The 53,766-nt window shown below is 54.3% G+C and overlaps 1 long non-coding RNA gene across 2 annotated transcripts; it reads left to right on the top strand.

Moving 5' to 3' along the window:
* The first annotated feature begins 46,398 nt into the window (after positions 1 to 46,398).
* Positions 46,399 to 52,986, top strand: LOC117974827 (uncharacterized). 2 transcript variants are annotated; one of them, XR_004664956.3, is made up of 3 exons: positions 46,399 to 46,535; positions 46,798 to 46,923; positions 47,200 to 52,986. It is a non-coding gene; the product is annotated as an uncharacterized LOC117974827 (long non-coding RNA). The 2 variants fall into 2 exon arrangements; XR_004664955.3 differs by having other exon boundaries at positions 46,798 to 47,001.
* Positions 52,987 to 53,766: the final 780 nt, after the last annotated feature.

Raw genomic sequence — 53,766 nt, 5'->3', positions numbered from 1 at the left:
AATTAGCCAGGCGTGGTGGAGGGCACCTGTAGTCCCAGCTACTCGGGAGGAGAATGGCATGAACCTGGGAGGTGGAGTTTACAGTGAGCTGAGATAGCGCCACTGCACTCCAGCCTGGGCGACAGAGGGAGGCCCCGTCTCAAAAAAAAAAAAAAAAAAAATTAGCCGGGCGCGGTGGCACGCACCTGCAGTCCCAGCTACGAGGGAGGCTGGGGCAGGAGAATCGCTTGAACCCGGGAGGTGGAGGTTGCAGTGAACCGAGGTCACACCACTGCACCCCAGCCTGGGAGACAGAACAAGAGGCCATCTCAAAAACAAAACAAAAAAAGTGGGTCATTGATCACGCAGGCCTTCCTGGAGGACCCCAAGGGAGAGGAGGATAGAGAGGGGGTCACCAGATGTCCCATCTCCATTGCCAGCCTAGAAGTTTCCGGCCGGCGGGGGTGGCCTTTGTTTCCAGGCACCGGCCCTCGGGAGAATGTGTGTCCAGAGGTTGTGAGGCTCCGGGCGTCAGCTGGTGTCTCACGTCCCCGGCCGCGGCCTCCGCTGCTGCGGAACTGGAACCACTGACGTCACCAGCCTTCCCTCCCTCCCCTCCCCGCCACCCCCGCTCCTGGCGCCCCGGCCCGGCGTGTGTCTCCCCGCGCTGAGGGCTCACGGCGCCATCCCTTCGCTCACTCACTCCACGTTGCCCTAATCCCCGCACCGGCACCAGGGATTAAAGACGCTGTCCCAGCCCCTGCCTGCCCCAGACTGAGCAGGCGCACGACCAATGACGAGGCGCCCCGCTAAGCAGCATCTCCGAGCTGCGGGACAAGCTCACGGCCACCAGGAGCTGGGCCGAGGGCCCGGGGGGGGAGGGCAGGTGGCACGGGTGGGCAGACGGCCTGTCGTCGCGCGCATTCCCGGGGCCTCCCAGCCAGCCTCACACCCCCTCCTGGACCCGCCCCCTTCACCGCCTGAGAGCTGGGCTTCCCGCGCCCGCCCCATCCCTGACCCGTCCCGTCTCCCTCACCAAGGTGGCTGTGTGGAGGAGGAAGAGCAGCCGCTTTCTTGGTTGCCAGGACCATCCACGGACATCAGGGACACCTCTGGCCCAGCCGTAGGAGCAGCCACCTCCTTCCCCACTGGCAGGGCCTCCCTGGCTGGCCCAGGCTGCCCATGACTCCATCCTACAAAAAGATCCCCCACTACCACGGGGGACCTTAGAGAAGCCACCCTGCCCACAGCCACACCTGCCTCCGTCCTCTCTGCTCACACCCCGCACCCACCTGTCCCTGGACAGGGGTCAGACAGCTGGGTCAGTGCGGCTCAGGTTAGGGTCTCTGTTGCTGCGGCCCCCGTCCCACTCCCGCCCTGCCTTCGTCATCACCTCTGGTCCTCCTGCTGCTCTCTCATCAGTCGCTTCCCGGAGGCTTGCCCCACGCCCCACCAGCCTGGCGCCCACCAGCTCCGTGCCTGACAGCTATCGGCCTCTTATCTCGACAATCGGTTGCTCTTGGTCAGCCCGTCCTGCTGCAGAAAGGAACGGGGTGCAGTTCTGGAGAGGGTGGCCACAGTCTAATTCCCCCTCTGTTGTACATAGGTGGCCAGAGTCCCCCATAGAGACAGGCAGGAGGTCAGTGTGTAGGTGGGAGCAGGTGCGGGGGTCTCCCACCCAGGCCCCTCTGGGTGTCCCCATCACCAGGTGCTCCCAGCCACACTGGTGGAAAGCAGCGCCTGTCACAGTGGGGACATTAGCTGTTGAACCTCCTGTCTCCATCTGAGCTCCTGTCCCTGCCCCAGCCTGGGGGCTTCCTGCTGCACCCAATGGAGGTGACCAGGAAGCCTGGAGGGGCACACTGAGGCCTCTGATGCTCAGAAGCCCAGCACAGATCCAGCATCTGCCGAGCATGTGTGCTCAGACCCCCATGATGGCCCCCGCTGAGGGACAAGGAGGGAAGCCTGGGAAGGGCAGTGCCCAGGTGGCCCTTGCTGGGGGTGGCAGGGGGGTCAGCTCCACACTGCACACATTGTCCTGGAAGCTCTGCAGGTCACCAGCACACAGAGGTAAGCGTTGCCCACCCAGGAGCCAGACACCCAAGGAGGGCTTGCAGAGCGAGAAGACAAGCCAGAGGGTGGGGAGGGCGACACGGAGGGATGGTGCAGTAAGGGAAGGCCCCGGGAGAGAAGGAGCAGAGCAGCGGGAGGAAAGCGGGGGATAGAGTGTCATGGAAGCAAGGTACAGCTCCCACAGTGGGGAAGAGGATTCTGAGGGTCAGAGTGGTGACCTGACTTACCCAAAGCCGGCCTTTGACGCAGAGGCCCCTGCTCCTCTTCCTGTTAAGAGAAGCCAGGAATGGGGAGGGAGAGGCAGCAGGATGAGCTGATAGCCAAGATTTAGACAGGAGGGTGGGACCAATGTGTCTGAAAAGACAGTTGAGAAAGTGATGCTATGTGGCTCTAAATTGACAAATACATGTATGGGTATTGAAGAAATTTTGAAAAATGTAGCCAAATGAAAAGACAATAAAAATCACCTCTGGTCCCACCACCCAGAGCAAACCACTAGTTCACCTCTAGCTCTGTGTCTGCCAGCTGTCTTCTGCTAAATGTGATGTTTGTAACATCCCCCTTTCCGTTAAAAATGTTTAACGGCTTTATTAAAATATAATTCACGTATCATACAATTCACCAATTCACACTGCACAATTCAGTGATGTGTATTTTTTAGTGTATTTACAGAACTGTGCAGCCATCACCACAATCAATTTTGTAACATGTTCATTATCCCCCCCAAAAACCCACATCCATTAAACACACTCCCCACTCCCTGCCCCTGCAATTTCAGGCAACGACAGATGTACTTCCTTCTACTTCCTTTTTTCTTTCTTTCTTTCTTTTTTTTTTTTTTGAGATGGAGTCTCCCTCTGTCACCCAGGCTGGAGTGCAGTGGTGCGATCTGGGCTCACTGCAACCTCTGCCTCCTGGGTTCATGCGACTATCCTGCCTCAGCCTCCTGAGTAGCTGGGATTGCAGGCGTACGCTAATTTTTGCCTTTTTAGTAGAGACAGCGTGTTGCAATGTTGGCCAGGCTGGTCTTGAACGCCTGATCTCAGGTGATCCACCCATCTCAGCCTCCCAAAGTGCTGGGATTACAGGCATGAGCCACCGCGCCCAGACCATTCACCAATTTAAATGGCTCAATTCAGTGATTTGTATTTTTTAGTGTATTCAAAGAACTGCGCAGCCATCACTGCAATCAATTTTGGAACATTTTCATCATCCCCCCCAGAAACCCCACATCCATTAAACACACTCCCCACTCCCTGCCCCTGCGATTGCAGGCAACCACAGATCTATTTCCTCACTCAGTGGATTTGCCTGTTCTGGACATTTTACACGGACAGGATCACACAATATGTAGCCTTTTGTGTCTGGCTTCTTTCCCTAGGCACAGCATCTCTGAGGCCCATCCATGTTGCAGAATGTGTCGGCATTTCCTTCCTTCTGTGGCTGAATAATGTTCCGTCACACGGACACTGTAGACCATGCCTTACTTATCCATGTAACTGTAGACCGTGCCCAGCCCATATGAATTTTAGACTCAGCTTGTCAATTTCTGTAAAAAAGGCAGCTGAGATTTTAACAGCAATCGCATTGAAGGTGTAGATTAATTTGGGGAGTATTGTCATCTTAACAATAGTAAGAATTCTAATCCATGAACATGGGATATCTTACATTTAGGTCTTCTTTAATTTCTTTCAATAGTGTTTTGTGGTTTTTAGAGAACAAGCTTTGGACATTTTTTATTAAACTTATTTTTAAGTATTTTATTCCTTTTGATGCTATTTTAAATGGAATTGTTTTCTTTTCTTTTTTCTTTTGAGATGGAGTATCGCTCTGTCGCCCAGGCTGGAGTGCAGTGGTACGATCTCGGCTCACTGCAAGCTCTGCCTCCCAGGTTCATGCCATTCTCCTGCCTCAGCCTCCCAAGTAGCTGGGACTACAGGTGCCCACCACCACGCCCAGCTAATTTTTTGTATTTTAAGTAGAGACGGGGTTTCACCGTGTTAGCCAGGATGGTCTCCATCTCCTGACCTTGTGATCCACCCGCCTCAGCCTCCCAAAGTGCTAGGATTACTGGCGTGAGCCACCATGCCCAGCCGGAATTGTTTTCTTAATTTCCTTTTCAGATTGTTCATGGCTGGCACACAGAAATAGAATTGATTTTTGCATATTGATCTGCACCCTGCAATGTTGCTGAACTTGTTTATTAGAACTTGTTCTAATAGCTTTTCAGTGGATTCATTAGGATTTTCTATATACCAGTTTATGTCACCTACAAATAGAGATAGTTTTACTTCTTCCTTTCCAATCTGGATGTGTTTCGTTTCTTTTCCTTGACTGATTACCCTGTCTAGAATCTCCAGTACAATGTCAAATAGAAGTGGTGAAAGCAAACATCCTTGTCTTTTCCTGATCTTAGGGGAGAAGCAGCAGTCCTTCATCATTAAGAATAATGTTAGCTGGCCGGGCGCGGTGGCTCACACCTGTAATCCCAGCACTTTGGGAGGCCGAGGCAGACAGATCACGAGGTCAGGAGTTCGAGATCATCCTGGCTAACATGGTGAAACCCCGTCTCTACTAAAAATACAAAAAATTAGCCAGGCGTGGTGGCGGGCGCCTGTAGTCCCAGCTACTCAGGAGGCTGAGGCAGGAGAATGGCGTGAACCTAGGAGGTGGAGCTTGCAGTGAGCCGAGATTGCACCACTGCACTCCAGCCTGAGCGGCAGAGTGAGACTCCATCTCAAAAAAACAAAAAAAAGAATGATGTTAGCTGTGGCTTTAAAAAAAAAAATGCTGTTTATCAGCTGGGTGTGGTGGCTCACGCCTATAATCTCAGCACTTTGGGAGGTTGAGGTGGGTGGATCACAAGGTCAGGAGTTCAAGACCAGCCTGGCCGAGATGATGAAACCCCATCTCTACTAAAAATACAAAAAATTAGCCAGGCGCAGTGGCACGTGCTGTAATCCCAGCTACTCGGGAGGCTGAGGCAGGAGAATCACTTGAACTCAGAGGGCAGAGGTTGCAGTGAGCTGGGATCGTGCCACTGCACTCCAGCCTGGGCGACAGAGTAAGACTCCATCTCAGGAAAAAAATCAAAAACCAAAAAACAAACAAACAAAAGGCTCTTTATCAGGTGGGAGACATTCACTTCTATTCCTACTTTGTTGATTTTTTTTTTATTACGAAAGCATGTTGGATGTTGTCAAATGTGTTTACTGCATCAGTTAAGATGATCGTGTGGCTTTGTTTTTTTATCCTATTGATATGGTGTATTTCATTAATTGATTTTTGAATTTAAACCAGCCTTGCACTCCTGGGATAGACTCCAGAAATTGGTCATGATATATAATCCTTTTCTGTGTCACTGTATTCAGTTTGCTAATATTTTGTAGAAGGATTTTTGTGTGTATATTCAGAAAGGATATTGATCTATAGCTGCATAGCTGCCTTTTCTTTTCTTTTTCTTTTTCTTTTTTTTTTTTTTTTTTTTTTTTTTTTGAGACAGTCTCACTCTTTGCCCAGGCTGGAGGGTTGGAGGGCAGTGGCGTGATCTCAGCTCACTGCAACCTCCGCCCCCTGGGTTCAAGCAGTTCTCCTGCCTCAGCCTCCCTAGTAGCTGGGATTACAGGCATGCGCTACCACGTCCAGCTAATTTTTGTATTTTTAGTAGAGATGGGGTTTCACCATGTTGGCCAGGCTGGTCTCGAACTCCGGACCTCAAGTGATCTGCCTGCCTTGGCCTCCTGAAGTGCTGGGATTACAGGCATAAGCCGCCACGCCCAGCCTATAACTGTCTTTTCTTGTGATGTCGTTGTCTGGTTTGGGTGTCAGGATGGTTCTGCCCCCATGGAATGAATTAGGACATGTCCCCTCCTCTTTGATTTCCTGGAAGAGTTTGTGAAGGATTGGTATTAATTCTTCCTTAGGTGTTTGGTAGAATTCACCAGTGAAGCTATCTGGTCCAGAGTTTGTTCCTTCAGGAAATTTTTAAATTATTCCTTTAATCTTGTTTATTCAGTGTTTCTGTTTCTTCTTAAGTCCATTTTGGTAGATTGTGTTTTTCTAGGAATTTGTCCATTTCAACTAACTTACCTAATTTATCCAGTTAAATGGTCTAATTTGTTCAACTAAATAATTTAATTTGTTGGTATAACGTGTATATTCATATTGATGAGTTCTCTGTGGTCTTCGACTTTTACCCCTGGCCCCTTATGAGGTAAACACAGGCTCCGAGGGACCCTCTAAGAACATAAGGCAGAGTCCATGCCCTATCTGCTTGCAACTCTTCTGTGAGCCCTTCTCACTCAGGGTCAAAGCCAAGGTGCCCCCCCATCTCTCTGACCTCATCTCCCACTCACTCACCTGCCGTGCACTGCTCCAGCTGGCCGGCTCCTCCTCACGCTGCTGTGTGGTGGGCACACGCTTGCCTCAGGCCACCGCCCTGGACTTGGCCCAGAGGGCCTTCCCTTCACATGCACTTGACTCACTCCCTCAAAGCCTGCCAGTTTTTCACCAAACGCCAGTGCATTCATCTGCTATGGCTGCCAAGACAAAGCACCCAGGACCGGGCGGCTTGGACAACAGACACTGATCGTCCCACAGGCCTCGAGGCTGGAGCCGGAGATCAAGGTGTCAGGGCTGGTTCCTCCCAAGGCCTCTCTCCTTGGCTTGCAGACACCGCCTTCTCCCTGCGTCCTCACGTGGTCATCCTTCTGTGTGTGTCTGTGTCCTCATCTACTCCTCTTATAACACACCAGTCCTATTGGATTAGGGCCCATCCCAGGGACCTCATTTAAAATCAATTACCTTTTTAAAGACCCTCTCCTCAGATACAGACACATTCTGAGGCCCTGGGGGCTAGGACTTTGACCTCTGAATTTTGGGGGGACGCAGTTGACCCCATAAGGGTCAGCATGGCGACTGTCGCCCAGGCTGGAGTGCAGTGGTGCAATCTCAGGTCACTGCAGCCTCCTGGGCGCAAGCCACCCTCCTACCCCAGCCTCCCAAGTAGCTGAGGCTATAGGCATGTACCACCACTCCTGGCTAATTTTTGTATTTCTTGTAGAGATGGGGTTTCACCATGTTGCCCAGGCTGGTCTTGAACTCCTGAGCTCAAGAAATCCTCCCTCCTTGGCTTCTCAAAGTGCTGGGATTACAGGCATGAGCCACCGCGCCGGGCCGAGTTGCACTGATTTTACGGCCATGGGCTCACGCCCGTTCCTTCCTCCATCAACTGTGGATGTGAACCAGCCACCCTAGTGTGCCCTCATGGGCCGAGCTCTGATGCTTGTTACCCTGCACGTTTTCATTCACTGCTGAGGCTCCGCATTTTTTCCATGTATTTAGTAGCCATTTGCCTTTTTCTTTTGTGAGTTGTTCATGTCCTTTCCGGTTTTTAATACTGATTTATAAAGCCCTTTGTAAACGGAAGATATTAGCATTCTCTGTGGCGTGCATGTAGCAATGATTCTTTCCCAGATCGTTTGGCTTTCGGATTCATTGTGGTATTTTGGGGGCTGGGGACATTTTCCCATCTGTGTTTATTTTATTTTATTTTTTATTTTTTTGAGATAGAGTCTCACTCTGTCACCCAGGCTGGAATACAGTGGCGAGATCTCAGCTCTCTGCAACTTCTGCCTCCTGGGTTCAAGTGATTCTCCCGCTTCAGCCTTCCAAGTAGCTGGGATTACAGGGATCTGCCACCATGCCTGGCTAATTTTTGTGTTTTCAGTAGAGATGGGGTTTCGTCATGTTGGCCAGGATGGTCTCGAACTCCTGACTTCACGTGACCCACCGACCTCAGGCGATCCGCCTGCTATGGCCTACCACAGTGCTGGGATTCCAGGCGTGAGCCACTGCGCTCGGCCTTCTGTCTGTGATGTCGGAGCTCATGGCCTCCCTCTCTGCAGCTCAAGTGCAGCAGGGGCCTCGGGCTGTCACTCCAGGTCAGGGCTCTCCTCGCTGCTGAGCTCTCATCTAGGGCTGGGCCCCGAGTGGTTCTGTTCGGGTCCCGGCTGTGGCTCCGTGGGCCGTCTGCCTACGTGCGGCCCTCCAGGTCCTCCTGATGATTTAACAGAGAAGCCCAGAGGTGCCCCAGGCTGCTGCTTGTATAACCTGAGGTCACATAAGCTGGGATGCTACGAAGGTGCCGCAGGGGCCCTGAGAGGCGAGGAGGGAGGGGTGTGGGAGAAGAGGCTTGAGGGGATGGGAGGTGCATGGTGGACGGAGGCCAAGAACCCAGCAGGACCCGGAGGCTCCTCGGGCCGGGCCCTGCCTCAGAGGCGCGGGTCTCGTATCCCCAAGGACACGATCCTGTCCGCCGGGCTTACCAGGTGGGTCACTGGCCACCCACCGTCGAGGGGACCAGAGCAGATCCCAGAGCTGTGTCCGGCAGCCTTACTCTCTGCTGTGAAAATGATAACCTTTGTGAGGGCCAAGTGCTGCCCACCTGCGTCACCCCCTCAACACCCCCAGCTCACCCTGGGGCACCCCAAGTGAAAGCTCCACTCTCTTCCCAGCTGGGCTGGCCGCTACCCCATCCCCTGGACTCAGGGTGCGGGAAGGAGAGCTGAGGGGGTGGGAGGCGCTGGGAGCACCCCGTGGCCAGTCCCCGCTGCCCACCCTTGCTGGGTCGTGCTGAGGCGGCTCCCAGAACCTCTGTCTGCTGGGGTTGGAGGGCCCAGCCTCTGTAGCCCAAGGGTGACGGTTCCTGCCCACTCTTTGGGCAGCTGAGGAGGGAAACAGGGGTGCAAGGGGGCTCGGAGTCTGTGTCTGCCTCTCATTAGCACGGGCTGTGCTGGAGAAAGATAGGGGGCCTTGTTCCTGGGTGACTCCGAGGCCAAAGGGCCCAAGTCCCAGGGGGCAGGACCCAGCCGCAGGCTGCAGAAAGACCTTCCAGGGACTCAGAGGTGGGCACACCGCCCTGGGGCCCCAGGAGGCTCAGCCCAGCCTGGGTGGGGCTTCCGTACATGGGTGGGAGGGAGTGGAGGGGTCAGATGGCTGGGAGCGTAGGAACCTTCAGACCCGGCCTCAGATGAAAGCCCACGGCTCTGCCTGCTGCCCGTGAGAGCCCCTGCAGGTCCCCTCCTCGCTAGGTATCCATCAGCCATGAGCAAGGAGGAGGTGGGGGTATAGAAAGCCCGAGAGCAGGCTGCGGGGGGCGGGGGGAGGGCTGCGCAGTACAGCATGTATTCGCCCATTCTCGCGCCACTATAAAGAATCACCTGAGACTGGGTACTTGATACAGAAAAGAGGCTGAATTGGCTCACGGTTCCTCAGGCTGCAGGGGAAGCCTGATGCTGGTGTCTGCTTGGCTTCTGGGGAGGCCTCAGGAGACTCTCAATCGTGGCGGAAGGCGAGGGGAAGCAGGCTGGTCTAACCTGACAGGAGCAGCAAAAGAGTGAGTGGGAGCTGCTGCATCCTTAAACACCCAGAGCTAGAGAGAACTCAGGCCGGGTGGGGAGGACAGCACCCAGGGACGGCGCTAAAATCGCCCCCCACCAGGCCTCACCCCCAACCCTGGGGATTACAATTCCACCTGAGATTTGGGCGGGGACACAGAGCCAAACCGTATCAGTGCAAACGTACTGAACGCTCCCAAACTGTATACACTTAGAATGTGTCAGGTGGTGCCTTTTATGTATATTTCAGAACAATTTTTTAAATGCTTAAACAAGCTGGGAAAAACACGGGGGTCACATTCTTAAAAGTGGGGTTTTTCCCACTTTTCCCTCCATGGACTTCTGGGGGCTGCACCAGGCTGTCTCTAGCTGGTGCTGGGTGCAGGGTGGGAGGGGCAGGAAGGAGGGCGTCATCTCCCAGGGGCTCCCATGTGCAGGCTGGATACTTTTGGAGCATGAATCCCATTCCTCAAGAGGAACAGGCCGAGTCCACACAACCAGCATCATGGTGGTTAACCGGAGCGGAGTGAGGAGGGACAATGGGCCCCACCCGCAAAGGAGGAAAGAGGGGAGGCCACGCCTGACATCAGGCTTACTAACAAAGCACGGCATGCCGAGGCCACAGGAGCCCAGGAGGCCACTCTCCTCCCTCCTGTCCCTTCCTGAGAAAGCCACGAAGAAGTGATGTAGAAAGAAACTGTGTCCAAAGCAATTGAGCCGAAAATGCACCATGAGGAGCCTCCACCTCTGACCGATAACAGGAATATCAAGACGGAATGGTGTTTATAGTCTGGTGAATTGTGGCTTAACATTCCATGAATTTTTAGCATGACTGTCTTTGTATTTATTTGTTTAATGAAATATGGCTCTCGAGACCATGGCGAGGTCCCCGCTGGGGAACAGCCACCACGGCCGCAGGGGTGCCCCAGCCCTACCTTCCCATCCACCTGCACCTCGCCTGTAGTGAGACCATTTATTTACGATTTCAATTTGTTTTTTATCATTACTATTATTTGTTTTTCAGATTTAGGAGAAGTACATCAGACATTCTCTCACCCCCAGAACAGGGCCACACAGCCCCACTGCACAGGAACAGAGCTTTCCTCGGATGCAAGGAGAAAGATAGATCATAATTACACTGAACGTTAATAATTAAAGTTAATACGGCTCGATGGGTTGAGCCCGTATTTCTTGAAACGTGACTGTCCATTGCTAGGCAACCCTGCGTGACAATTCCTCATGCCTAAAAGGCTGGTAGATTTCCAGTTTTGTAAAGTTATTGTTTTCTGTGAAATCTGCGTTTAATAAGAGATTTTCTCTTGGTTCTCCAGATCCCCCTCAATACCAGGACTGGTCACCTGATCTTCTTTTACTGAGACAGGGTCTCTCTGCCACCCAGGCTGCAGTGCCTGGTGCGATCTTAGCTCACTGCAGCCTCGACTTCCTGGGCTCAAGCCATCCTCCCACCTCAGCCTCCCAAGAACCTGGGACCACAGGTGCATGCCACCACGCCCTGCTGATTATTATTATTATTTTATATTTTTTTATTTTTATTTTTATTTTTGTAGAGATGAGGTCTCCCTATGTTGCCCAGGCTGGTCTCGACCTCCTGGGCTCAAGTGAGCCTCTCTCCTTGGCCTCTGAAAGTGCTGGGACTGCAGGCGTGAGTCACCGCGCCCGGCTCCATCACTTGACCTTGACCTGTCTCTGGTGTGAGGCCATCTGTGGCTGGGGGTGTGGCCATCTGGCATACGTTGCGCTGGTTCCCTGGAGAAACCTTTGTCCTATCCACCATCCCAAAGAGCCGTGGCTCTTGGGTCTCCAGCCCCTTCTGTGAATGAGCCCCACAAAAGGTTCCTGCCTCCCTGTAGGGGAATGGGGTCTGTGGGTCACCCCAACCCCGAAGGCAGCTCTGCAGCATCCCTGAAGCTGGGCACTTTTGGACAGAGACTCCCTGTAGCCAGACCCCCATGGGGTAGCCTGGGATTAGGGTGCGCTCAGGTATGGGGGAGCCTGGGATTAGGGTGAGCTCAGGGTAGGATTAGTCATCTTTTCTGGTCACCTGAAGGTGAAGCCTCCCAACGGTTGGGTGCAGTCGCTGGGACCCCGTGTAAAATCCTGGAGGCCCCTTTGCTGAGGGAGGCCATGGTTGGGCCTCAGTGCAGTGGCTGGGACAGGGCGGCGGCAGTCACTGAGGGGCTGATCCCAGAGGGCCCGGTTCCCACAGGGGAGGGAGGAAGGCCCACCCTGGTACAGCAGCTGCAGGTGCAGTGGCGCTAGGGAAGACTTCCTCCATGGGCCCGCTGGCCCTCAAAGGGTTGAGTCCTTCGTCCTTCCCTGACGCTCCCTGGCCTGGAGCCTGTCCTCCTTCTCTGTTCCTCAGCCGGCGCCATCCCGACGCGGAGCCACAGCAGGGCGGGTACAGAGCCTGATGGGCCAGCCCAACCCGAGGGGAGGCCAAGGGCACTGCAGGCCGCCAAGGTCGGCCGCTCCCTTGGTCTCTCCCGCACCTGCCGCACCTCTGCTCCCAGGACTCCCGTGGTCCCCAAGGCCCCCTTGGCCCCTGTGCACAGAGCTCCCTGCTCTGTGTCCCGTGGCCTCCCCTCAGGCTCAGGGCCCCCAGCTCCCCCCACCATCCCTTCCCCTTGCTCCCTCCCGGGCTCCTCCATGACTCCTCCCACCCGGCCCCCTCCTGTGGGTGTTCTGGGGTCTCTGGTCTGCAGCCCCTCTCCCCTCTCCCGCACGAGGTCCCCATCCATGCACTCTTGGTGAAGATCCCAGCCCCACCTGGCTCCTCCGTCCCGGCCCCTGCTGAGGGGAACAGCCCCCGTCCCTGGCTCCTTGGCATCAGCGTTGGCCTTTTATGTCTCCCTGCTCTTGACCCTCTAATACGGAAACCACAGCTGGGGTTAGAGGGGACAGGGGACAAATGCTCAGGCTGGGGAGCAGGGGCCCCCCGGGAGGACGGCCAGAGCCAGGCTGGCCCCAACTATGCAGGTGAAAGCACATGGAGGGCGGGTGTCACCGATGCCGTCCTGCATCGGCTACATCGTGTCCCCCAGATTCATGCGTCAAAGTCCTGACCCCCAGGACGTCCATGTGGTTGCATTTGGAGGTAGGGCCTTTCAAAGGGGAATTTTGTTAAAATGAGGTCTTTGGGGCAGGCCCTGTTCTAGTCTTCTCCCCGTAAGAAGAGGAGACTTGGACACTTCCCCCCCACCCGCCCCCCGGGGAGCCTGTGCACAGATGGACAGCCCCGTGAGGAGGCGGGGAGAGGTGGTGTCTGCAGGCCTACGACAGAGGCCCCGGGAGAGCCCTGTGGTACTGTGGTCTCCACTTTCCCAACTGTCCGAGCAGGCGAGAGTACCCTCAGCACCTTCCCGCCGCTGCCCAGCCCTGGGTGTGCTGCTGTCTAGTGATGGCAAGAACGCCCAGTGCCACCCTCAGAGGCTTACAAGCCTCCAGGGCAGGCTACATCCAGCTGTCAAGCAAGGCCAGGGCGCAGGGCTGCGGATGTGGGGTGAGTCGCTGTCCCCCGCTCCCTCCAGCCCCACCAGTCCCCGCCAGCCTCCCTCCAGTCCCTGGTGGTGCCTTCCACGGACACAGGTGCACACGTCAGAGGTGGCCACGGGCCTGGTGTAGGCCAGTGGGACGGGCAGAGCGGTGAGGCACTGGTTCCCAGCTGGACCCGCGAGGTGCTGTGTGCTCCACGGTCACCTGGGGACGGCAGGTCTCGGGGGCTTCCCCAGATGGGACTCGGAGCAGAACGATCCCCAGCCCTAGCCACGGCCGTCCTTGCGCCTGCTCCATTGCCCTGTGTGGCACCGGGTGACCGAGGCTCCAGCAGTGCTCTCTCCCCTCGGCACCACCCATGACAGCACACAGGGTCCAGCTGCCGAACGCCTTGGTCCAAGGTTTGTATGCCTTGGTCCCCAACACATGCAGGGACTGCTGGCCTCATTGCCACTGCCTGGCCGAACCCAAAATGCACAATGACCCCAGCCCACGTTGGCTTCGACCAGCCCCCCAGGGCCGGGCAGTGGGACCCATGCCTGGGACTCCTGTGCCTCGGGGGAGCCAAGAGGCCCCAAGGCCCCAGGCCGAGCTCCTGACTGCCTGCACGGCCCTGCTGCCCCATGGGCTGCCCTAGGACCCTGGGTGTGGGTCTGGGGACAGATTCAAGTCCATCTCTGCTGCGAGTGTCTGTGCTGCCCAAACGAATAGGAGGATGGACTGAGGGCACAGAGGGGACCCTGCCGGGTGTCTGTGGGCCTGAAGATGCTGCAGCGCCCGTCGTCCAGCGTGGAGGGCAGCGGGCGGGGGGAGGGTCGGCGAGAGGTCATGGGAGGTCAGGGCCCCCCACCAAGCCCCAGTGCCTGCCTGGCAGAGTCCCCCACACACTCAGGGCGGCCAAGGGGGACCCCCAGCCAGGATGAGCCTCACCGCCCCTCCTCCTCCTCCTCCTCCTTCCCTTCCTCCCCCTCGTTGCTTGTCCCTGGAGAACTTAGCTGGGCTGGGCCGCAGGTGACATGCAGCTCCTCCATGGGGCTCATGGGGGCAGGGGGGCCCCACCTCTTGCTGAGTGGCAGGGCTGGAAGGAGCGGGTGGGACCAGAAGTGTCGCTGAGGCCACTCTGGGAACCCATGACGGGCCACACCAGCACCATCCCCTGCTGGCCTGGGTTCCCCTCGCTCCTGCTTCCAGGGCTGTCTTGAGTCCCTTTCTTGCCACAGGCCTCCCACACCCGTCCAGAGCACGGCCAGCTTTCTCCCATCCCAATAGCTTTGGGGACCCCAGGCAGGAAGCTCCCGGAGCCTGGCCCCGCCTCTCCCACCCGGCCATCCCACGCTGGACTGCTGGGTCCTCAACCCCAACCCCATTCCACCATTGCCTCCCTTCCTGCAGCCATGGAGGGTACAGTGCCCAGACCCTGGTACGCAGCTGGGGCCTGAGCCGAGGAACCTCGTGCTACAGCGGCTCTGAGACGCCTCTTGCCTCTTTCTGGTCCTCCATGAAATGACCAGAGCAGCAGGTGTGGGAAGTTCCAGCCAGTTCACCCCTCCCTGATCTGTTGCTGAGTTCCCTGGGTGAAGGCTGGGACCTTCTGCTGTGGCTCCCCTGACCTCTCCACCCCGGCGTCCGCACTCCACTGGCCAGTAGGTCCCCATTCAGCCCTTCCCTGGATGCCACCTCCTCTCCCTTCCCTTCCCTGTCCTCCGCAGCACACACACACATGCCCTCACACACATCTCCGCCCTCCCTGGCACGCACACAGGTGCCCTCACACACCTCCGTCCCGTTCTCCCTGGCACACACAGGTGCCCACACACGCCTCTGAGGTCTGGCCAGGAGGCATGGGCTCCCCTCCTCTGGGAAGCCCCTGGGACTCCTGCAGGGCCACATGTCCACCCCAGACTCCTAGGGGCTGCACGTGCCCAGTGAGTGTCGGCTCCACTCAGGGCTGAGTCGATGAGCTTGGCCAGGAGCTCCTCAGTGACCCCCGCCTCCCACCGGGAGGGTGGCCCCTGGGTTCAGCTGGAGCCCACGTCAGCTCCCAGCAGGTGGGCTTGGAGGCCGTGGGTGCAAGAAGGTGACTGCTCACCCAGCTCCCGTCCCCGACGCACGTGCATGATTTATTTTGCAATTACATCATCTGTCGAGTTGATTTCATGTGGGTCCCTGCTGCTCCCCCGACTCGACTGTAAACCCTGTGACACCAGGGACCTGGCACCTCCTCTGCCATTCGCAAAGTTAATAATGATGATTTGTATCTGAACCAAACTCTGAGTTTCCTAAAACCATTCACAGTTAATTATGATGATTTGTGTCTGAACCAAGCTCTGAGTTTCCTAAAACCCGTTCACCTGAATTATTCCACTCACCAAATCAGCCTTGCACAAGGGGCTTAGTGTCCCCAAGGTCACAGGTGAGAGGCATGAGGCTCAGGGTCACTCAGCATCTAGGCCATGGCTGCAGGAGGAGAGATGGAGAGGCGGGCACTGCTTACCCAGAGGGCAGCCACAGAGGCCAGCCTGGCTGGGGAGGCAGACGCAGGGCAGGGTGACCCTGCAGTACGAGGTCACGTCCAGTCCCGCCAGGGCCCAAGGCCACTTTCCAACAGGGGGGAGGAGGCTCCAGGTGGCTTTGGGTCAACAGAACACAGGGGCGTTTGGGGCAGGGTGAAATGGGTGTTGCGGTTGGGCGAGCAGGGACCCAGTACAGCCCTGAGTGCCACATGGAGCTGAGGTAGGGGCAGGACTTGGTGACAGAGGCCAGGCTCTGACACCGGACCAGATTGAGGACTAGGTAAAACAGGGCAGGGCGAAAGCAGCTTTCCAATCAGACCTGCCCTCCACCATGCCAGGTCAATTTACCATTGACGTGGCAACACCCAGGCCTTGCCGCCCTTTCCACAGCAACGACCTGATGGCCCAGAAGTTACTACCGCTTCCCTAGAAATTTCTGCATGAGCCACTGTTTAAAGTGCATGCAATTACAAGTGGGTATAAATGTGATGCAAACGGCCCTGAGCAGCTGCTCTCTGCCTGCTCGCCCTTGGATTCTTTCCTGGGCAAAGCCAAGAATCCCCAAGGGCCAAGCTCCACGCTGGGGCTCACCTGCCCTGCATCAGAAGGGCTGGGACACGACCATCACACACAGCCTGGCTGGGAGCGGGGTCTCCATCTCCCAGTGTGGGGGGGCCTCCTGGTACCCCCACCCCTGGGTCCTGGCAGAGGTCCACCATGCCCAGAGAACACTGTCCAATGCCAACCTTTCAACCATGTGGACATCTGTGCTGTGGCCATGACACGACGTGTGCTCCCATGTTCCATTTACACTCGGAAAGAGGGGGCAGGGTTCCACAGGTGGTGTTTCCGGGAGCAAGTCTGTCTATCATGGGCTCCAGAACGCCTGTCAAGTTATTGATCTTTTTCCTTCTTGTTGTTGTCTACCAGAGGAAGTGAGTTAAGATTTCCAATGACAAGGCCGGGCACGGTGGCTCACGCCTGTAATCCCAGCACTTTAGGAGGCCGAGGCGGGTAGATGCCGAGGTCAGGAGATTGAGACCATCCTGGCTAACACAGTGAAACCCCATCTCTACTGAAAATACAAAAAAATTAGCCAGGCATGGTGGCAGGTGCCTGTAGTCCCAGCTACTCAGGAGGCTGAGGCAGGAGAATGGCATGAACCCAGGAGGCGGAGCTTGTAGTGAGCCAAGATGGCGCCACTGCATTCCAGCCTGGGCGACAGAGTGAGACTCTGCCTCAAAAAGAAAAAAAAAGATTTCCAATGACAAATGTGGCTTTATCAACTTCATTTAGCTCACAGCTTGTCTTAAAATCAAGAGGGAAAACATCACAGACAGTGAGATGCAAAGGTTTTCAGTGCATACAATTGCGTGGGTTGTGGCGGAGCCACACTCCCATGTGCCCAACATGTCCCTCGAGGGAACCAGGAATGTCATCACCACTAGCCCCAATGCCCCCTCACCCGCTCCAGCCTCCCCTCCGTGGGCAAACACAACCCCAACTTCTATTACCCCGGGCCCATTTTGCCGACTCTTGGATTCCACAAAAGTGAAATCAAACTGTGTGTTGTCTTTTGTGTCTGGCTTCTTTCACAGGTGGTAACGCCTTTAAAATGTGGATTAAATCTATTTTGCAGCTTTATGTTGTTGGGAGCAAGCCTCCCAAAATCTGGCCATAAACTGGCCCCAAAACTGGCCATAAACAAAATCTCTGCAGCACTATGACATGTTCATAATGGCCCTAACGCCCAGGCTGGAAGGTTGTGGGTTTATGGGAATGGGGGCAAGGAACACCTGGCCCATCCAGGGTGGAAAACCGCTTAAAGGCATTCTTAAGCCACAAACAATAGCATGAGCGATCTGTGCCTTAAGGGAGTGTTCCTGCTGCAGTTAACTAGCCCAACCTATTCTTTTAATTTGGCCCATCCCTTCGTTTCCCATAAGGGATACTTTTAGTTAATTTAGTATCTATAGAAACAATGCTAATGACTGGTTTGCTGTTAATAAATACATGGGTAAATCTCTGTTCGGGGCTCTCAGCTCTGAAGGCTGTGAGACCCCTGATTTCCCACTTCACACCTCTATATTTCTGTGTGTGTGTCTTTAATTCCTCTAGCGCCACTGGGTTAGGGTCTCCCAGACTGAGCTGGTCTCGGCATTATGCAGATACAATGGAAGTCCATGCTATTAACACAGAACCAATGGTTACCACACGAATTCATTTCAGGTGAAGTTAACTCTTTTTCACTACAGTGGAATGCGCATAACATAAAATTTACCATTGTAAATGCACTCAGTTTTAAAGTGCACAGTTTAGTGCCATTAGATACATTCACATTGCTGCGCACCTGTCACCACCATCATTATCTCCAGAACTTCAACTTCCCAAACTGAAGCTGTCCCTGATACATTCATGTTGGTGTGCACCTGTCACCACCATCATCATCTCCAGAACTTCTTCAGCTTCCCAAACCGAAGCTGTCCCTGATACATTCACGTTGGTGTGCACCTGTCACCACCGTCATCTCCAGAACTTCTTCAAGTTCCCAAACTGAAGCTGTCCCTGATACACTCACGTTGGTGTTCACTTGTCACCACCATCATCATCTCCAGAACTTCTTCAGCTTCCCAAACTGAAGCTGTCCCTGTCCCCATGGAAGACTGACTCCCATCCCCTGTGCCAGCCCCTGGTGCCCACCATCCACTTCCTGTCACTGGGGATTTCACTGCTCTGGGTTCCTCGTATATGGGGAAGCTTATAGGATTTGTCCTTTGCTGAATGGCTTCTTTGATTCAGCATAATGTCCTCAAGGTTCATCCATTTTGTAGCCTGTGTGAGAATTAATTTATTTCCTTTTATTTATTTTCTTTTTTAGAGACAGGAGAGATCATAGCTCACTGCAGCCTCAACTTCCTGAGCTCAAGCTATCCTCCTGCTTCAGTCTCCTGGGTAGCGGGGACTACAGCAAAATTTTAAATTGTTTTTTGTAGAGACGGGGGTCTCATTATGTTGCCCAGGCTGGTCTCAAACTCCTGGCCTCAAGCCATTCTCCTGCCTCAGCCTCCCAAAGAGCTGGGATGACAAGCATGAGCTGCAGGATTTCCTTCCTTTTTAAGGCTGAATAACATTCCCTGCTATGGGTAGATCACACTTTGTTTCATTCATCAACGTCCGTTTTGCAGAGGCCCCTGCAGTCATTGGCAGCAGTGTACCTTGGCTTCTGGAGTCAGTTTGAGAATCACCCTGAGGTGCTACAAGCAGCTGGGATCACTGGGGTGGTTTCTAGCCATGTCAGTGGTACAGTTATCAGGGGGCAATGGATGCTACCCTTCTATCCCTGCACTTCCAGATCTCCTGAAATAACCTTCAGTCCCCAAAGTTCTCAACATTTCTGTAAGCCTAGAGTTCCCTGCAATGAATCTCCTTCTACCCAAAATACCTAGAGTGACTTTAGTGTTCCCGACCAACCATTGCTGTACCAGCAGTGTTTCCAGGAAGGCAGAACCTTGAAGATGGGAATCTGGAGTTAGTAATTGGACAGACCAGGTTTTGTCTGATGTCAGTGAGGACCACGTAAGGAGTGGGAAGTAGGATGCAGATAATCTATGAACATTGTCACTGGTAAAATCATTACCTTGAGGTCTCTGCAACGCAGTGCCCATCACAAGCCTGGGTTTCACACACCAGGGGGCTCTTGCAATAGGACATTAGGATGTGGATGGAAACCATGCATACAAGGATGTGGCATGGGGTGGCTGCTGCTTATTGCACTGGGGAACTGACAAAGAAAATGACAAGCTGTGGCCTTAAGTGCTCAGCTGAAGGTATAGACAGAGAACCAGAGCCCTTCTATAGCTGTCCTAAAAAAACCATTTTAGTTCTTGTAGCTGTAGAGTCAACTTTTTTTTTAAATGCAGAGTACAAATTTGATCTTGCAGGCTAATGAATTACAACTAAAGAATAATTAAATGTCTTACTAAATCTCTTAAGTCAAAGTTAAGGCATTTATTTGGAAAGAATGAGACCTCGAGAACTGGAGAGGGTGGATTTCTCTGACTCTGAGTCCCCTGAACATTAGACCTTCCTGAGTCTTCCTGTAAGCAGAAGTGACCCTTCCTTAGAGTCTGAGGTGAGTAAAACTGTGCCCAAAGATCTGTGATGGCTTCACTTGAGGAAACAGCCTTGCAAGATGACAGATCTCCCTTGAGATCCACCTCCACTGACCCTCATTATTCCCAGAGCCATGACTAGAGTTGGGTGCAGAGGGATAAACACACAGTGAGACCCAAGAGGAGCCACATACACACTGAATGCAAGTTTTTGCCAATTTACATCAGCAGAAACCCAGGGGCGTCTGAGGCCGTGGACTCTCGGAGTGTTGGACCACAAAGGAGGTAACAGAATGTTAGATCAGGGTAGTTTTACCAATGAGACTCACACAGCAGAGACTCACTTAGCAGAGAAGTGTGCAGAAGCAGTGGCTGGGAGTGGTTCTCATAGTTTGTTCCGTTGTTTGACAGAAGCTTGCACACCATGTGAAATGAAGTGAGCTGTCAGAACTTCCTCCATACAACGGAGAGGAAAGAAGGCAAAAGCACAGACGTGGCAACGTTAGAGGATTTATCGCATGGCCCTGTTCATCCATCCTAGCAATGCATCCTGGGAGAGAAAGGCGTGGCAATATGCTGATGGAGGGCACCGCATCTTGGAAGGCTCTGTGGACCGAGATAGTGGTGCAAGTTGCTCTCATTGAACAGGCTGCCTGAGTGTTGGCAACCAGGTAGCAGCTCCAGCACAATGGGGTGTCCTGGTCTCAACGGGTGACAGGGCCAGGGCAGCAACTGTGTCCTTCACCCTGTAGGACTTTGGGGAATGTCTAACTGATCGAAGTGTCCCCAGGACTAAAACACGTAAGTAGCCTGCCAAAGTGTTCTCTGGTCTCTGTCTTAGTCTGTTTGGGCTACCATAACAAACATATCATTAAAGAACTGGGTGGCTTATAAACGACAGAAACACGTCTCACAGTTCTGGAGGCTGGAAGTGCAAGACCAAGGTGCCAGCTGTGTTTGGTGGAGGCCAGTTTCCTCTCAGACAGCAACTTCCGGCTGCACCCGTACATGGGGCAAACAAGGCTCCCATGGGCCCCTTTCATAAGGGCACCAATCCATTTATGAGGGCTCTGCCCCCATGACCTTGCCACCTCTTGAAGGTCCCACCTCCCAACACCATCACCTTGGTGATTAGGTTTCAATACCTACCTTTCGAGGGGGACACAAGCATTCAGACCATGGCAATCACCGTAAGTGACAAAACCCTGTAGGTTTGGTGAACAGAGAAATGGCGTCAGCCAGCATGGTGGAGAATCCTGGCTTTTCCCCATATCCCAGAACTGAGCAGCTCAGAACCCCTGAATGCCGGGGGACCAGACCTCCTTACAGAAGGGCTCTGAGCTACCACTGGCCCCACGATTGTGGGCCAGTCAGAGCGGGTGGGATGCTCGGCTCAGAGGTGCTGCCTAGCCATTCTCCAGGGCGAACTGTTTCCTTCCTTCCATCTGCAGCCACGCTGCCAAAGGGCTGCAGACTTCTTCAGAGAAATCTAGGAGAAAGATTTACAGTGCATACTGGCAACGGTGTCCTGGATTCCTCTTTTTTTGTTTGTTTGTTTGTTTGTTTGTTTGAGACAGAGTCTTGCTCTGTTGCCCAGGCTGGAGTGCAGTGGTGTGATCTTGGCTCATCGCAGGCTCTGTCCCCCAGGTTCAAACAATTCTCCTGTCTCAGCCTCCCGAGTAGCTGTGACTGCAGGCGTGCGCCACCATGCCCGGCTAATTTTGTATTTTTAGTAGAGACAGGGTTTCACCATGTTGGCCAGGCTGGTCTCAATCTCCCAACCTCAGGTGATCCACCCGCCTCAGCCTCCCAAAGTGCTGGGATTACAGGTGTGAGCCACTGTGCCCGGCCGATATCTCAGCTTCCTATCACATCGTTTTGCTTCACCTCTTTGGCCTGTGAAGGACAGAGGTGGATTTTGGAGAGTGACCGTGGATGGCTGCAAACACAATCGGGTGGGGACTCCAATTGCAGCTGCCCCTCCAGATGTACCTCGTGTGATGGAACACCCAGCCATGGCTTCCATGAGGAAACTCATCTGACCAACGTTTCCTTCCACACACAACAGCTGAGCCACAGGGGAAGGCTACTTTCGCCTGGCAGGGACAGCAATACACCCCGGCTCGTGCTTCTCAGAACTGTGCCCATCGTCCATCCCTTTGTCAAAATATAGACCTCAGGGCCCTTGCCCATCTCAGTCCTGGCCATCCCACGGGACAAAGTGCCAGTTCACTATGCCAATGGTGTAATGGAGATCAGACCTGGTGGCAGGAAGTAGTAAATACTCTAATTGTCTTAGTAAGGCCCTTTCGTGCCTCCATAGTAGGAGACACACCTCACAAAATGAAGGATTCTGTCATTTCAGTGAAATTTCTAGACATCCTGTGGTCTGGGGTATATGAAGATATGTGCCCCCAGCCAGGCATGGTGGCTCACACCTGTCATCCCAGCACTCTGGAAGGCCACGGCAGGAGGATCGCTTGAGCCCAGGAGTTCAAGGCTGCAGTGAGCTGTGATGGCACCACCACACTCCAGCCTGGGCAACAGAGTGAGACCTTGTCTCAACAATAATGATTAATAATAATAATAATAATAAGATACTTGACCCAACTTCCTGTTCTTTGCACTAAGAAGGTGGCACAATGCTGCTTGGTAGGCCTTTTTAGACCCCAGAGAGCTCATGCACCATATTGAAGCAGGCTGCTTCGACCATATGGAAGCCTCCGAGGCTGTCAGTTTTGAAGGGGCCTACAGCAGCAGAAGGCTCTGTAGCAGGTCCAGGCTGCCATCAGGCACCTCTGCACGCGTGTCTCAGCAAACCAGACGGTGACAACAGGTCCGTGTCAGACAGGGATGCCGTGTGGAGCTTCCGACAAACCCTTCAGAAGAATCCCAGCTCAGCCACCCAGCGTTTCGGAGAAAAATCATGCCCTCTTCTGAAAGTAACCATTTTCCTTTGGAGACCCAGCTCCTGGCTTTCCACTGGGCCTCGGAAGAGATGGAAGTGTCAGATGACCACGTGACCTACCGGTCATGAATGAGGCAATGCAAGATTCACCAAGCATTAAAGCTTACTGTTCCCAGCATCCCTCCACCATCACTTGGGGTGGAGACTATGGCACAGTCTCTGGGAGGGCCTGGGACTGCACTCCTCCCACTCGTTCAGGTGGCCGCCCATCTGTGCCATGCACCCACATCCACGGCACCCAGGCCCACGGCACCCAGGCCCACAGCACCCACGTGCACAGCACCCACGTCCACAGCACCCAGGCCCACAGCACCCACACCCAGACATTGCCATTTCTCCCTCCACAAGCACCAGTGCCTTCCAGGGCAGTTCCCAGCCACCAGGGGACTGAGGAATCAAACACTCACACTCAGTTTCCAGGTAGGTCCAGACAGTTCCAGACAACACTGGCACCAGCTGAGAGCACACGGGGCAATGCTGCAGCCTCATCTGGGGATGGCCCTGTAGGGAGGCAGGACAGGGGCGTCGTCCTAGCGAGCAGTGCTTGGGGCGGCCTCACTGGCTGTGTCCTGTGCCTGGACAAGAGGACAGGACCAGACCTCTTCAGGGGATGTGCCTAACGGTTTGCCGGATGGTCCAGGACTTGGAAGCCGTCCGTTTGAAAGGTTGATGACAAGGAGGTCGGGGAGAGACTTGTGGACGAATCTTTCCAGAGGGGCACAGGGCGTGGGGATATTTGCGTGTCCACGGAGGCTCATCACAGCCAGCTGAACACATGGCTTGTCTTGGGGATGTCACCAGCCACCCCAGGCGTGCTTGATGGCTCCTGGGCAGTGCCCACAGCAGTGAGCATGGAAGCTGCGCCCAGCCTCAGACATGGGCCCCCCACCACGGCCAAAAGCCCAACAACCAGCAGCAGAGAGCCAGAGCTGTGGGCCTGAAACTGCACTGTTCCCCACGGGACGAGCCGGTCACGGGGGGAGGTTGGTTTCACTGGACCCCTCCATCAGGGAGGGTGCAACAATGTGTCCCGGTTGGAATAGACACTTCCTCTGGACATGAGTTTCTGTCCCTGGCCATGGCACTTCTGCTGACACCATACGCAGAGTCTGAGCAGCTGTCATGGTCCTCCACAAAGCATTAGCTGCGACCCAGGGCCCCATTCCACAGAGGAAAGGGAGAGAAAGGGCTCAGGCCCATGGGTTCCCTTGCTGTACCTGGGCCACGTCACCCCCATCATGGGCTGTTGAAGGCTCACTTGTGTGACAATGTGTGACAATTGTCTACAGGACGAGGCCTCTGGAGGGTGCGGTCCCACAAGGTGGGCCAGGTCCATGTGTGATGTTCTCCCAGAGCCGGGACACGTAGGCCCAGGGTGGTTCCCTGCACCATGGCCCTAGTGACGCACCGGCTAAGCCCATGCTCCCCGCGTCAGCACGTCTGGGTTTTGCAGGTGCTGAGGTGGTGTGGAGTATTCACGTCACACACACGCTTCCCCTGAAGGGGACGCCTGGACAGCCACAGGCCCGGGAGTCCTCTTGCCACCAGAGCAGTAGACCTCCTGCTGGGGCAGCGGGCTCAGGCGGCCAAGGACAGTCAGGACGGCTCCTTCAAGGGAGCAGCGGGAGGAGGCTGAGCCTGGAGTCTCCCCAAGACCACCTGGACGCCAAAGTTCATGGACGACATTTTGTTGTTTTTATGTTTTGCTATTTTTTTTTTTTTTTTTTGAGACAGAGTCTCGCTCTGTCGCCCAGGCTGGAGTGCAGTGGTGTGATCTCAGCTCACTGCAACCTCTGCCTCCTGGATTCAGGTGATTCTCCTGCCTCAGCCTCCTGAGTAGCTGGGACTACAGGCACCCAGCACCATGCCTGGCTAATTTTTGTATTTTTAGTAGAAACGGGGTTTCACCATGTTGGCCAGGCTGGTCTCAAACTCCTGACCTCAGGTGATCCGTCCGCCTCGGCCTCCCAAAATGCTGGGATTACAGGCATAAGCCACCACGCCCGACCATGGATGGCATTTTGGAACAACCCCAAAGAACAGGACGAATGACGGCTCAGCCCCTTTGAGAACACAATGGCTATGGAGCCACGGACAGGACACCGTGCCGTGCAGAGGCGGCGGCGGGGCTGGGGCAGCCACGCACGTTTTCTCCTCCCACCACTTCCCCTCCTTGAGCCCTTCCCTGCTGTTTTACATGGGGTGTGGTCAGCATTTATTTATTTACTTATTTATTTATTTTATTTTTCCATAAGTTATTGGGGTACATGTGGTATTTGGTTCCAGGAGTGAGTTCTTGAGTGCTGATCTGCGAGATCCTCGTGCACTCATTACCTGAGCAGTATACACTGCACCCTATTTGTTGTCTTTTATCCCTCGCCCCCTCCCATTCTTCTCCCCAAGTCCCCAAAGTCCACTGTATCATTCTTATGCCTTCGCATCCTCACAGCTTAGCTCCCACATATCGGTGAGAACACACAATGTTTGGTTTTCTGTGGTCAGCTTTTAAACTTGGTATCTGATTTACAGGATGGCAAGAGAGGACCAGTGTTGACCTGGAAAAGCAGCTCGCCTGGCCTGGAGGGTGCCACACCGACTCACAGGCCTCTGTTTACCCTTGCGGGGGGATGGCAGGTGGGCCTCACTGGAGAGCCGTCGCTGGGGGGCAGCAGCCGGGTGGCGTGGGCCTCACTGCAGAGCCGTCCCCGGGTGGGAGCAGCCGGGTGGCCTTACAGGAAGTCTTCACTCTGCAGCAGGGCGGGCCTGGCCAGTGACCAGAAGCAGGCCATGCTGGCCTGTTTGCTGGCCTGTTTGTCACAGCCCTGCACACCCCCACCCTCATGTGCTTTCCTCCCACAGCGCAGGAGAAGCTTGGACTACACCACCTGGGATGTCTTTCCTGAATGGTTCTGGGTCAGCCTCTGCCCGTGGCATCATCCAGGAGCCCTGAGTGTGGCGGCAGCATCTTCCGAGCCTGTGCCTGGTGCTGCACAAAGCAGGGGCCAGGCAGCAACTCCCCTGCCTCTCCTGTCCAGAGCCCACCTTCCCAGGTCTCCCAAAAGCCTCTCAACCTCCGTGCTCCCTACAATCCAACAGTTGAGTTCCTCGGGGAAGTGGAGAAGGAATCGGAAGACTGAGGAGTGCAGAAGGTTGGGTGGAGCTCAGGCATGACCAGCTCACCCGCCCGAGTCTCCCAGGAGATAGTCACTCCATGGCCCAGCCTTGTGATTTGCCACACAAACAGTGCAAAAAGGAAAACCACATATCAATTTCAATAGAGGCAAGATAAATACTTGATAAAATTCAACAGTATTTTAAGATAAAACTCTTACCAAACTAGGAATAAAATAATTTTTTTAACTTTATAAAAGGAATACGCAAAAAAAAAAACAAAAAAACAAAAAAAAAACAAAGCACAGCAACCATCACAATTACACATTTTTAAATAAAATCAGGAATGAGACAACTCACCCTCACTGCCTCTAACCCACGAAGAACTTGAGGACCCACTCACCACCAGACAAGAAAAAGCAACAACGGGCCGGGCGTGGTGACTCACGCCTGTAATCCCAGCACTTTGGGAGGCCGAGGCGGGTGGATCATGAGATCAGGAGATCAAGACCATCCTGGCTAACACGGTGAAACCCCGTCTCTACTAAAAATACAAAAAAATTAGCCGGGCGTGGTGGTGGGCGCCTGTAGTCCCAGCTACTCGGGAGGCTGAGGCAGGAGAAGGGCGTGAGCCCGGGAGGCAGAGCTTGCAGTGAGCCGAGATCACACCACTGCACTCCAGCCTGGGTGACAGAGAGACTCCATCTCAAAATAAATTAATAAATAAATAAATAAAATAAATTTTAAAAAGAAACAATGGATATTAAAAATTGGAAACAAAGAAACTAAACTATGTATTGAGGAAATGATTACTTACAAAAAATACTGCAATCCACAAATTATGAGAATTAAAATAGTTTAACAAGATGCTCCAATCTAGAAATCAACATTCGAAAGTCATTTGCAGTTTTCTATATGGGCATCAAACACAAATGTGAAAATTCAAACCCCAAAATAAAAAATACTTAGGAATAAACCTAACAAAATACATATAAGATCTGTGAGCAGAAAATTATTAAAGTTTAATGAAAGACTTCAAAGAAGACCAGAGAGAGAGAGAGAGAGTGAGAGAGAGCAAGAGAGAGACAGCATGAGAGAGCGAGAGAGAGGGAGAGAAACAGAGAGAGAGCGAGAGAGAGCAAGAGAGAGACAGCATGAGAGAGCGAGAGAGAGGGAGAGACACAGAGAGAGAGCGAGAGAGACAGAGAGAGAGAGAGAGCAAGAGAAACAGAGAGAGCGAGAGAGACAGAGAGAGAGCCACAGAGAGCATGAGAGAGTGAGAGAGAGTGAGAGACACAGAGAGAGCGAGAGAGACAGAGAGAGAGCAAGAGAGACAGAGCGAGCGAGAGAGAGCGACAAAGAGCGTGAGAGAGCGAGAGAGAGTGAGAGACACAGAGAGAGCGAGAGAGAGCGACAGAGAGAGCAAGAGAGAGAGCGAGAGAGACAGAGAGAGCGACAGAGAGAGTGAGAGAGAGCGACAGAGAGAGAGCATGAGAGAGTGAGAAACACAGAGAGAGAACGAGAGAGACAGAGAGAGAGCAAGAGAAAACAGAGACAGCGAGAGAGACAGAGAGTGAGAGAGAGCGACAGAGAGAGAGCATGAGAGAGCGAGAGAGAGGGACACAGAGAGAGCGAGAGAGACAGAGAGAGAGCAAGAGAGACAGAGAGAGCGAGAGAGAGTGACAGAGAGCATGAGAGAGCGAGAGAGAGTGAGAGACACAGAGAGCGAGAGAGAGCGACAGACAGAGTGAGAGAGAGAGACAGAGAGAGCGAGAGAGACAGAGCGAGAGAGAGCGAGAGAGACAGACAGAGAGAGAGAGCAAGAGAGAGAGCGAGAGAGACAGAGTGAGAGAGCGAGAGAGACAGAGAGAGAGCGAGAGAGAGAGAGAGCAAGAGAGAGAGAGGTTTGTGTGTTGGAGTCAATGTTGTAACAATGTTATTCCTTCCCTCTGTAATATCTGTGTACAGTGCAACTCCTATCTAAATTTCACCGGCATTGTTTGCAGAGGCAGGGAAAGGGAGTTGATAAGAAGGCAGAAAAGGGCACAAAGATAAAGTAGTCAAAGCTCCAGCAGCTCCGAGTGCCATGGTGACGGCAGGGCAGCGTGGGTGGACGGCAGGGGAGCATGGGTGGACGGCAGGGCAGTATGGGTGGATGGCAGGGCAGCGTGGGTGGACAGCCAGTGCTGGGGCCGGGTAGAAAGTTGATATTCTGAAAAAATCACATCTGCCTTTTCTCCTGTCCTATTCTCAGTGGGTCCCTAACCCAGGCAAGGAAAAGAGGGGCTGTTTGTGGTGGTTCACACCTGTAATCCCAGCACTTTGTGAGGCCAAGGCGGGAGGATCGCTTGAGCCCAGGAGTTCGAGACCAGCCTGGGCAACATAGTGAGACCCCCATATCTAAAAAAAATAAAATAAAAAATGAGCTGGGCATGGTGGCACAAGCCTGTGGTCCCAGCTACTCAGGAGGCTGAGGTGGGAGGATGGTTTGAGCCTGGGAGGTTAAGGCTGCAGTGAGCCATGATCATGCCTCTGCACTCCAGCCTGGGTGATGGAGCAAGACCCTGTCTCAAAACAAACCAAAAAACCCCCACGTAAAACCACGCTGTAGGCTGGGCTCGGTGGCTAACACCTGTAATCCCAGCACTTTGGGAGGCCAAGGCGGGTGGATCACGAGGTCAGGAGATCGAGACCATCCTGGTTAACACAGTGAAACCCCGTTTCTACTAAAAACACAAAAAAATTAGCCAGGCGTGGTGGCGGGCGCCTGTAGTCCCAGCTACTTGGGAGGCTGAGGCAAGAGAATGGCGTGAACCCGGGAGGCAGAGCTGGCAGTGAGCCAAGATCGTGCCACTGCACTCCAGCCTGGGTGACAGAGCAAGACTCTGTCTCAAAAAAAAAAAAAGAAAGAAACCACCTGTATAGTGTTGAGGGTCACATGTGTGCTGTGAGGTCTACAAACGTGCCCCGGCATGACACTCCAGATGTGGAATCTGCCCCAGGAGGGAGAGCAATGGCACCACAGGGCACCAGGGGCTTTAGGTGGATTGGACGGGTTGAATCCACTTAAAATCATGGCACAGACACAGCCAAATGTCAGAGAGTCTTAGAGCTGGGAAGGGCCGAAGGTGCTTATCATATCATTCTCTATGGTTTTCCGTATGTTAGAGACATCCCATAACAAAACAGAACAGAGGAAGAGGAAGGCCAATCCGTGCTGCGCTGATTTAGCAACGAGCAACTCACGAGGGAAACAAAACCCTGGCTGGAGGCACTGGCCAATTTCCGTGGTGTAAACATTCCCACCATGGCCGACGCCCAAGCCACCCACCTGAGGGGGCTGACAGAGCAGACACATAGCACCGGCCTCCCAGCTGGCAGGGGCCGGCCCCCAGCACACATCGTGAAGGACACACAGCACCAGCCCCCAGTGCACACCATGAAGGACACACAGCACTGGCCCCCAGCACACATCGCAAAGGACACACAGCACTGGCCTCCCAGCTGGCAGGGGCTGGCCCCCAGTGCACATTGTGAAGGACACACAGCACCAGCCCCCAGCGCACATGGCAAAGGACACACAGCACTGGCCTCCCAGCTGGCAGGGGCTGGCCCCCAGTGCACATTGTGAAGGACACACAGCACCAGCCCCCAGTGCACACCATGAAGGACACACAGCACTGGCCTCCCAGCTGGCAGGGGCCGGCCCCCGGCGCACGTCGCGAAGGACACACAGCACACCTCCCTGAGCCGGAGCCAGCAGGCAAGGGTCACGTCTCTACAATCAGGGAGAAGAACAGAGAGGCTGCTGTGGGAACCCAGCAGGCATCTGGCTCACCGGCACACCCGGAAGCTCGTGTGGAGCAGGGCCAGGCACGTGCAGGCCGTGCCCACCCTCGCACTCACGTTCACGTCTGGAAGGCAGAGAACGGCCCAGCAGGGCAGCAGGCAGGTGGTGAAGGATGCACCTATGGTGATGGCTTAGACAGGAACTGGAGGGGCAGGCCCTGCCGCTTTTGTGGCCAGGATCTCCCCAGTCTCTGCCACTCGGGCCGCCACAGCAAAACACCCCCGTCGGCGGCTTCAAGCAACCGACATTTAGCTCACAGCTCTGGAGACTGTGAGTCTAATAGGCCCCGGCAGACTGTGGTTCACAGCCAGCGCCTCCTGGCCACATCCGAACGTGATGAAGGGGTGAGGGGCTCTCTGAGGTCCCTTTTGTCTGGGCACTAATCCATTCACGAGGCCGACCCTCACGGCCAGACCCGCCCAAAGGCCCCTCCTCCCAACAGCATCACCTTGGCAGTGAAGGTTTCAACAGAAGAATTTCTGGGGATAGACGTTCGGGCCATGGTGACCTCTCTGGGGGTGCCCCTCAGTGTGAGAAGGACGGAGAGAAGGCGCCGGCTCCACAGGTAGCTGCGGATTCACATTCCAGGCGGAGGTGCTGGGGCAGAGGCAGGGACAGGTGTCTGGGTGTGATCTAGATCCTGAAGGGAGGCCCGGGGGCCAAGCAAGGCAGCTGGAGCGACCCCAGCACCATGGAGGCCACTCACTCACAGGCTCTCAGAGGCATGGGGCTTGATGCCCCCCAGGCTGTCCTGTGGGTGGGGCACCGCAGTAGGGCTGGGAAGACCAGGCCTGGCCCTGGCCGGCCCGAAGCAGGAAAATGGGTCGGCAGGTGGAACGTTTGCCCTTTGAGGGAACTGGGGCTGAGGTAGGCAGGGAGGTGGCACTCTGCTCCGTGGGCTGGAAAGAGCCCTGGGAAAGGGGGAGAAGAGCCACGTGCAGCCACGGCCAGGCTGAGTCCAGGCCCAGGACCAGCAGGGGTGGCTGAGGAAATGAGATGCAGAGAGGTGGTGTTCATATAGTGACTAGAGGAGAGGGTGGTCTTGGATGGGGCGTCTTGGATGCAGGGTCTTGGATGGTGGGTGTAGACACATTTTTTGAGACAATTTGCTACGAATAGAAGAAAATTAGGGAGTTGCTAGAGGGGTTCCATGTTCCAGGAGGCACTGTGACAGGCAAGAGGGGGTGGGGGACCTGGTGTAGGCCTGGGAGGGGAGTCGGCGGGGATGAGGGGTAGGGGATGGGGGTCCAGGTGTGAGGCCTGGGAGGGGAGTTGGTGGGGATGAGGGGTGGGGGTCCAGGTGTGAGGCCTGGGAGGGGAGTCGGTGGGGATGAGGGGTGGGGGTGGGGGTCCAGGTGTGAGGCCTGGGATGGAAGTTGGTGGGGGTGGGGGGTGGGGGATCCAGGTGTGAGGCCTGGGAGGGGAGTCAGTGGGGATGAGGGGTGGGGGGTGGGGGGTCCAGGTGTGAGGCCTGGGAGGGGAGTTGGTGGGGGTGGGGTCCAGGTGTGAGGCCTGGGATGGAAGTTGGTGGGGGTGGGGGTCCAGGTGTGAGGCCTAGGATGGAAGTTGGTGGGGGTGGGGGGTGGGGGGTCCAGGTGTGAGGCCTGGGAGGGGAGTCGGTGGGGATGAGGGGTGGGGGTCCAGGTGTGAGGCCTGGGAGGGGAGTCAGTGGGGGTGGGGGTCCAGGTGTGAGGCCTGGGAGAGGAGTTGGTAGGGGTGGGGTCTAGGCGTCGGGCCTGGGAGGGGAGTCAGTGGGGGTGGGGGTCCAGGTGTAAGGCCTGGGAGGGGAGTTGGTGGGTATGGGGTTCCAGGTGTGAAGCCTGGAAGGGGAATTGGTGGGGGCAGGGGGTCTAGGTGGGAGGCCTAGGAGGGGAGTGGGTGGGGGTCCGGGTGTGAGGCCTGCGAGGGGAAGTTGGTGGGGGTGAGGGTGAGGGTCCAGGGGTGAGACCTGGGAGAAAAGCTATCAGAGGCAGAGAGTTTGATCCACCCACCTTGCAAGAGTATCAAGAACAACAGGTTGTTTCTCAGAGGCAGTGAGGCATGAGGTTGGAGATCAGACCTCACATCCCACTGAGGGTGATCCCGGTAATTACAAATTACATTTACAACAGATCAGTAGACAGAGAACATTTAAATAGAACATAATTAGTACGCTCAGAAAAATCGGTAAAACACATAATTAGTAAGCTCAGAAAAATGGTAAAACACAGAAATACTAATGAAAACAAGCACATCTGCATATTGCAGTGCGGCCGACCTTCTGTGAGAGACCCGTTGCCGTTCCCAAGTCCGAGGTGATTCAACCTTTTAAAGCCAAGGTCAGCGTGATTCTTCCAGGATAATGAGAACATCGACACCATTTGACTCAGGATTATAGTTTCTGGGCCAAATTTTAAGGAAACAATCCCTAAGGAGAAACAATTGTTTTCTTCTTTCCATGTTAGAGTGTTAGCTCTAAGAGTCAATATTACTAGCCTAAGAGTCAATATTACTAGCCTGGGTGCAGTGGCTCACACCTGTAATCCCAGCACTTTGGGAGGCCGAGGCAGGCGGATCGCCTGAGGTTGGGAGTTTGAGACCAGCCTGGACAACATGGTGAAACCCCGTATCCACTAAAAGTTAAAAAAAAAGTAGCTGTGTGCGTTGGTGTGTGCCTGTAGTCCCAGCTACTTGGGAGGTTGAGGCAGGAGAATCACTTGAACCCGGGAGGCAGAGGTTGCAGTGAGCTGAGATCGCACTACTGCACTCCAGCCTGGGCAACAGAGCAAGACTATCTCAAAAAAAAAAAAAAAAAGAAAAAGAAAACAAATGAGAGTAAACATGATTGGAAATCACTCAAGTGTCCACAGTAAAAGAATGGTTGGGCAGATTACGGTACATTCACTTAAAATCCTATGCCATTGGGGATATATTGTCATAATGCCGAAGGGAAAATGAAAAATTACAGTGGCCAGGTTTTACGATACTCACCATGGGTCAAGAATGCTCCGTGTTGAACTCATTTAATCTTCACAAAGGTCCAAGGAGTAGCTTTGATCGGTCCCCACCTTTATGAATCAGGAAATGAAATCTCGTGCCCACAATCACACAGCCCGTGAGCTGCAGATCCCAGGCCCCACCCTCCCTGGCCTCTTGTGGCCCCAGCCTTGGGGTCAACTCTCTCCCACGCAGCTGGAAGGCTCGAGAACGGAGAACTCTTCAGAAAACTGTTTCCTGGGCAAAGAAGGGCCGGCTGGAGGGAGAGGAGCCCAGGGGAGCTGACCAAGACCACACGTCTGGGGTGTCGCTGCCTGGTTTACACCTGGTCCTATGGGTGGGGCGGGTACCAGAGGGTTTGAGCCTGACCGGTCAGGTGGGCCTGGCTGGGTGGTGTCCACTACTGTGGGGGCCTCCACGTGGGAGGAGAAATTCCCAGAGCCAAAGAGGAGTGTGGTCCCAGAGCACGGCTCCCGGGCGCCAACCTTGGAGGAAGCGGAGGAGGCTCCCAGGCCAACCCCAGGGGAGGTGGAGGAGGCATGGGGAGAGGGTTGGGCAGCAGTGCAGGGAGGGTTGTCAGAGCCAGGGCGGGGCGGCCTCGCCCTCCCACATCAGCCTCGCTGCCTGCCGGGGGTCAGGGCGCCAGGGCCTCTCCTGGGGCTACGACTGCACCTGGAGCAGTCAGATTCTCCCAGGCAGAGGAGCCGGGTCCAGGACCCTCTCATTCTGCAGGGCTCTGCGGAGCATGGGGGCAGGTGGGGGAGGGCAGCAGGACCCTCAGAAGTGGACGGACTCGGGCTGGACCCGTAAGACATGGCTGCACCCAGGCTGAAGCCAGCTGTGCTCTGGGAACAGCTGGGGAAAGGAGCTGTGTCCCCCGGGGCCATCGTTCCCTCTGTCGGGGGCTTTGACTGCCGGAGAAGAGGGAAGGGAGAGTTATCCGGCAGGACCAGGGTGGGCGCAGGTGGTGTCTGAGACCCTGTCTGTGTGCGTTGCTCTCCATGCAGCGACGTGGCTGGAAAACCAGAGCCCTCGCCAGGAGCGAGTGAGGCTTGACAGACAGCGCCTCTCCCTCCGCAGGGCACCGGCCCTGAGATGGTACAGGAGCAAATCTACCCACTGGGCCCCAGGCTGGCCGCCGCATAGGAGGGGCTGGGTCGGCCGAGACATCTCAGAGGGAAGCTCGAGTCCCCGGAAGGTTCCGGTCCAGAGGCCCAGTGGAGGGACACACAGACCCACCCCCGAGAGCACTGAATTTGGGTCAGCGCCTGGGCCATCTGCAGCCCCGAAGCCCACACCCTGGGGTCTCCAAGCCCCCCCAGCACAGGCTAGCGGCTCCAGGCAGAGGCTTTTCTTCCTGAGGGGTGTCTACCCGGCCCCCTGGCCTGTAGGGCAGAGTCACAGCGCAGGTCTGGCAGGCCTGGCAGGGAGGACAAAGGGACAGAGGCCAAGTCAAGACGTTGTGTCTCCCGAGCAGACGGAGCAGGTGGGGCCTCAGGCCTCCAGGGCCGCAGGAGTCGTCCATCAAACTGAGTGCCCCTCATTGAAATTCTAACGGCAATGCGGCTACAGGCAGGGCTCCTCCGGGGCATGCCCTCCCTGCCTGCCTGGTGCTCCTGAGAGCCAGACCCAGGTCACAAGGTCATGAGGCCGCATGCAGAGGCCGTCCCCGGGGAGCTCCAGGCAGAGGCCGTCCCCGGGGAGCTCCGGGTGGGCGCCTGCGTGGCCTTCCTGAGGACCACACGCCCCTCCCCCAGACGCTGGACAGACACGCTTCTCATGGGGAGCTGGGTTTTCCTCGGGTTCTCCGTGCCCACATGGCTCTGCCGTATATGATAAAGCATGTCCTTTGCCACCAGCTAGTGCTTTGCGTGTGTGATTTAATCTCCCCTCCCGGGTGGAAGGATGCCGCCCTCCCCAAGCACCCCACACGGGGCTGCATCTGTGCACCCACGACCAGGGTCGGCCGCCCAGCCTGATCCACATGTAGGACCCAGCTTGGCCCCCTGTGCTCATGCAGAGTCTTGCTTTTCATTTAGTTCAGAAGGTGGGTAGGGAAGAGAGGGCTGGGGTTGATCCCTCCAGCCTCCCACAGTGTCTGAGGACCAGAGAGGGGCCCTGTGATACAGAGAGAGGGTGACATAGAAGGGGTTTGCAGAACAGGCTCCTGCCAGCTGTGGCAAGGACTTGGGGTTTTATTCCAAAGGAACTCCCAACTAATCATTAGCCAGAAACACAGAATCTGGGTCATGACCCCTGCTTGGTCCCCAGCATTGTTTGGAAGTGGAGGTGAGGATGGGGGAAAGTCACAAGCGTTCCTGGCACTCTTTCTGCTTAAGCAGTGGGTGGCTGGTGCTTCTATTTACAGAGATGGTGGGGTTGAGTCTGGGGCCCTGTGGGTAGATGGGGCTGAAGACCCGGCGTGGGAAGCGAACCACAGACATGAGTGACTGTGACGGCGCTACTGACAGCCGGCATCTGGAGTGTAACATGCCAGGCATCGTCCCCGCACTTACACGGATTGTTCATGAATCCTGCTCTGCAAGTGTCTCCCTCCTATTGGAGGGAATCTCCTCAAACGAGGCCATTCCTATAACTAAGGAGGGTTGACCAGGCCCCTGAGGAGGCCGCAAGACCTCCGGAGAGGCCACAAGACCCCTGAGGAGGCCAGGAACTCCGAAGAGAAAGGGAGTGCCAGCTGAGCATGGAAAACTCAGCAAAGATGTCTTTCAAAACTGTTTCTTTGCTGTGAGGCCAGCGTGTGTCAGTGGGGTCCTCTGGACCAGCTGAGTCAGCAGTTTCGTAGGTATGCAGGACCTGAAGGATTTTTTTTTTTTTGAGACAGAGTCTCCCTCTGTCACCCAGACTGGAGTGCAATGGTGCGATCTCGGCTCACTGCAGCCTCCACCTCCCGGGTTCATGCAATTCTCCTGCCTCAGCCTCCTGAGTAGCTGGGATCACAGGCACCCGCCACCAGGCCCAGCTAATGTTTGCATTTTTAGTAGAGATGGGTGGTTTTGGCCAGGCTGGTCTCAAACTCCTGACCTCAAGTGATCCACCTGTCTCGGCCTCCCAAAGTGCTGGGATGACAGGTGTGAGCCACCACGCCCGGTCCGTACCCACCTTCTGAACCAAATGAAAACCAAGACAGAGCCGCCACCCCATGAGGCCAAGCCGGGTCCCGCGTGTGTATCTGCTGGGTGACTGCTCCGGTCCTGGGCACACATGCAGATGATCAGTGACGCGCTGTACACTGACAGGGCCACGGACAAACGTCACTTTTATTCCATCCCGGCTGACATGGAAAAGCACTGGACAAAACCCATCACCCACTTGTGATAAAAGTTCTCCCACCAGGGCCAGGAAGGAGAAAGGGCAGCTCTGTGTACACCGACTCTTCACTCAGCGAATTGTTCGTGTGCGTCACTGTGGGCTCGCGGCTTTTTATTCTGTGGGTTACAATCCAGTAAACTGTCACCCGGCGCGTGGGAGCTTTCATCTTGACTCCCAGGTCCCCTCCCCACAAGCCCTGCTCCCGTTCACGCATTTCCTCACGTTCCGGGACTGTGAGTGCTCCAAGCTCAGCCTGACGTTTCCCTGCCCCGGCCTTGGTGCTAGCCGAGGCTCCGAGGCCTGCGGGGTCCTCTCACTGGAGGGTGACGTTGGGGACTGAGACCTGCACCCTGTGCTTCCTTTGGTACTGGGGTATCCCGGTGTCTAGGCCCTCTTGGTGGACAGAGCCAGAAGATGCATGCCTGTGTACTCACCCCCATGCACAAACAATCTACATGTGTGTAGACTGACCGTGTGAGCTCATGCTGCTGCCACCCACCCTAGGGCACACGTCCATCCTCGCCCACACCAGCGGCACCGGCCCCTCCTCACCCACCTCAGGGGCATGGGCCCTGTCCTCACCCACCCCAGCAGCACACATCCCATCCTCACCCACCCCAGGGCACACATCCATCCTCGCCCACCCCAGCGGCACGGGCCCCTCCTCACCCACCCCAGGGGCATGGGCCCTGTCCTCACCCACCCCAACAGCACATGCCCCCTCCTCACCAGCACATGCCCCCTCCTCACCCACCCCAGGGCACACGTCTATCCTCACCCACCCCAGGACACACGTCCATCCTCACCCACCCCAGGACACACGTCCATCCTCGCCCACCCCAGTGGCACGGGCCCCTCCTCACCCACCCCAGGGCACACGCCCATCCTCACCCACCCCAGGGGCATGGGCCCTGTCCTCACCCACCCCAGGGCACACGCCCATCCTCACCCACCCCAGGGCACACGTCCATCCTCACCCACCCCAGGACACACGTCCATCCTCGCCCACACCAGGACACACGTCCATCCTCACCCACCCCAGTGGCACGGGCCCCTCCTCACCCACCCCAGGGCAAGTGCCCCATCCTCACCCACCCCAGGGCACATGTCCATCCTCACCCACCCCAGGGCACACGTCCATCCTCACCCACCCCAGGACACACGTCCATCCTTGCCCACCCCAGTGGCACGGGCCCCTCCTCACCCACCCCAGGGCACACACCCATCCTCACCCACCCCAGGGGCATGGGCCCTGTCCTCACCCACCCCAGGGCACACGCCCATCCTCACCCACCCCAGACGCATGGGCCCTGTCCTCACCCACCCCAGGGCACACGTCCATCCTCACCCACCCTAGGGTACACGTCCATCCTCACCCACCCTAGGGGCATGGGCCCTGTCCTCACCCACCCCAGGGCACACGCCCATCCTCACCCACCCCAGCGGCATGTGCCCCATCCTCGCTCACCCAAGTGGCACACGCCCATCCTCACCCACCCCAGGGCATGCGCCCATCCTCACCCACCCCAGCGGCGCAGGTCCCTCCTTGCCCACCCCAGCAGTGCAGGCCTGTTCTCGTCCGCCGCTTTACCTGTTGCATCTCTTGTCTGAAGAAACCTGGCTTTCACACCTTCACCTGCTTGTCTAGTCCCAGCTGCGGGTGAACTGGCTCCAGACTTGCTGATACACCCCCGTGAGGGACAGACCCACCACCCAGAGCCTGGCATCCGTGCACAGCGTGTCTTGTCTTCAGCCTCATCTTCAGCGTCCAGTCAACGCTGTCCCCGCGGTGACTTCAGGCGTTCCTTTACTTCTCGACTTCCTTCAGTGTGACTGTGTCATTCCTCTGCAATATGGTCACATTCATCTGTTGGGTGGATGTGGTTAACCCTTGAACGATGCAGGCTGAGGGGCAATGACGCTTGCACAGAGAAAACCCACATAGAACTTCTTTGACAGGGTCTTGCTGTGTCACCCAGGCTGGAGTATAATGGTGCAATCTCAGTTCACTGCAGCCTCGAAATCCTGGGCCCAAGGGATACTTCCTCCTCAGTCTCCCAAGTAGCTGGGACCAAAGGTGCACGCCACCACACCCGGCTAATGTTTGTGTTTTGTAGAGATGGGGTCTCCTTTCATTGCCCTGGCTGGTCTTGAACTCCCGGGCTTAAGTGGTCCTCCTGCCTTGGCCTCCAGAAGTGCTGGGATTACAGGCATGAGCAACCGCGCCCAGCCTGATTCCCTAAAACTTAACTGTTAGTAGTTTATTGTTGACCAGAAGCCTTCCCCAATAACATAAACAGTTGATGAACAGATATTTTGTATGTTATATATGTTATCTACTGTATTCTTACAATCAAGTAAACCGGAAAAAAGAACGTTATTAAAAAACTCATAAGGAAGATAAAATATATTCACTAAGTGGAAGTGGATCATCATCAATGCCCTCATCCGTGTCGGCTTCACATTGAGTGGGCTGAGGAGCAAGGGCTGGTCTTGCTGTCTCAGGGGTGGCAGAAGTGGGACAAAGTCTTTGTTCAAATGGACACTGGGTTATTAGCCAGCACCATTTATTCAAAATTCCAGCCTTGCCCCTGTGACTTGTGCAGCTACCCGTGTCCTGGGGTCTCCTGTCTGCAGGCCTCGGGCATCTGCACCTGCAGCCACCCATGTCCTGGGGTCTCCTGTCTGCAGGCCTGGGGCATCTGAACCTGCACCAGACACAGTTTCTTTCTTTTTTCTTGTGGGGGGGACAGAGTCTTGCTCTGTCGCCCAGGCTGGAGTGCACTGGTGGGATCTCGGCTCACTGCAAGCTCTGCCTCCTGGGTTCACGCCACTCTCCTGCCTCAGCCTCCTGAGTAGCTGGGACTACAGGCGCCCGCCACTACGCCCAGCTAATATTTTTGTATTTTTAGTAGAAACGGGGTTTCACCATGTTAGCCAGGATGGTCTCGATCTCCTGACCTCGTGATCCGCCCACCTTGACCTCCCAAAATGCTGGGATTACAGGCGTGAGCCACCGCGCCCAGCCTGCACCATCCACAGTTTCTGCCTTGAGGTTTCAAGGAGTGTTCTGTCTGTTAGTGTGTTCCCACCTCTTCTTACCTGAGTGCTTTCCTGTAAAAACTTTGCTATCAACCCGTCTAACTCCATAAAACTGCAAAAAAGGTGTGGGGACCTTTGCGGCATTGCACTGACCTCGCCTGATGCTTGGCCCCACGTACATCTGCTCGGGACCACTCAGGCCTCCTTTGGGGGTCTTAAGGTTTTCCCTAGACACGTTTCAGCATTTCTCAAAATGGTGGCCCACTGACACCGCCGGGGTTTTCTTCTGAGCGGCTGCTGACAATTTTGCAAATTCTAATGCTGGCACTTAAGAAAAAATCTCACTGAAAGGTGTTAAGCCAGGCTTCAGCCAGGGGCAGGACTCGTGTTCCTTCTCCAAATTGTCCTGAAATGGCGTTTTGCAAGACACCTGCCGAGGGCCACTGCTGTCCAGCCTCGCCCAAGGAGGAGCCGCCTGGGTGGAAACTGCCGACCGTGCTCGTGTCACCTGTCCTAGGCAGTGCGATGACAGTCGTTAGGAGATGGCGTCCACAGCAACGTGGAAAATCCATGCCTGAGGAGTCACCGACCCAGGACCCCGTGAGCATGCGACCCGTAGGAATGGCATCCGTGCGTGCACCACGTTAGCAAAGGAAGGAAGAAAATCGCACACTCATCTCCACAGACGCCAAAAGTGCTTTTGATAAAATCCAACATTCATTCATGGGTTTTTTAAAAAACAACAAGAAAACCTAGCAGACCAGGAATAGCAGGAAACATCCCCAGCGTAACTGTGGGTGAGGCACAGGAGCCGTCCCTGACGGCAGGAAGAAGGCTGGGGGCCTGGTGTCGCGCTGTGTGCGGTGCTGGGCTGAATTCCAGTGCCCAAAAGAAGAGAGATTAGAGGAGAAAGCAAGGTGATGGCATCACACAGGACGTGGTTGGGTGTGTAGAAGACGCAGAAGAACCTCACGTCCCGGGCTGAACTGGGACCCCATCCTGTGCTCGGATGTTACAGCCCTGACCCCTGGGACCTCAGAGGTGACCCCCGCCCTGCTCTCGGACACTACAGCCCTGACCCCCGGGACCTCAGAGGTGACCCCCGCCCTGCACTCAGATGCTACAGCCCTGACCCCCGGGACCTCAGAGGTGACCCCCGCCCTGCACTCAGATGCTACAGCCCTGACCCCCGGGACCTCAGAGGTGACCCCCGCCCTGCACTCAGATGTTACAGCCCTGACCCCCGGGACCTCAGAGGTGACCTTGTTTGGAGATAGGGCCTTGCAGATGTAATGAAGTTAAAGTGAAGCCATCAGGGTGGGCCCTAATCCAACATGACCAGTGTCCTAGTAGAAGGAGGACATTTAGACAGAGCTGTGCACGAGGGGGACGCTGTCTACAAGCCAAGGTCAGAGGCTTCAGAAGGACCCAGCCCTGTGCGGGTCCAAGAAGAAACATTGATCTTCGCCTCCAGCCTCCAGGACTGTGAGAGTAACTGCCTGCTGTTCCCACTGCCCGCCCATGAAGCTTTGCTTTTTTAGAGATGGAGTCTTGCTCTGTCACCCAGGCTGGAGTGCAGTGGTGTGATCTCGGCTCACTGCAACCTCCGTCTCCCAGGTGTTCAAGTGATTCTCCTGCCTCAGCTTCCCAAGTGGCTGGGATTACAGGCATGTGCCATCACGCCCAGCTAATTTTTGTGTTTTTTAGTACAGACGGGGTTTCACTATATGTTGGCCAGGCTGGTCTTGAACTCCTGACCTCAAGTGGTCCACCTGCCTCGGCCTCCCAAAGTGCTGGGATTACAGGCGTGAGCCACCACGCCCGGCCAACTGTGGGGCTTTGTTAAGGCAGCCCTAGCCAGCTACTTAATACCACCTACAGGAAAGATCAAGCACTGGGAAAATGCTTAATGCTGCTGAACTACACACTGAAACATATTTAATATGAAAAAATTAGGCGGGCATGGTGGTTTGCACCTGTGGTCCCAGCTACTTGGGAGGCTGAGGCGGGAGGATGGCTTGAGCCCAGGAGGTGGAGGCTGTAGTGAGCTGTGATTGTACCACTGCACTCAGCCTGGAAGACAGTGACACCCTGTCTCAAATTTTCAAAAAAAGTTTAATACAGTAAATTGTATGTTATGTGTATTTTAACATAATAAAGAAATTAATATATAAAAATTTACACATCAGTAACAAACCACTAAAAATCAAATTTGGAAGCTATTATTTATAATAACACCCAAAATATCAAGTGTCTATAAATAAACTTAACAGAAGATGTGGAAGAACATGGTGGTGGAAATTATGACATTTCAAGAGAAATTAAAGATTGTCACTGAAAATGGAGAAATAGACCCTACTTAGGGACCAGAAGACTCGGTGTTGTTAGGGATGTCAATTCTCTGCAAATCCCCACCCACATCTTATTCCAGAGTTTCATGGATGCCTCTGAGGTTTTAGAATACGTAAGACAGACACTGTATGTTTTAGTAGACACCCTGGATGGAATGCAGGAAGTGCTTTTCCACTCCCGATTTCCTGAGACTGCACCCAAGCTCCGGGTGTACTGAATTGCATTAATAGACTTCCTAATGTCAGAACGCCCTCGCATGCTGAGATAAACTCGCTTCTGACTATGACGAGGTGCTATTTCCATCCCTTGCTGGCTTCTGTCTGCTCGTGTTTTATTTAGGCAAGAAAGAAAGCAGCACTGTGTATTTCCATAAGCAGCAAAGACGCCATCCTAAACCATGCAGACAGCGGTCACACTGTGTATTTCCATATGCAGCAGAGACCCCACCCTAAACCATGCGGACAATGGTCACACTGTGTGTTTCCGTATGCAGCAGAGACCCCGCCCTAAACATGCGGACAGCAGTCACACTGCGTGTTTCCGTATGCAGCAGAGACCCCACCCTAAACATGCGGACAGCAGTCACACTGCGTGTTTCCGTATGCAGCAGAGACCCCACCCTAAACATGCGGACAGCAGTCACACTGCGTGTTTCCGTATGCAGCAGAGACCCCACCCTAAACCGTGCGGACAGCAGTCACACTGCGTGTTTCCGTATGCAGCAGAGACCCCACCCTAAACCGTGCGGACAGCAGTCACACTGCGTGTTTCCGTATGCAGCAGAGACCCCACCCTAAACCGTGCGGACAGCAGTCACACTGTGTGTTTCCGTATGCAGCAGAGACCCCACCCTAAACCGTGCGGACAGCAGTCACACTGTGTGTTTCCGTATGCAGCAGAGACCCCACCCTAAACATGCGGACAGCAGTCACACTGTGTGTTTCCGTATGCAGCAGAGACCCCACCCTAAACATGCGGACAGCAGTCACACTGTGTGTTTCCGTATGCAGCAGAGACCCCAACCTAAACCAGGCAGACAGAGTCAGCTCTGGGGAGGTGAAGGGGCTGGGCCATGGGACAGCCATGGGGGATCTAGGCACTATCTGTGTCGTTGTATCATCTATGTGTGGCTTGTGAAATTAAAACTGTAAAATGGAAATTTATAGAATGCTTGCATCCATATTTTTGTGTGATATTGTCCTGTGGTTTTCTCTTTTCTATTTTTTTTTCTTGCTGTATGTTACTGGCTGTGTCTATGTGTATTACTGGGTGTCTGCCTCTGTGTATTTGTGTGTGTGTCTGTGTCTCTATGTGTCTGTGTCACTGGGTGTGTGTGCACCTGTGTGTTTTTCTGTGTCAGTGTGTGTGTGTTACTGTGGGTGTGTCTGTGTGTATTTCTAGATGTGTGTCTCTGTGTGTGTCTGGATGTGTTTGTGTGTGTGTATCTCTAGGTGAGTGCGTCTCTGTGTGTGTCTGGATGTGGGTGTGTCTGTGTGTATTTCTAGGTGAGTGTGTCTGTGTGTCTGGATGTGGGTGCGTCTCTGTGTGTGCCTGGATGTGTTTGTGTATGTGTGTATCTCTAGGTGAGTGTGTCTCTGTGTGTCTGGATGTGGGTGTGTCTCTGTGTGTGTCTGGATGTGTGTCTGCGTATTTCTAGGGTAGTGTGTCTCTGTGTGTGTCTGGATGTGTGTGTGTCATATTTCGAGGTGAGTGTGTATGTGTGTCTGTGTCTCTCAGTGTCTGTGTGTGCGTATTTCTGGGCAAGTGTCGTGTCTGCCTCTGTGTGTGTCGTGTCTGTCCATGGGTGGGCCACAGTAGGAGGTCCGGGCGTGCCCAGGTCTGGCCCCACGGCCATGGGAGCTGTCCATCTGTCCCTGGACACTGTGTCCATGTAACACAGGCCAAGCCTGCTTCTTAGAGATTTGCAGGGCTGGCTCTGCAGGTCTCCCGGCTGCTGGTGGGGGTACGGGCACCATCTTACGTCTTCCTGGTCATGGCTCATGGTTTTCTGCCTCGCTTGGGTCCTGTGAGAAGGTCAATGTCTCAAGGGCGGGGGTCCCTGTCTGTCTGTCTGCCTCCTGCGGTCTCAGCAGCCTGGCTCCTGGGAGGGCCTCCAAATATCTAGGAATGAATGAGTTAAAGAACAAGTCCGTTTTTCCGATGTTGCTTTAGAAATGACCCATTTCATCAAGGTCTTCAAATGTGTCAGTATCAATGTGTGTGACGCGTTCTCTCTTAATTTTCAAACGTCTTCAGAATCTATCCTTGCTCCCTGTCCTCTTTCCCATGTTTGTTCTTTCTTTCTTCCTTTCTTCCTTCCTTCCTTCCTTTCTTTCCTGTTTCTCTCTCTCTCTCTCTTTCTTTCTTTCTTTTTTGGAGTCTTGCTCTGTCGCCCAGGCTGGAGCACAATGGTGTCAGCTTGGCTCATTGCAACCTCCACCTCCCAGGTTTAAGTGATTCTCCTACCTCAGCCTCTTGAGTAGCTGGGACTACAGGCACCTGCCACCACGCCCAGCTAATTTTTGTATTTTTAGTAGAGACAGGGTTTCGCCATGTTGGTCAGGCTGGTCTTGAACTCCTGACCTCAAGTGATCCACCTGCCTCGGCCTCCCAAAGTGCTGGGATGACAGGCGTGAGCCACCGCACCTGGCCAGTTTTGTCTTTCTATTGATCCATTTCTATTTACCTTCGTCAAATTCATTATTTTCCAAGTCTAGCTTTGGGTTTTATTGAGAAAGTTTGCTTTTCAATTTTTCTATTTTAGCACTTTCTATTTTGCTTTCAATAATTCCTTTCCTCTACTTTCCTAGAGTGTGTTTTACTGCCTTACTCCAGCCTAATTGGCTTGTTTTCTGTGTTTCTGTCTTCCTGTTTCATAGTCAAGGCCTTTAAGTTGCCCTCGGAGCTCCCTTTGGCGACTTCGTGGAGATTTTGCTTCAAGAACTCAAGAGGCCCTTCTTCTCTAAACAGCTTGTAATCTAAGTTTTCATTTCCTCTACAACCAGAAAGTTATTTACAAAGGTATTTGCTTCATGTCAAGGGTACTGCTTTCAAAATCTTATTTCACGGCGTGCACGTGCACACTCACGGACACGCCACATCCATGCAGTGTGGAGGCGACATCCTCACACACGCACGTGTACACTCACAGATGCACGCGTATGATCCCATCAGTTGCATCCCCCACGCCCGGAGCAGTGCCGGATCCCAGTGGATGTCCTGACAGATGAGCGCCTGAGAAATGCCAAAGCTGCTCGCCAGGTGCAGGCGCAGCACATTGAGAAGGTTCGTCCTTTCGGGAAGTGGCGTGGGAGTTCCCGCAGACACTCAAGTGCAGAAGAGGAAGGTTTCCTGCTGGAGGCCGGACAGCTCCAGAACCATCCACCGTGGCCCGGCCCCCCCACCCCCGTGGGACTCTGCCAGCGATCACGACCTGAGTCTTGGTGCTGGGGATGCCTCCGGGACTTGGACAACCTCCAGCCTGGGACACACCTTGTATGAGCCCATTCTCACGCTGCTATCAAGAAAACCCAAGACTGGGTAATTTATAAAGAAAGAGGTTTAATTGACTCGCAGTTCTGCATGGCTGGGGAGGCCTCAGGAAACTTACAATCATGGTGGAAGACACCTCTTCACAGGGTGGCAGGACAGAGAATGTGTGCTGAACAGAGGGAGAAGGCCCCACGGGGATACTCACTCGTTATCACGGGAACAGCATGGGGGACCCGACCGCATGATCCAGTCACCTCCACCTGGTCCCGAGATTGACACGTGGGGATTATGGGGATTACAATTCAACGTGAGATTTGGGTGGGGACCCAGAGCCAAACCATATCACACCTGGAACAGGGGCGAGGAACTGAAAGGGGGTCTCTGGAGGACCAGCAGATGGAGGATGCAGAGAGGTGGAGGAGATGGGGGACCAGAAAGGGGAGGGGTGCAGGAGACGGGCCTCCTGCAGGCTGAGCTGGGGAAGAGGCCGGGGCCCGGGCAAGGACAAGAGAGACAGAGATGAGCAGCACGTGGGGTGAAGGGGTGGAGGGGCCCAGGCCCAGGGGAGACACAGAGAGAGGACAGAGAGATACGGAGAACAGAGACAGAAAACAGAGAGAGACAGAGAACAGAGAGAGACAGAAAGAGATAGAAACAGAAGAGTAATGAGAGAAAGATAGAGGCAGAGATGAGAGAGACACAGAGAGACAGAAATAGAGAGAGACAAAAGATAGAGAGATAGAGACGGAGAGACAAAGAAGAGACGGAGAGAGACCAGGAGGAGCAGAGAGATTGGCAGAGGAGACTCAGGGGCTGGCAGGTGAACCTGGGAGGGGCGGCTCTGGGGAAGAAGGGAGTGAGGAGGTCTGAAGCCGGTTGCCCCGTGAATCTGAATTTCGCGAGTGTCCCGGGAGCCCCTCCGTGGCCTCCTCTGTCCCCCGGAGGCGCCCCCCAGGCCCTGGGGTCCCTCCCCGCGGTGGCTCCGGGGACAGGACCGCGCCCTCCACGGAGCCGCCATGTGGCCGCGGGGGCTTCCAGGGGGCAGCGGCCCCGCGGGGACTCGGGTGGGACTTCGGGGCCTCCCGCCCTCCCTCTTTTTAACGTTTGTCAGATAAGATGACGCGGAATGAAAAGCGCGCTTGGAACGGACCGGCCGTGGCCGGTGGGCTGGGAAGACCCCCGCGAGGGGAAGAAGCGAGCGCGCCCCCCGCCCCCGCCTCGGGCCCCCGGGAAGGCGGCGCAGCCACTGGGGAGTCTCAGTGCCAGGCGGCTCCGTGTCGCGTCTCTGCCCCGCGTTTCTGAGGCTCCAAGCTGCCGGGGGAGCTGGGGGTGGCTTCCGAACACGCCGAGCGGAGCCTCGCGGCCTCCGAGGGACCCCGTGCGAGGCGCCATTCCCAGCCGGGGACAGGCGGCTGCGCGGGGCTGGGAGCTCCGAGGCCGCGCGCTCCCGGGAGTGCCAGGCGGTGGTGGGGCCGCGGCTCCGGGGGTTCGGGCTAGGGAGGGACGGGGACCCCCGGGCGGCGGCGACACCTCTTCCTGGAGAAGCGGGATCGCGAGGCGGGGGCCGGACAGGTCTCACCTTCTCCATCCCGCTGTCCGCGCGTCTCACCCGCACCTGGATGGCGCGTCTCCCACCGCGGGCGGGGCGGGCTGGACGCGGGGCCTGGGCGGGGGGGAAGACGCAGGATCAGCGGCAGCGCGAACCCACAGCCCTGCAGGGTCCCCGCGCCTGGGCACGGACGCGTTTCGCACAGGAGGAGGCTCTAGCGTAAGCGCCGGGAGCGCTGGGAGCCCGGGCCATCTCGAGACACCTGAGGGCCTGGGGTGAGCCCAGCGCCCCACGACCCCTACCTTGTCCCCATCCCCCCCGGCCCCCCGCCCTCCCCTCCCCGCTCCCCCGCCCTCCCCTCCCCGCTCCCCCGCCCTCCCCTCCCCGCTCCCCCGCCCTCCCCGCCCCGCTCCCCCGCCCTCCCCGCCCCGCTCCCCCGCCCGCCCCGCCCCGCTCCCCCGCCCGCCCCGCCCCGCCCTCGCCGGGCGCCCGCGTGGCGGGAACTCAGGAACGCGCCGTCGTCCCGCTGCTTCTCAGGGCTGAGCCAGGGACGCTTTGTCTTCGCGTCTCAATGACGGATTGACGGCCGTTTGCAAGCGGCTCTGAAGCGAGTGCGGACAGCCTTAGGACGGTTTCCCTGACGGATGCGCTTCCGGGGGAGAAGTGAGGGGGGCACCGTGCGGTACTGGGGGCCCAGGGCCAAAGACGGGGAAGCAAGCGGCCTCTGGGGAGTGGTGGGCGGTGAGCAGCGGGGCGGGGGAGGGGGGTGCACGCCGGTGGGAGAGGGCTGGGGAGGTGGGAGGAGGGAGGAGGGAGGAGGGTGGGAGAGAGGGCGGGGGAGGGGGGAGGACGGCGGGGGAGGACCCCGGGATGGGAGCTGACACCCACAAGTCCCAGGTCCCTGGCCCAGCCTCACCCCAGGCGTCCATTCGTCCACAGCCAGGAGAGACACACAACATCGCCTGGGGCCACCTGCCCGAAGGTGCCCGGGAACACCCACGAAAACACAGAAACCTGGGCTTCGTTATGCAGGAGTTTTGTTCCTGAAGATGGCATTGTTTGCAACCTCCCTCCCCACCCCACTCCTTTCTCCGGGAACATGAACGTCTCTGGATTTCTCAATCTCTGAATTTGCCAACACCACGAAAATTCACACCCGATGCTTTGCAAGAGCTGCTATTTATAGGAGCGCTGGGTTTCAGTGGCTTCTCTCCAGAGTTGCAAAGTCACTCTCTAATGCAGCTGTTTCATCAGGCACCGCCCCGTGTCCTGGGCATCTGGTCTTTTTACATTCCTTTGGGTGCACCCATAATATTCTACTGGGGGCTGGAAGAGAGAATTTTGGGCTCCAATTTAGCTTCATCATGCAGAATCGACCTTCCTTTTACAAACTCATCCAGCCATCCACTCACTGTTTGTGTGAACTCAGCAAGTTACTGAACCCCCCAGGCTCAGTTTCCCCATTTGTAAGATGGGGCCGAGCAGCCCTTATGACGAGTCCGGGGAATTGTGAAGTCCCCGGTGCATGAATGTCACCGCGAATGTTGGCTGTATGATCACCAGTCACTCAGCAACACTTGTGTGCACCTGCATGGCGGCCCCGGGCCCACCAGACTCGGAGGCGACCAATCTCAGTGCTGGTGAGAAGGGCTATGACAGGGGCCCTGCAGGGCACTGGCCCTGAGCCCACATCCCAGGCAGCAGTTAAAGCTGCCAAGGAGAGTGAAAAAAGCCACCCAGGAGCAACCCAGGGCTGGGCCTTGATGGGATGAATAGGAGTTTTCCAGGCAGAAGGTGGGGGAGAGGGACTCGTATGCAGTGGAGTCAGGAGTCATTCTCAGGGACAGGGGGAGTGCAGTGGTCTCTAGGAAGAGACAGGTGCCTCATACCACATAGAACAATTAGTTTAAAGTGGGTTAAAGACCTAGACGTAGAAATTCAAACTATAAATCACTGAGAAGACATAGGGGTGAATCTTTTTGAGCTTGGTTTTCTTAGATATGACCCAAAAAGCACAGAAACAAAAGAAAAAGATAGATAAACTGAATTCCTCAAAATCAACAAATTTTGTGCTTCAAAGGACACCATCAAGAAAACCAAAAAACAATCTGCAAAATGGGAGAACATATTTGCAAATCACTTGTCTATAAGAGACTTGTATCTGGCATATATAAAGGGGGTTATATTACACAAAGAACAATTCCAACTTGACAACGAAAAGACAAGCAGCTCAATTAAAAAATGGCAAAGGGGCCGGGCACAGCGGCTCACGCCTGTAATCCCAGCACTTTGGGAGGCTGAGGCGGGTGAATCATGAGGTCAGGAGATCGAGACCATCCTGGCTAACACGGTGAAACCCTGTCTCTACTAAAAATACAAAAAAATTAGCCACGCATGGTGGCGGGCGCCTGTAGTCCCAGCTATTTGGGAGGCTGAGGCAGGAGAATGGCGTGAACCCGGGAGGCGGAGCTTGCAGTGAGCTGAGATCGCACCACTGCACTCCAGCCTGGGTGACAGAGTGAGACTCTGTCAAAAAAAAAAAAAAGCAAAGGATATGAGTAGACATTTCTCCAAGCTGATGCACAAATGACCGATCAACACAAAAACATGCTCCACATCAGTAGCCATCAGGGAAATGCACCCACTAGGGTGGCTACAATCTCTATTAATAATTTTGTTTAACTGGAAAAGAGCAAGTGTTGGTGGGGATGTGGAGAAATTGGAAACTTCATTCATCGCTGGAGGGAATGTAACATGGTGAGGACACTGTGGAAAACAGTCGGGCAGTTGTTCCAAACGTTACACAGAGTTGTCACATGACCCAGCAATTCTGCTCCCACATATATGCCCAAGAGAACTGAAAGTGTGTCCACATTAAAAACCTGTCCACAAATGTTCATAGCAGCATTATTAATAATACCCCGATGTGAAATTAACGTACATGTCCATCAGCTGATGAAACATGGGCTGCATCCATCCAACGGAATATTATCCGGCCATAAAAAGGAATGACATCAAATTGAAGGCAGGGTCTTGAGGAGATATTTGCACACCCATGTTGCATGTTCATTGCAGCATCATTCATGAGAACTGAGAGGTGGAGGAACCCTGTGTGCTGAAATTGGGGCTGGCCGAGCCAGGTAGGAGGTGGACAGGCTCCCTGACGGCTCTCCAGGGACGTCCTTCAGGGACAGCTTCGAGGACGTCCCATGAGCAGTGCCCACGTGGTCAAGGGCTTCAGTACCCAGCAGCAGCTCTCAGCCATCTTGACCATGAGCAAGGAGAGGACATATCTGGTGCCTCAAAAGAACATCTTTGCCTAAAGCTCATCTGGGAGAGAGAGCAAGCAGACTGCAACTTTCTGAAACTGCTTGAACCAAGTGCATGAATTTGGTGCATCCTGAAGTCCCTCTGCCCAGAGAGGGCTGCTAGTCTGTGCATGGCAGGATGGACCGCTGCTCTGAGTCACCTTTGCTGAGCAGCCAAGGCTGGGCTTGCCTTGGAATTGCTTCCGGAATGATATATTCAGGGCCAGTCCTTGGCTGTAGTTTCTAGACTTCTCCTCGACAGGGCAGCTCCTTGGTGCAGCTCCTGCTGCACTGCTGGCCCCGGTCTGGCTCTCTTGGTGGCTGTGGCCACCCGTGCCATTGCATGGTCCGAACAGTCTCTGTGTATATTCAGCTTGCTTCCTGCTGTGGGGCCCCACTCCTGCTGCAGAACTCAGCCCCTGGTTCAATGCTGACCTTTGTACCCCAGTCCCTTAACTACGCAGGCATCTTCCTGTGTGTGTGGTGTTTTGTAGGTATACATCTCTCTTTCAGCAGCTAGCTGAAGTATGATTTGCATACAACAAGCCGCATTTATCTAAAGTGTTATCAGTTGATATGTTTTGCCTTTTGCAAATGACTCCAAAAGCATCACCACAATCGAGATAATAAACAGACCCCACCAAGCCTCCAGTGCCGCTTACCTTCCTCCCGCCCTCTCCCTCCACTCTCTCTCTGCAGCCCACTGACCTGCCTTCTGTTTTCATAGGTGATATAGTTTGGATCTGTGTCCCCACCCAAATCTCATGTCAAATTGTAATCCCCAATGCTGGAGGTGGGGCCTGGTGGGAGGTGATTAGATCGTGGGAGTGGTTTCTCATGGTTTAGCACCATCCCCACTGGGAACTCTCATCGTCATAGTGAGTTCTCATGAGATCTACTTGTTTAAAAGTGTGTGGCACCTCCCCTCCCCCGTCTTGCTCCTGCTCTAGCCACGTGACCTGACCTGCCAGGTCCCCCTTTGCCTTCCGCCATGATTGTAAGTTTCCTGAGGCCTCCCTAGAAGCAGAAGCCACCATGCTTCCTGTACAGCCTACAATTAAGCCCCCCCCTTTTTTTTTAAATAAATTACCCAGTCTCAGATATTTCTTTAGAGCAATGCAAGAACCAACTAACACGATAGGTCAGTTTATATCTCCTTACGTTTTGAACACATGGAATCTCTTACAGTGTTTACTCTGTCATGTTGTGCCTGCTTCTTTGAGATTCTTTCATGTTGTGTGTGCGAATAATTCACTCCTTTTCATGACTGATTGGACCTCCACTGGTTGGATATAACACGGATTATCTGTTTCCACATCGATGGACATTGGGGTTGTTCCCAGTCTGAGACCATTACAGATAAAGCAGCCATGGGCATCCTTCATAGGGACAGGCAGTTTCATACTTCCCAGTGAAAGGCCTAGGAGAGGAATCATACAGCAGGTGTGTGTTAACCTTTTCAGAAACTCAGTAACAAGAATACAAAACTTTTTCAGAAACTACAAAACTGTCTTCCAAAGCAGCTGCACCATTTTGCTTTCCCAGCGTCAGTGATGGGAGATCCAGTTCCTCCATGTCCCCAGCAGCCATTGGTATAGCCATTGTTTTTAATGTGGTGCTGGAATAGGCATGCAGTGGCAGCTTGCTGTGCTTTTAGTTTGCATTTCTCTGATGATGGACGTGCTGAGCGTGCTTTCAGGTGCTTCTTTGCCACTTTTTTTTTTTTTTTTGAGATAGAGTCTCACTCTGTCGCCCAGGCTGGAGTGCAGTGGCGTGATCTCGGCTCACTGCAATCTCCACGTCCTAGGTTCAAGCGATTCTTCTGCCTCAGCCTCCTGAGTAGCTGGGATTACAGGTGCCCGCCACCACACCTGGCTAATTTTTTTGTATTTTTAGTAGAGACAGGGTTTCACCATGTTGGTCAGGCTCATCTCAAACTCCTGACCTCAGGTGATCCACCTGCCTCAGCCTTCCAAAGTGCTGGAATTATAGCCATGAGCCACCACTCTCAACCTCTTTGCCACTTCTATGTCTTCCTTGAAGTGTGTCTTCCAATCTTTTGCCCATTTTTAGTTGGGTTGTTGGTTTTCCTGCTGTTGAGTTTAAAGAGTTCTTGATATATTCTACTTACACATCCTTTATTGGATATACAATTTGCAAATATTTTGTTGGTCTATGGCTTGCCTTTTTATTCTCTTAGCATCTTTAGAAGAACAAAAGTTTATTCTACTTAATGAAGTACGATTTATTCTTTTTTCTCATATAGATTGTGCTTTTCCTATTGTATCTAGAAAATCTTTACTTTGAGAGTACAAAGATTTTCTACTGTTTTCTTCACTAATATTTATATTTTTACTTTTATACCTAGATCTATGATTAATTTTCAGTTAATTTTTTTCATGATGTGAAATACTGATCAAAGTTATTGTTTTGCATGTGGATATACAATTGTCATAGCACCATTTGTTGAAAAGACCATCTTTTCTCAGCTGAATTGCCTTGACTCTTTTGTTAAAAATTAATTCATCAAGAATTATTCACAACAGCCAAGAGGTTAAACCAACCCAAATGTCCATCGACTGGTGAGCAGAAAAATAAACGTGAAACATGCTTACAGTGGGACATAATTCAGCCTTAAAAAGGAAGGAAATTCTCACACATGTTACAGCGTGAATGAATCTAGGGGTTCATCTTCATAAAATGAGTCAGTCACTAAAAGACAAATACTATCTGACTCCACTAACATGAGGTTTTCTAAGTGGTCAAATTCATATGAACAGAGAGTAGAATGCCGGTTACCAGCGACTAGGGGAGGGAAAATGGGGAGTTGTTGTTTAATGGTACAGAGTTTCAGCTTTGCAAGATGAAAAAGTTTTGGAGATTGGTTGCACAACATTGTGAATATATTTAACACTACTTAAATATACGCTTAAAAATGATTAAGGCCTGGTGCAGTAGCTCACACCACTTTGGGAGGCCGAGGCAGGAAGATCACTTGAGCCCAGGAGTTCAAGACCAGCCTGAGCATCATAGTGAGACATCGTGTCTTACTAAAAGAAAAAAGAAGAAAAAAAAAAAACAGTTAGCCAAGCACAGTGGTTCCACCTACTCGGGAGGCAGAAGTGGGAGGATCACGTGAGCCCAGGAGGTTGAGGCTGCAGTGAGCCATGATCATGCCACCACACTCCAGCCTAGGTAACAGAGTAAGACTGTGTCTCAGAAAAAATGATTAAGGTGGTACATTTTATGCTATGCATTTTTTAACCACAATTAACCACGTATCTGTGAATCGGTTTCTGTCCTCTATGTTGTCCTGCCGACCTACTGTTGATATTGACATCATCAGTGCCACAGTGGCTTGATGACTGTAATTTTATAATATCTCTTGAAATAAATTAGCATAACTCTTCCAATTGTATCCTTCTCTTTCTTTCTTTCTTTTTTTTTTTTTTTTTTTTTTTTTGAGACAGAGTCTCACTCTGTCACCCAGGCTGGAGTGCAATGGCGCGATCTCAGCTCACGGCAACCTCCAACTCCCTGCTTCAAGCAATTCCCTTGCTTCAGCCTCCCAAGTAGCTGAGATTACAGGCACATGCCACCATGCCTGGCTAATTTTTTTGTATTTTTTAGTGCAGATGGAGTTTCACCATGTTGGCCAGACTGGTCTCGAACTCCTGACCTCAGGTGATCCACCTGCTTTGGCCTCCCAAAGTGCTGGGATTACAGGTGTGAGCCACCGCACCCGGCCATTCTTCTTTTTCAAAGTTGTTTTGGATTTTCTAGATCTGTTGCATTTTCATATGAATTTTAGCAACAATTTATCAATCCCTTAAAAAGAGCCACTGGGATTTTGGTTGGAGTTGTATTGACTCTCTAGACCAATAAGGGGAGAATTAACATCTTAAAGATATTGAGTCTTAACATGAACAAAATGTATCTTTCCATTTATTTAGCTATTCTTTAATCCCTCAGCCATATTTTGTAAAAAAAAAATTTTTTTTTTTGAGATGGAGTCTTCCTCTGTCGCCCAGGCTGGAGTGCAGTGGCGCCATCTTGGCTCACTGCAACCTCCGCCTCTGGGGCTCAAGGGACTCTTGTGCCTCAGCCTCCTGAGTAGCTGGGATTGCAGGCATGTGCCACCATGCCTGGCTAATTTTTTTGTATTTTAATAGAGACAGGGTTTCACCACGTTGCCCTG

The sequence above is a fragment of the Pan paniscus genome, chromosome 9, assembly GCF_029289425.2.
Source record: "Pan paniscus chromosome 9, NHGRI_mPanPan1-v2.0_pri, whole genome shotgun sequence".
Classification (NCBI taxonomy): Eukaryota; Metazoa; Chordata; class Mammalia; order Primates; family Hominidae; genus Pan; species Pan paniscus.
The sequence above is the reverse complement of the archived record's forward strand: the minus strand, read 5'-3'. Positions and strand labels throughout refer to the sequence as shown.